The sequence below is a fragment of the Lytechinus pictus genome, chromosome 5 (assembly GCF_037042905.1).
Source record: "Lytechinus pictus isolate F3 Inbred chromosome 5, Lp3.0, whole genome shotgun sequence".
NCBI lineage: Eukaryota > Metazoa > Echinodermata > Echinoidea > Temnopleuroida > Toxopneustidae > Lytechinus > Lytechinus pictus.
The window spans coordinates 46,583,161-46,655,249 of NC_087249.1; the positions used below are offsets into that span (position 1 = coordinate 46,583,161).

Below are 72,089 nucleotides of genomic sequence, written 5' to 3' on the forward strand. Positions count from 1 at the left end.
GAAAAGGGAAAGTGGGGATGTGACATCATCAGCCCACCAAATGAAGATTCATGATGATGCACATATATCTGTTTTCACAAAATATTGTTAAACTTTAGAACTCATTAACTTCGTTATTTGTCATCAGATATTGATGAAATTTTTAGCATTTTGCTCTGTGAATTTCACTCTTTTAATTGAGGTATAAATGTTTGCAGCCCAGATTACCCCTTTAAGTATCATCTAAACCTCTGTATTAGTCTCCTGACGTAGCTATACGATTACTCGAACATGCCACATAGAAATATCTCTTACTGGTCCAATCTGTAGAATGGAAGATGAAATACACTGAAGTATTAATAGATAAGTAATGTATAAATTTCTTGTTTTATTAGATTTTTCATTAGCTTTTAAACAAAGAAAGAGCAGTAATTTAATGTTCATTCAAGTCGGGCATAGAGTACAATAAAAGCTTTAAAAAGTCTCAATGTTGAAGACGATGTGATAAATTCAACTCAACTGCAAACTTTGTGAACCAAATAATTTTCAATGAATAGATCAAGTGAAGAATGAACCAAGACCGATCCCTCCCATCCCCCCCCCCCCAAAAAAAAAAAAAAAAATAATAATAATAAAATAAAATGAAATAAAATAAAAAGGATGAAGAAAAACACTGGAATGTTACCAATCACAAAGTCCCAACAATTACATTTAGCAGCTATATAAAATAACAAATATAAAAGTAGGTCTAAATTCCCTAAATTACATTAAATGGTGCTTTAAATGTGTTTGTTTATTTGGGATCTTCATACATGCCTTTGTGCATGAGAGCGGATGTGCTGCTCTGTCTCTAAATTTCGGCATCCATCAGACAAGTTTAGCTCAGACCATGGACCTAGGTCCATGCCATAGAGACATCTCTATGGTCCATGCTCAGACACGCCCCTCTAGCTCTAGCTCTTGGGCTGGCTGGCCGGTTCCGTGCGCGGCATATAGCCTATGGCGGGCCTGTCGGCCTCGGGCGCGGCATGAGATTATCGATTCTTGCTGATCGATCGAGCTAGCCTGGCGTGAGACTGAGAGCTTCAAACGGCCGACAGAAAACGCTCATAAGCAAGCATAGCGAATCGAAGATCTTAGCTTTTCTGACACTGATGAACAGAGATTAATTGTGGTAAGAACTAAATACGAAATATATTTTTTGGTCAATCTGTACTTTTTCCTGTTTAAATGATGCAGGTAATTGAGTTGTAATGTTACTGGGGTCTAGGTGCACACGGGAGGTCATTTAACTTTAGTGTTCAGTACACATGCGATTTTCATGCACATGTTTTCCAATGGGGGTTGTCACAATTATGTGATACAATAATTCGAATTGCACATGAGCTAGATCCCCGGCTATAGCACGTACGTGCATTGTACGAGATAGTCAGTAGAGGCGCACGGCCAATATGGGAGACTGTCTCCCATGAGAAAGATTATCTTCAATATCAAATACTTTTGAAAAGAATTTGGGTATCCAATTTCATAGACGGTTTCCAGTTTGGGAGATCGGAGACCAATTTTCTTTCTGTCTTTGTTTACATTTGCTGCAAAAGGATTACCTTGTTGGCTGCAAATAAAAAGCAGATTCCTCATGAAAAATTACCCCTTTTCACCGTTTACTTTAAAAATTCACTGTCTACTTTTGTTTTTATAAGGATTTTTGTTGTCATGCACACACAAAACAAATTATGGGTTTCTTACCTCAGTGCGACAAAATTTTGGATGGAAAAAATCATGCTTTTGACTTTGTTGGTGTTGTTTCTTTTGTTCTTTTGCAAAGGCAAAGCAAGTCTCCAATAACTTGAAATTGAATAAGGGAGATTGTCCCCCTTATTGGAGAGAGTCTCCCATATTGGCCGTGCGCCTCTACTGATAGTAGCTCGCAGGAGTTTGTGAATTGGTATTCTGAGGAAAATTTCATTTTATCTCTGTAAGATGCACCTATTTTTTAATCAATATCCAATGAGAAACGCGCTTTTATTGCTCGCTCATCTCGCTCAACCAATGGAAATTCATTCCGCCAGGAGGTGTGGCAAAGGAGTGAGATTGCGTCAATTTATTGACTTCAATTGATTTCTTTAAAAAAAATGACAATACTCTCATCTTTTTTTCTAAGTCTATATCACATCTTTTCAAGCATCATTTCAAAGACAATATTAGTCAAGAAAAGTCTTATGAAATTATTCCTGATTGTACAGGAATGACATTATTCAGGTGTTATTCTCAATAAATGTATCATTTTTCTTCATTTTCATGTCAACATTTTAGAGTAGATTCACCTAGAAATACTGATGATCTAAACACTGATCCAAAATGGCTGCCAAGTGCCAACCCCCCCCCCAAAAAAAAAAAAAAAAATCACAGTTATGGCCACAACTTTTTTATTTGGTGGTCTTTTTCTCTGGTTTTGGTGTCTATTCATATTGCCTGCCCCAAAAAACATAAGAATAGACACCAAAGAGAAAAATACCACCAAATAAAGAAGTTGTGGCCAAAACTGTGATTTTGGGGGGTTTTGGTGGCCATTTTTGATTTTGGCCCAGCACACTTTTTTCTCGGACCCAAGACAGAAAATATTGTCATTTCACATTGAGATACATTAATACAAGGAATAGAAAAAAACTGTTGACATATTAAAATGACAAAAACAAGTATTTTTGACCCATGTATAGCCCACTCCTAATGAAAGTGAAATTTTATGTTGATTTTGGTTTGAGGTACAGTCCGACCTCTCTTATCCGGCCTCCCCTTATCCGGATCTCTCTTTTATCCGGACGCACACTTGCCAAGATTTCTTTTTCCAATTCAATCTACATGTAGATGTAGTACATGTACATGTACGTTGGGAAATGAGATTTCAATCTAAACTCAATCCTATTCGCAAACTCACTATGAATGCATATATTTTAAAATATTAAAATAATTTAAAAATACCTAAAACAACATTATTTTTCATGAAAACATCTTGCCCAAATCTCCAAAAGATTTTGGGTCTACAGGATAATTTTCCAGTAAATCAGGGCGCAGCGCAAACATTTCATCACTATCTCTTTTCATTTCCCGGGGAAAAAACAACACATGTCTCGCTAGCTAGCGCTAAAGGCCTCAATATGGACAGCGCCATCTATCATGTTTGAACCTACAGTATAACAATGGCTGACATTGCGTAGCTGCGATACCCGCCGCGATGATCTAATTGTAAAACTTAGTGTCATCGAGTCGTTCTCATTCTTTCGAGGTATGCTCGATGTATACCTCAATCATTTTAGCAGGTAAATCATCCAAGAGTTTTGGCCATCGATCGATTTCTTTTCCATATAAATAGGCCTACTGCCTATTATTTGGACTGACACTGCAGTGAATACTGTCTGTACGCCCACTACAATATATCACGTGTAGCTACCGCTGTTGGGGAGGCAGCTGCGTGTATTTAATATTGGGTCTCCCAGATCCGGATAAATCCCTTATCCGGATTGGTGCTGGTCCTAACGTGTCCGGATAAGAGAGGTCGGACTGTACTAATAGAAATTGTGGCCTTGTTTTGATAGAATGCTGTGCTGGACACAGGGATGCTTGCACTTCACTATGCAAACTATATTTTAATTCATAAATTGGCTGGATGATGTCATGTAATAAACAAATTTAGAAAACTGCATTTTAAGAATATTAATGTACAGTAGGAATAATATACATGTAAGTCCAAAAACGAAATCGATAAAACTTCTGAGGGTGATTTTTCTGGCCGCTGTGCCAAATCTTTGCATACGATTACGTAACAAAGGCTATGAGATGGGTGACTAACCTTGCTGTAATTTAGATTATGGTGTACCAAATAACGTAGAAGCAACATGCACATGGCCGTGTGTTGCTGCCCTCTACATTCAAATATGTAACAGCACAAAATCCAAAGTGGCGGATAGGCAAAAGTTGTTGACTGCTAAGAACAATGTCCAAAAAGCCCCTAAATCATCGATAACATTTCGTCCATCCCTAAAATAATGCTAAGAACGTGTAAGGTGAGGATGTATTCTTGCCATAATATGTTTTTTTACGGAACGCGGATTTTAAAGCATTGTTGGTACAGTGGCAGATAGAAATTTTGACCAACACGAGTATTGTGACATCGCTAGTCAATGCAATGTGTATTGATTTTGTATGTAATAAACGGAATTGTCACCTGTCGATAAAATGTTCTTTTGTCGATATAGTTGTCGATATCGGTAAGATATTTCTTAGCGATAAATGGACAGAGAATTTTCTTACCGATAACAGCACTAATTATGACATCATTGGACAAGCAAGGTCCTGACAATGAAGAGTGTTACAAGTAACAATGCACCATTTGTAAAACTACAATGCTATTTCAATATTTTCCCCTCGTTTTTTTTATAACAGATACTAGTAATCCTGACTGAGCGTAGCCATGCAGCCAATCGGGGATGCAGAGATTGGAGTGTCGACATTCTATGCCTCTAGGTATGCTAATGACCAGTGTGGAGCGGATGGCCTCCCACTCACTCCTAGTTCCATCAAAATTCTGGGGCGGTTCCAAGCCCTCAAGGTCCTTCACCACCCAAGACTTTGCCAGTACCTGGATGCTGTCAGGGGTAAACATGGTCAGTTGAGTGTCGTATCAGCTCTTTATGGTTATTTATGAACATTTATGAAAGTATTCCTGGGTGAATTGGCTCCAAATTTTTAACTGAAAATAAAGGAAAATGTCAAAAAGGAAAGAGGAAGAAGTATTTTGAAATGGAAAAAGTCATTGGGAGTAAGATTCTTGTAGAATGAATTATTTTTTTGTATAAAGACTTTCCTTGACTAATGTCTTTGAAATGGTGCTTGTAAAGACATCAAACAAATAAAGGTGTGCTGGTGTGTAGTGCAATTCAATAAGTTGAAGAAGTCTAACTCCTTTGCCACACCTCCTTGTGGAAATGATTTTCAATTGTCAGCGCTGACTATTTTAGTCAGCGCCGACAGTTGTCGGATCAAAATGTTGATGAAATCACCCCCAGATTTATTACAAGCAAACATATTGGTCAAATTCTTCTAGGGTTATGGCTACATGTATTTTAGAGCTTTCAATTTTGAATATCATAAATAATGGATGTTCTTTGATAAAAATAAAAAGGTGCGAATTAGCTTGATAATGGGAATTGCAGAGCTGCCAAGTAGTACGATTTTTCCGTATTTAGTACGTTTTTGCAACCAAAATACGGCAGTACGTTTTTTCTTTAAAAATACGTTTTTTTGTATTTAAAAAAAAAAAAAAAAAAAATCATCTCTATATGTCTCTATATCATAAAACGTACACAAATATGGTTATTAGATCAATGTAATTTCAGGTAACTTGTTTTTTTTTTCAATCATTTTGTAAAAACCAGGGTGAGATATACACAAGTTTCAATGTTTTTTTTTTTTTTCATCTGCAAGAGCAGTGCACATTTTAGCTTGCATGCAGCTTGAGCGCCGTGATGGGCGAGTGCGCCAAGCATTTTATTATGAAATACACTTTTTTGGGGAAAAATACAAAATATTTATCTCACACGGTAAAAATACTGATTTTGGGGGATAAGAATTCTGAAAATGCAAAATACAACTTGGCAGCTCTGGAATTGGTACAAAGTCTAAGAGCCTCCTTCAGAATTATATATATGTACATGCCCCTGTGGAGAAAACTTTAAGTTACTAATACTACTTTTAAATCCTGCTGTAGAAAATCAATTTTTATGTACAAAAGAGACCTGACAAAGTTTAGTACTTTTGTAATTAATTCTTTATGTCATCCCTGTGTCACATTTGTTCAAGAGGTTAGAATTCTGTGACAGTAAAGAATGACATTGCATTCTTAGTGACAATAACTGTGCCAACGATTTTGTTTCTCTTCAGAGCGCTTGATTATTGTTGCTGAACATTACAGCAATAATGTAGGACTTGAAGCTAAGAAAGGAACGTTCAAGGAGTAAGTAAAAAATTTTCTTCTTCATTATTTTTTTTTGACATTATGCATTCTACTTGGTATTGCCAGTCAGTTTCTTATTTTGTAGCAAGACTTCAAATTATTTCATTATGTCTGCACGAGACACCCTACCAAAGTTGCCTGTGTCATTCACGCGGGATCCTGCAAGTGGGGCTTTTCATTGCCAATCTTCACATTTCATCAGAGACAAAACAATTGGAAATGGAGGAAAATTGCTTTGAAAAGATGCAAAGGATATATTATAGTGGAATTCCTGCAGGCATTCGGCAAGGTGCCTCAGTCGACTCTGTTGTGACCACAAGAATCTGTTTGACTAAATAGAAATTCAATTTCGATTTGTTGAATAAAACATGTTTTGTTAAATATATGCTGAAAATTTGAGACAACTTTAGGTAATTAGAGGCTGTTCTCACTCAGTTCCTTAAACTAGTTTAGTGGAAACTAGTTTAGTGGAAACTAGTTTAACGCTAAGTGAGAACGGTCGAAGCGCTCTTGGAAGCGCTCTTCCAAACCAGTTTGGAAGACCACCTCGCGATGTAGTTTTCAAGATCGCTTCGCATCGGAAAAGTGGTTTTAGCGTAAGTGAGGACACAACCGTTCTTCGGGAAGCGATCTTCGCACATTTTTAGCGCGCTACTCCACACGACAGGTGTAGAATGCCTATGCTGCGGTTTCGAATTTCGCGCGAAACGTGTCTCCCCACTGAGAGCGTTTCCATAGCAACAAGAGCGCTATACGTGAAGTGATTTTGAAAACCACTTTCGTGTGATCAAGTGAGAACGCTAGCAAAGCGATCTTCCAAACTGGCTTTCTGAACCGGTTCCCAGTAAACTAGTTTTAGGAACGTAGTGAGAACAGCCTTTTATTCGACTTATGGTAGGTTGACAAAAGCAGACTTTAACGATTTATAGAAAATTTCAAAATTGGTAAAACATTTTATTCAGAATACTCTAAAACTTTAGTACAATACTTAAAAGTGGCTATTTCAAAGTCTTTGATGTTTCAGATCTTCAGACCAAGTGATGATTAGACGAACTACATGTAGCATTTAGACCAAATAGACCGAGTGTGTTGGCCATAATTGTGTTTGAAGATCTTAAACTCAATCCATCTGCCAGTATATATCAAGTTTTAGACAAATATGATTAAGTGCATGTAAAATGGGAGGATTGTCATTTACCATTAAATTTGTGATAATCAACCCACCAAATTGTCAATTTGAGATACTTATAGATTGTTAGTGATCTCATCATTCAACAGTCCATATCCTCCCTTTATTTTCTTCAGGTGTATTCCCTCTTTCACAAGTCACCAGACCATTTTCTTCAGCTTTCACATCATGTCATTATCAAAGTTGGAATGCTCTTAAAGGTCATATATACATGTAGGTCTATTCATTTACTTATTACTTTTTCTTTATTATATTTCAGTCCAGGTCAAATTCTCTCTGTCATCCATGAGACACTAGAAGGGCTTAGTTTTATGCACAGTCATGGCCTAGTTCACCGAGGTCTTAGTCCATCCAACTTATTACTAAACCCACAGGTAAGATTGCATATCCAGGTGGCATGGGAATCACAATTTTTAAAGAATTTGATACCGGTAGTTTAACTGTTTGCATGCTGAATTACTTTTGGGAGGATAATATTTTTTTGTTATTTTCTTTAATTCAAGATTTCCATACTGCACCATTGATACTTATGATTATTATATAGATGTTAACCAAGAACTATTACCTTTTATTAGCTTCTCTAATTTGAAGGCAGGGGAGAAAGCTAATTATTACGATTGTTGAATTTAATTAAAAAGCGCTCACTGTTGTCAGTCTTGAAAAATGACAGATTTTAGCCTGTTGAAGAAGATTTAACATCACTTCATGTATATCAAACATTTTCCATATAGACCCTAATTATATCAGGAGTAGGGATCATTGGGTAAAATTCGATTACAATGTGTGCTGAAAAGGTGATTTTATTTTTCATAATTCTGTTGGACCAAGATCATCATGACCTGCTTGAACTCAATAGAGCTCTCAATCATGATTCTGTGATGTCAGCTGTAATGCTGTGCTTTTAGATTTGATTTGTCTTGCAACTTGTGCCTATGTGCATTCCAACTTGACATTCTACTAAAGGAAAAACTTAGATTTTCTGTGCGCAATATAAAGACCGGAAATCAAAGAGAATCAGCTGTAGTAAAAAAACAATACCTTTTAAGAGAAGCCAAACTTGTGATATCATGATAATAATAATAAAATATAGGGCAATTGTATTATGCATATATCTGCCTTGTTAGGTGCTTAATGCGCTCCTATATATCTTTATAGATAGGGGTCCTTCTATATAGGGTCACTAAAGCAAATTTGGCTGTATATCACTGTTCTTGTTTTTGTTTTTTGTTGTTGTTTTTTTGTTATAGGGCCGGGTGAAGCTGGCAAAGTATGGACTCTATAACATCACCAACTGTGGAGCTGATGTGCCGTTTCCCATAGGGTAAGAAAAGAAACTCTGGTTATTTCCTTGGTTAGAATCCATCCATTGAAATCAGAAAAAATAGTACAATAAATCAAGTTTACTTTTATTATTATTTTTTTTCATTTTCAGGTAAATGATCTTGTTTTACAGTTATGATCTGCATGCTTTAAACGTACAAATACGGGGGGGGGGGGGGCTAATGATTAGTAACTAAAATCTTTTGGGGGCCCTATTGCCCTTCTCTCTCTCTCTCAAATCTTTCCACTTCCGAATACGGGTAATATAAATCTGCCCATTTTCCTTCCTATTGCATATACCCTCATTTTTATCAAAAGTACAATTTTCCAAAGTAGTATTCAATCTGATTGATTTGATTCAATTTCTGATTTCATTCTATTCATCATCATCCACAGCATCATAACATATGATTATAATATTTTGAGGTGCATTTTAAGTGGTACGAAGATAAAAATTGAAAAGGATCTGTGAAAGCCTATCTTTTAACCCTAATAAGACTTGACATTTTTTTGTGATAAATCTGCTGCACAAATTTTTTTTACCACGTCGCTCGCTGACTTTTTGCTTACAAGTCTCACGCAACTTTTGAGACCAAAATTGCAACCCCTTATACATGGTTACCAAATTATGCAACATTCTGTAAGTGTAAGCAGACCTAACATTGCTCAAAAACATGAATTTGTGTACAAATCCAATGCAAATAGTCATTGGTTTTAGCCAAAATTCTTAAATGTATCATTATTTGTCCTTGTACTGATTAAATTCAATTAATTTCATCCTGTTTATGGCCAGAATAAAGTCCCAGACAATTTCCATTAAAAAAACAATTTTTTGATAAACAAAAATAGATTTATAAGAAATTTAACAAACAATGAAATACATACATGTAAGAAAAATATTATAATATTGACATTTGATCAGAATCTTATCAAGGGTCTGTGAATAGAATATTAGCATTTTAGGGGCCTTATTAGTTAATTAGAGCAATATTTTGATTTTACGCATAAATAAACAAAATTGATTAGATGAGATTTTTTGAAGAATTTGATCATACTATTTTGTACATTATGCCATTGGCAATGTGCATGCATATTTTTGTTACAATCACGCAAATGCTGGCCAAGATCATTAGGTCTTCTTAGGCGTTTGAATAGCCCAGCCCAGTCTTTTGAGGGTTAAAGAGAATAGCATGTTAGAGGTGAAAAAAAAGCACACACTAATGTTGATTGGAGTTTGGATTCTTTTGAAATTAGTGGCTAACAAGGTATTCCCATCTGTCTTTCATCTCTCGAAGCCAACCAAGATACATGGCACCAGAAGTGCTCACCCCAGGCCCTATCGTACCTACCAACGGAGACACGCCCACCACGCCCCTCCCACCCAAGACGAACATCTCCTCTGGTCCCAAGGGGGATATATGGTCACTGGGAATGGTCATCCTAGAACTGTGCTTGGGTCAGGCTCTCTGGCCAGTGGCCACTCTCCCACAGATATTGGCCAAGGTGATGCTGCTGGGGAAGCATGGAGAACAGAAGCACCCTCTGGACACCATACTCGATGAGCATGGGGGGCGACAGAAGCTTGAGGTGGGAACCATTTTTATTGTCACTCTAGTGGTCGATGGAACCTCCCAAGAGTTATGGTTTAATCAGAGCTGTCGAGTAGTACTTATTTTCAGTGATTAGTACTAAACAAATGAGAAGAATACCGATGGTGTCATGCAAAATACTAATTTCTTAAATTTCAGTTTTATGTGTTGTCTTATGGTACAGTATTTTTGTGAAAATAATGATTTCCTTACCAAGATACTGATTTTCCGCCAATGAAATACTGAAATTTTCTTGTTCAGAATGGCATCTCTGCTAAATGCCAGTGCCACATGATATTTAATGCACACTCGTGTAATAATAGCCAGTAGTACGCAACCTGTGAGAATGATTTGACCAATGTGTTGATGCGTTTTATACCCCATGCAGTTGGGATCTTTAAGTGCGACTCTGTAAAGTAATTCTTAATCTTTGTGAAAAACACCACTGGAGTCAACAGTTCTGAAGAAGTTTTGTGAGAACCATGATTACATAAAGTGCAACTGTGAACTTATAGTCCTTGGTGGTGTTTCACAAAGATTTAAGTTTGACTAAAACTTGCACTTTGTTTTCTAATTGTGTGTGGTATACGGTATTACTCATCACCATACAGGTCAAATCGTGTGATTCATACATGCACTACTGCTATATGCTTATAGCACCTCCCTCAACTCTCAGGTTAAGCCAACATGTTAATACCTACTTGCGATGCAACAATCATGACCAGGGGGGTGTTTCACAAAGATTTAAGTATGAATTAGAGTCGTACTGGGATGTTGACGCGTACATGATATGCAACGTGCAATCTTATCGATCAATACGCAGTAGTGCACGTTCTCTTGGCATAATCTGACCAATGCATTCATGCCTTTTATAACAAACACAACCAGGCCGTGCGACTATAAAGTCAAACTTAAATCTTTTTGAAACACCCCCAGATGAGCTAAATCCGATATGGTTCATTGCAAAAAGCACCTTAGTAGTGGTCTAACGGGTTCTGACTCTCGCCTTAGAAACAGATGGTCTTCAACAAGAAATAGATCCACAATGTGCTGCACTCAACCCAGGTGAGGTGAACGGTTACCCGGCAGTATCAATTTCTTGAATGGACATTAAGCAGCTTGAGCTGGATAGCTGAAGCTGGGATAATGTACATGTATAGTGCGCTATTGAATAGGCAACTAGATTTTCCATGCGTATAAATGCTATATATTATTATTATGATTAAAATGATATTCATACACTATTCTTTTTGATTGAATTTTACAGATGTACCCTTCTGGTCTGCAGTCGTTTTTGAGAGCATGCCTGTCAGCGTCTCCTCTAGAAAGGTAGCCTTTGACATAGCACTCTTATTAGAAGTCTCTTTGCAGTTTCATTAAACCCTATATAGCCCGGGTTATTTTGAAGTTACATGGCCGGGGTCCCCCCCGATCTTGGCCGTTGATCACACGATCGGGTTGAAAATAGGCACACATGTCACCTATGACGTAATCTCCAAGATTGGGTAGTTAATACCCAAAGTTATGAACATTTATTTTTAAGTGATACATAGTGCTAATATGCATAAAATCATAATTTGGCTGTAAATCTTTTTTTTTTATATAGCTCCAAAATGGCTATGTTTTGGTCTGGACTCTGTTACATGTATTTTCAGCCGGGAGAACCCCAATAACAACGAACATGATCTATTACCATTCCTTTCCAGACCAAGCACCGCTCAGCTGCTCGAGAGCGATATGCTGGTTGGTATGAAGCCTTCCGAGCTTCTTCCGCCCAGTAGTCTTACCATGTTTAGATACCAGGGATTGAGATGCAAAGACCTTCAACTGGACACTGACCAGGACGATAGCCAAGAAGGTAAGGGCTACAACCTTGAACTTTGAAGAATAGTGCCTTTCAATTTAATTTCAATCTATCAGTCTATGATATACATAGAAGCATTTCCTTCACTGGATTTTACATTGAAAATTGCACACGTCGACATTACTATACACATAATTAATTAAATTAATTAAATTAAACATGAAAGAAAATTACATAAGTAGACATGACAAATAAAGTGGTGAAATGTATGGGGAAAAAAGAGAAAAGGCCAATGGTTCGGCATGTAATCAATCCGGAAAATAAATGCTTAAAAAGGGGTAAACCCTGCAATTCACAAGCCACCTCTGTTTATGCCTTTACCACCATGCAAAAACCTTGATAATAAACAACAATTCAATGATAAATTAAGATTTAGAGTTTAGACAACTGTTAAAAGACATACACAAATGCATAAGCAGCTCTAAAGCTATCCTTGATTGTAAATAGTCTGTATATCAGTGCTAGGTGCTTGGTAAAGTGAAATTCAAATTTCACTTTACAGTAAAAGTGAGTGTGCAACAGGGAAGTAAAATTTGCCTCTTAGTTTACTACAGTTATACATGTAGCTATAAAGGCTACATGTTAATGTGCCCAGCTGCCATTAAATGAATGAAAGAATGAGTGAGTGAGTGAGTGGATAGATGGATGGACGGATTGATTGATTGAGTGAGTGAGTGAGTGAGTGAGTGAGTGAGTGAGTGAGTGAGTGAGTGAGTGATTGATTGGTGGATTGATTGATTTAAAAAGAAATTAATTAATCAATTGATTATTGGATGGATGAATGCATGAATCTATGAATGAATAGATAGATAGATAGATAAATAAATAAATAAACATATAAATGAATGAATGAATTAATTGTTCAATTAATTATGTTTGATCAATAGAGGATGAGGACCACATGGCCGAAAGACCAATGAAAGAGGTTTACTATCTGTGGACGCTAGCAGGAGGAGACTTGGAAGGAGAACTCAAGAAGAAAGGCTTGCTCAGAAGTCAGCCTCCGCTATGTGCCCTCGCCAAGTAAGCATCTCAAGATGGTTTTTACTTAGGAGTCCCAAGTTTTCCGCAATACAGAAAACTGGAAAAAAAATCACAGAATTTAGGAAGAAACATAATTCCATGGGAACGCACTTGAAATTTAAATTACGAAAAATTATGGAAATCCCACCAAAAAAAAAATGAAACAAAACTGCATTAGTGAATAATCAGCCCATCAAACCTCCTCACTATGTTTGATATCTGTATGTCAAGCTTTATTTCCATGGAAACTTTTTTTCTAATATTTTCACTATTCATAATTGCTTTTTAATATATTTTTTAAGTAGTTGTCATCAACAAACACGGAATGTGATGTTTAGAATGCCCAAAAAGACGGAATAGGCAATTCATAAAGTGTAAAATTGGGGTCTCTAAATTTACTGTCGATAACAGAATTGGTCACAACTTGATAAGCCAGAAGATGTGTGCATTGCAAGAGGGGCATTTTAGCAAATGAAAAAAAAAGTGTAAAATTTGAAAACCAGGGTGTTAAGAGAGTAAGCACCTTTAAGAAACATTGATCGGTGTACAGATCTTAAATTTAAATATGTTTAGAAAAAAGGGAATTCATAACAAGATATTACAGAACAAATGAGAGAAATCAGCAAAGACACAACAAATATCCAAGGCAAGTGAAAGTATATCGAGGCCAATCGAAAGGATACCCAGTGCCAAGTGGTCCCCTTGTCAGACTGTACTTACCCCCCCCCCCCCAACACCACGCCATTATCTCTCTTTAGTTTCACTGGGATACTCTCCTTTATTATCTCTACAGTATTGTAACGGATGATGGCGATATGCACGGCAAGGAGAGAGATACAAGCTCTCTGAACGATGACACCGTAGTCATATTGTCCTTGGAGCAGCTGAAGAAAAGGCTAGAAAACATAGAGGAAGAGGCGTACTATCCTCTTCTTGGAGAGAAGTAAGTTAGACCCTTGTCTCTAATGTTCTTTTTTATATTATTAATGCATCTTGCCATTGCACGTTTTTACCTATATGGGGATATATATATCCCCATACCCAGTTGTTCAATATTACTGTACATCAGGGTGTACGTTATGTTGAAAATCATGTGATATGAACAGAACACTAAATTTTGAGTAAAATCAGACAAATGAATCACTGAAAATATCAAAATTGTATAAGTAATAACAAAGTTATCAAAATTTAGTGTAGGGGAAACAGTTCTATGCATGCCCTCATGGATATGCAACGAGTGAGCTGATAATGTCATCTTCCCATTTACATGTATATTCTTTTTTATTTTATTAAATGAATTATGTTTATTCAATTTTTTCCTCGAAAATTTAAAAATAGGATTGACTACTGATTTACTGTGTAACGTAATCAATACTGAAACTTAAGTTTTTACAAGGAGACATATTTTTAGACACATGTATAAAAAAATGAAATGGTTTTAATTCCATGAAATTCAACACGAAAAAAAAAAGAAATAAGGATATAACATCATCATAAGCCCACCTATTGCATATTCATGATGGGATGCCGATGACAATTTTTTGCAGACTATTGCTGAACTTTAAGATTAAAAAACATTCTTTTTTATCAGACTTTCTAACCTACATTTTCAGCCTGGAGTATCCCTTTAATTTTGTGTTTATTTAATGGGGTAGTATTCTACAAAATTCACCTCGCCTTGATTTGTGAAAGCTTCCTCTCAAAATCATTGCTCGCCGTGACTGCTTTGTTTTCCACAGTCCAAACGAAGGTCTGCCGACATCTCAAAGCAGTTCTGATCTCTCCCAAGTAGCTAGTCTTCCACTCGTGATCAGAGAAAGAGATATAGAATACCAGGTGAAGGATTCAACCTAATGGCCCGAATTCAAAAAGGTGGTTTTGAAAACCCACGGTTGAATCCACGGTTTATACAGATTTCCTGTATAGATTACGCTTATTTTAGCGCGTATTGGGCGCGTGTATAAAAAATTTAATGCTAATGCGCGCTTTTGTCACAGTGCACCAAATTGACGCCTGTTACCATGGTTAGATACGCGATTTTATTCATGAGTCCATTGTTTTTATTCATGAGTTCACTCTTCAAAGAGTGGACTCATGAATAAAATAGCGTATCTTACCATGGTAACAGACGTCAATTTGGCGCACTGTGACAAAAACGCGCATTAGCATTGGACATTTTTTATACATGCGCCCGATATGCGACAAATTAAGCGTAACTTATACAGGAAATCTGCATAAACCATGGATTCAACCATGGGTTTTCAAAACCACCTTTGTGAATTAGGGCCTTTCTGTCTATCAAGGCACAATTGATGTCAAGTCACTTGATTCCCCTTAAAGGGGAAGTTCACTCTGACAAAAAGTTCATTGTAAAAATAGCAGGAAAAAATAAAATATTGGCAAAGGTTTGAGGAAAATCCATCAAAGAATAAAAAAGTTATTAGAATTTCAATTATTTGATTTGTGACGTCATATGCAAGCACCTTTCCTACAATATACATATCGCATGGTTAAAAATTAATGAAATATAATTTTCTCAGAAAATTGAAATTTGTTTTTATTATTTCACACCCGCTCCTGAAAAGATAATAATACATAAGTCATTATGAACCATTGAAAAAATCAAATTTATGCATTTTATATAACATAACATATGGGGCAGCTGCTCGTTTATGATGTGACAAATCAAAAATTTGAAATTCTAATAACTTTCTTGATATTAATGGATTTTCCTCAAAACTTCACCAATATCTTTTATTATTTTATCTGCTATTTTTACAATATTGTTTTGTCAGGGTGAACTTGACCTTTAATGTTACCAGCTGTTCAGTTGAGGGAATAAACCTAAATATATTGCTCTCCTAGGGTTCTCCCTACTTACCCTTTGGTGCTCTATCTTTCAGGCAGATGATAATAATAATAATGACAATACTATTGATAATGAGAATGATAGTAATTTAACAACGATAATAAAAGTAATAATGAAAACTACAACAGTATATCAACACCGTTACCGATAATGATAATATTCATTTATAAAGCAAATGAAATATTACGTGTACTTTATAATGATTCTATTTGTTTTTAAAAGAAGAGACAGAGGTCTCTTTCTGGGTTCACTTTGTTGAATTAAGTTCCATTTTGAATAGGATTTTTAAGGGCAGAGCTCTTTTGACGAACTGAGATAATCATGTCAGTACTTGAATTCTCTTTAGAAACAAAGACGAGCACACTGATACGTACTATGGTGCATGCATGTAGAACCATTTTATTTAGAAAATACTTTCAATGGCTGTATGCATTGTAGATTGTTGGCTATACTGGCCTGTCATAGTTGCAATTAATTGGATCAATTGCAACTCTTTGTAAGATAGACCCCTGGGCCCCGTCATACAAAGAATTGCGATAGATCCGATTAACCACAACTATGGGAAGCCAGCAACATCAACATCTTAAATGCATGTTTATTCATTATACTTGCTAGATATGTATTTATACATTCAAAGTTTTCTTAAAATTCAGTGTATTTCTCTTTGTTTGCAAAGTGCAAATATCCTGTAGAAAAAATTATGACATGACATTGATGGATTTCTATATAGTTGAGGTCAATGAGATCAATCGCAGCTCTCAGAACCCAAGTCTGCACTTTAATACTATAATAGCTTTCACTTTATTTTTTCCCTTTATATCAGTTCCACCGTGTGGTGTTGTTTGACCGTCTGTTGAAGGGTTATCCGTTCACGATAGGGAGGATATGGAAGGAAGCAAGGACTGATATTCCTACCATGTATAGAGATGAAACATGGGCAGCCTTACTGGGGGTTGAGGTGAGTTTTATGGTTTGGAAAATATTATACAAAACCTTGTCATGCCTTTGCACACTAGCTCGTAGCCCAAGATGTATTGATAATGATAGTGATGATGATGATGATGATGTTGTTAATGATGATGATGATGGTGAGGATGATGATTATGATGATGGTGGTGAGGATGATGATGATAATGATGATGATTGATGATGGTGCTGGGTGGTGGTGGTGGTAGTAATGGTGGTAGTGGTAATGGTGGTGGTGTTTGTGGTGTTTTCTGGGGGGGGGATGATGAGGAAGAAAAGGATGAGGTTGATGATAATGAAGGTTATGAGGTTGGTGATGATGAGGTTGATAATGATGAAGAGGATGATGATAGATGATGTTCCTGATTATTATCTTTGTAACAGTTAGTAATTGTGGTCAGTAATAATGAAAATGGTGATGGTTGTAATGCTGATACTGTTGCTGTTGATGTATATTTCAATAATGCCCCCCCCCCCCCAAAAAAAAAAAAAAAAAAATAATAATAATAATAATAATAATAAATAAAAATAAATAAATAAAATGACAATAATAATAAAAATTAAAAAAATGATATATAATAATAATCATAATGATAGTAATAATAATTATAATAATAAAATAATAATAAATGAAAATGTCAATAAATAAATAAATGAAATAAATATAACAAAAACTAAATATAAATATTATGAATAATAAAAATTAATAAACATTTTAAATAAGAAAATGATGAGCATCAAGTGAGTCCCATTTCTGCTATTGCATGCAGGGTGATATCCAAGCAAACTATGACGCCATAGACAAGGAAACCCCTACAGCAATGGATAGACAGATAGAGGTAGATATACCAAGATGTCATCAGTACAATGAGCTTCTCTCATCAGATGTGGCACATAACAAATTCAAGAGGATACTCAAGGCTTGGGTTGTTTCTCATCCAGAACTCACGTATTGGCAAGGTATGCAGTAAAGGTTTATTGAGAATTCACAGTTTACTCACCCTTTTCATTTTATTGAACCCCCCCCCCCCCCCCGGAAAAAAAGGCTGTCTTTTTCTGATTCATTACATTATACATGTATATTGTATGTCCTAAAAATTCTTAGTGTTGATGTGAATGAAAATGTGTTTGAGTGGATGAATTTTGTAATTTTCATGATTTTGGATGGGATCCCAACCAAAATAATCAGAACTACCTATTTGTGGCCACTACACTTTTCTAAGGTAAGAGTGTTACATGTAGATGATACTCCAATATGATTCAATTTTGAATAATTGATTTATCAGGCATGGAGAGCTTTCTTGCTCTCTCTCTCTCATTAATGATATCATTTTCCTTGAAAAGGGCTCTTCCGAGCCCTTATCTTACAAATTAAGTGATTGGGTATTGGAAAGCTACAGACAAAGATTATATCCTGAAATTTTAGACCATTCCATGATTGAGAAGTGGTATAAGAAATTTCTTTACTTTATACATGTATCCTCCACAATGTTATTTGGGCATACATTATATTGGAATGGTAAACATTACTTTTTAGGAGGATGTACAAAAAAATGTACCTACTTAAAAAATAGGCAGCAAGCAATTCAGAAGAAAGTGAGAATAAGATGAAAAATTTACGAAAATGCTGTTTTTTTATTATTAATGTAATAGATTTTATTATGCCAGTCAATTTTACATAACTTGGGATTCCACTACTTTTTTGTCTCGCCCACCGGAGGTGAAGGCGAGACTTAGGGATCCAAATGTCGTCCGTCGTCCGTCCGTTACAAACCTAATGACACATAACTCCACAACCGTAAGTCGATTTCCAACCAAACTTGGATGGTAGATGGACTTGGGGGACCTGCATGTTATGCTGCAGTCGGAGGTCACATGGTTAGGTCAAAGGTCAGTTTGAGGTCAACGTTAAAGTTTACATGCAAGACTCTCTTATGACACCTAACTCTGCAACCGTAAGTCGCATTTCATCCAAACTTGGATGGTAGATGGACTTGGGGGACCTGCATGTTATGCTGCAGTCGGAGGTCACATGGTTAGGTCAAAGGTCATTTTCAGGTCAACATTAAAGTTTACGTGCAAGGCTCTTATGACAAGGGTTATTCCATCCCAGTCATTTCACAATGAAGTTTCGATATAATTCTCTTGCGTGCCCTCGCAAATCACAATATTTCTGGTCATTTTCATAAGTGGGCGAGACACAAAATTTATTTTGCCTTGTTGTGATCTTTGTAGGTTTGCATGGTGGCATTTATAACGTGGAGAAGGTTTACGTTTCATTATGTGTAATACGAAGAAGGGAAAGGAAATACAGGCAGAAAAATTGAAATGGAAAGACGAGAAAGGATGAAAAGAGGAAATTAGAGGTATTCTTTTCTTGAAAGTGAGTGAAGTCCTGAAAAGGACTGTAAACCAGATGAGATGAGCTAAATATGGCTTGAGTAGCGATGGTTTGAGTAGTAGCAGGATGAAGTGAAGAGAGGTTATTCGACGTTTCGGGCAGGTTGACTGTCCGTCTTCAGGAATTTTCTGCCTGTATTTCCTTTCCCTTCTTCATATTGCACATGGTGAACCGTAAACCTTCTCCATGTTACTTTTTTATGGTTCACTCCACATGTACATGTAGTTGCACGGTAAAGCTACATGTATTCGCCCTGAGATATAGTGGGGAGAAGACAATAAAATACTCGCATCGTCTGTTCATTCATTTCAGGATTGGATTCACTCTGTGCTCCTTTCCTCTACCTCAATTTCAAGAATGAAGGTAAGACTCCATGATCTAGAAAGATACATACTTGTGGAGCGTTGTGGCCCAGTGGATTAGTCTTCTGACTTTGAAACAGAGGGTCGTGGGTTCAAATCCCAGCCGTGGCGTAATTTCCTTCAGCAAGAAACTCATCCACATTGTGCTGCACTCAACCTACATTGTAGGTGAGGTGAATGGGTACCCAGCAGGATTAATTCATTGAATGCATGAGCACTGAAAGGCAGCTCGAGCTAAAGCCGGGGTAATAATAATAATAACATCGTGCCTCAGAAAAGAATATTTCTAGATAGATGGCACTATATAAATGCCTATTATTATTATTATTATACTTCTTTACTGTTTTCTTAACTTGTTCAATTACAATTGCTTCTCCTTTTCAATACATGCACTGAATGAAGCTAGGTGTTTATCATACACCAGAATGATTATTTAGAACAATGATTAATTACAATAATTTATGCTTGCTTGAAATTATATTCATTTCATTATCACATGCATTACCTTGTTAAGTAATTAAACATAGGAAACAACATGTGAGGCCACACTGATCGAACAGGCATTTTTCAGTAATTTTTCTGATCTTCATTTGCTGATCACTCTGTAATTATACATATTCCGGAAAAATCATTTGGAGATATTTTTTCTGTGTAAGTTTCGTTCAACTCTGTAGATACTAGTACTAGAGTTTATCTTTAAGCCTCATAAAAATAAATACCTCTGTTTTTTATAAGCGCCTTTCTCAATGATCCGCTTTGTGTAAATGCATCTATAGGAAAAACAGGCTGACATGTTGATTTTATGCATTTTATTTCAGCATTAGCCTATGCTTGCCTGAAGGCCTTCATCCCTAAATATCTCTACAAGTTCTTTATGAAAGACAATTCTCCAGTAATCCAAGGTAAGAAAACAGACAATAGTATAAAAATAATACATGTCACAGAGGAAATTAGTGAGAATTGCATGCAGGATATACCTGTAGAACAGCTCTAACACACTCAAGTCATAAATTCCTTCTGGCAGCTGGCTCAGGTCTTTGTTTCATTTTTTTTATGTATGTATTCTAAGGTTCACTCTAATTAACTAAATAAGGCCCTAAACTGTTATTTTTCGTGCAGCCTCTTTGTAGGAATGTGATCAAATGTACTCTAAAAAATTAAATGGTTACAAAAGTTGTGCAAAACTCTAATAAAGTCATGGCATGGCACGGTACGGTGCCTGATTTATTGTGAAAAATGATGAGGGGGGCTGAATCATCCCCCCTTATTGTGCTTAAATACATCAAAACTGAAACACATTTATTCACATAAAAGGCAATGAAATTGCTCAGAATTAAGAAGATATTTCCATTGAATGGCCAAATAGTTGGGCGCTCAGCACAGTTTAATGTTATGAGGATTCCCCATAATTTGATCAAGCTGCCTATCGTAACATTTTGACAATATATAAACTATCCTGAGATAATTGGTCATGTTCAGAAACAAGTGCCTTTCATTTTTAATGCTTGTTTTGTTCTTTTAGAATACCTTGCAGTTTTCTCTCATATGATTGCATTCCATGATCCTGAGCTGAGTAACCATCTACAGAGTATAGGTTTCATCCCAGAACTCTTTGCAATCCCATGGTTTCTCACCATGTTCTCACGTGAGTATCTGCTGTCCACTGACAAAAGGCAAAAGGAGACAACGCTCCGGGGGGGGGGGGTGCCAGTCAAATGTATTGCTGTACACACGCGTGGCCAAATTATTTCCAAATACCCCCTAAACGAGTTTTTCTCTGTGTGAAAAATAATCCCCTAAACAAGTTTTTCGCTGGCTTTATTTACACATTTTGGCCCCTAAATAAGTTGTCGCCAGAATATGACCCCGAGGAAAAAGTTTTGGGGGAAAAAAACATATCCTAAACACGTTTGGCTAGTCTTAAAAAAAAGCTTTTGGAAAAAAAAATACCCTAAATACGTTTCACCCTGCAATTGACCATTGACCAGTCTTTCAAAACTACCCCTTTTTTTTTTAAATCAGTGTTTTTGATACCCTTAACGAGTGCATGCACGGCCCGCGTCCAAAACTGAAAAAAACACCCCTTTAAACGCGTTTTTTGGTCACACGTGTGTACAGCAATATATTTGACTGACCCCCCAGGACAACGCTAGCTACTTGATTGAATTCAACTCCTTTATTCTTTTCCATTAAAAAAACATAAAAATATGCACATTCATGATACAAAAAGCTGAAATATACTGTACATGGATAATATATACAATAAAAATATATCAAATACATAACAAATTAAGATCACAACAAATTAAGATCACAACTGAAAATAGATTGGATAAGGAACATATAGGAAGCTTTTAAAACAAGCATGTAAATGTCAGGATTTATTTTTTTGTTGTTGACTTTTTTCCCTTGATTTGAGATATTTTCTGTATGATGTTCATGATGATGCTAAAGGAATTGAGTTGCGTAGCCCCCATTTCTCGAATATAGATTCAAAAGCAAGTACCTCTCTATATATTTCTACATAAAACAATAGCACATTTTTCTCATTTACTAAGAAACTTATTCCACTATTCCACATAGTTGCTCCTTTTTGTCATTGGATGGATTCTTGACCGGCATTTGAATGAAATTTTGGTGTGATTTCTGTGAAATGTATGTTTGGACTGAGGCCAAGTCCACCCCAAAACAAGAATTTAATTCCTCTTGATCTACTGCCATTTAGTCCAATTACCGCATGATCTTATGTCTGGTCCATTAGTGGTTCGTCCACTTTTCACATGGTCTAATCACCATCTCTTCCAATCACCATTTTGTCTACTTATTATCATTATTACTAGTGAGTAGATCATATTCATACATGTACATGTATGCACATACTTACTCTGTATAATACTAGGATTTGGTTTTAAACCCTCATTTACTAAATTCACACCAATGTTTCTGGCTTGAGGTTTCTAAGGTTGTGTTCCCTAATTACTTACAACCCCAATTTTACACTCTTTCAATTCTTTAATTGACTTTGTATGCATTGGATGATGTCAAGTGTAGTGTTGAATTGTGGTGTTGGGATTGACTTCGGGGGAAAATAGACGTATTTCAGGCAGTTTGTGTTGAGTGTTGGTGTTGAACGTCGTCTGCTGAAGCAAGCATTCCAGATGGTGTTAACGATCTATGTGTAATTTCCACATTCACCAACGCCAACCTCCTGGGATTGGGAAAGTCATGATTTCAAGTTCAGTGTTGCGGATCTGAAGCTCACGAACAGGCGGCGTACAGGATAAAACTTCCCTTAACATTAGCAATAACTGTTAAATGCATATCATTAGAGCTTTATAAATTTTTATGAACAATAATAATTACTCTTTTGGCTTTTTGTAGTCATTTTAGCGTTTGCATTCTGTACAATGAGATTTTACTGCTATTTTCTCCCAGTTTCATCATTGAGACTTCTCGTGTATAAAGTTGAGATGATCACGTTGCGCAGAGGCATGACGTCATGAGCTACCAATAACACAATCTCTGTCGTTCTTCTGAACCCAACTCGGTGTTGGAACTCAGCTCAACAGCCTATTCATGCTCTCACCACCAACACCAAACACCGTACTTAAAGGTCAAGTCCACCCCAGGAAAATGCTGACTTGAATAAATAGAGAAAACTCAAACTAGCATAGTTCTGAAAATTTCATCAAAATCGGTTGTAAAATAAGAAAGTTATGATATTATAAAGTTTCGCTTATTTTTCACAAAACATGTGATAATGCACAATTAGGTGAGTCAGTCGATGATGTCCATCACTCACTATTTCTTTTGTTTTTTATTGTTTGAATTATACAATATTTTATTTTTTACAGATTTGACAATAAGGACCAACTTGACTGAACCATATAGTATTAAACAATGCTAATTCCACATGTTCAGAGAGGAATTAATTGTTGTATCACTTGACAATGAGGAGAATATAAGAATATTTCATATAATAAAATACAAAAGAAATAGTGAGTGCGGGATGACATCATAGTCTCCTCATTTGCATACCAGCCAGGATGTGCATATAACTGTTTTGTGAAATTAAGCGAAACTTTAAAATGTCATAACTTTCTTATTTTACATCCGATTTTGATGAAATTTTCAGTGTTATGCTTGTTGGATTTTTCTCTTTTTATTCAAATCAACTTTTTGTTGGGTTGGACTTGTCCTTTAAAATCACCCATTGTTTTTGTGTGCCATTCCTCTTTCTATGTTGTAAACATGTTTCCCCTTCATAAGATCTTCCATCTATAGGATGTCCTCCTTCTTAATACATCATCCTTAAATCCTTAATAGATTTTGTAATCATTACATTTGTGTTGGTTATTCCTCTTTCTGTATCGTAGATGTGTTTCCCCTTCATAAGATCTTCCATCTATGGGACACCCTCCTGTTGGGCACATCATCCTTCCCTCTGTGTATAGGAGTAGCAATTTTACAGCAACTGAGAGCAAGCTTACTCATCGCTGGTTTCAATGAGTGCATCCTTCTCTTCTCAGACATGCCTGGTAAGTGTTGTATAACAAATAATGCCCAGGTGAGAATGTGTTTAGTGGCGGTTCTGTGCACTCAAGGGTATTTTTTAGTGAGAGATGCTTGCACCGCCGCATTACAAATAGGTCATTTGTTCCAGTGTCGCATCCAAAATATTAATAGATTAATAGGTAAAATTGAAGCATTGTCAAGTGACTAATCGCTATTTGGAAGATCTTTGTATTCATTAGAAGAATGGGTAGTAGTTTCTTTAATTCTTTGTAGTATATATCAGATTGCAATAAGAGAGGGGCCACAGCACACAAAAAATAGTGCTGTGAATTTCATTTTTTTTATCAATACATATTTTCTTCTCATATGTTTTTATGCAGTATGCATTTGAAACAATTTTGTTTTACCGTTTGGATTTTCCAAGTTGAAAAACATTAGCATAGTCATCATTTACCAAATTTTAGGATAAAAATAGTTATTGACTGGAATATATTTTGACTTCTGCCTGAAAATGTTATTAATTTTTTTTTTTTATCTGATCTGAGTTTATGGCAAAAGAGTCTTGTTAGGTATTAACCATACATGTTTGGCTTATGGATTCATTTCATTTTGCAATGACAGAGATTGACATCGAGAAATGTGTGAGGGATTCCATCCGCATCTTCTGCAACACTCCCAAGAGCGCCACCTATAGGAAGTATGCACACCCGCCCAAGAAGGTAGATCGGATAACGGCAACGTCTCAGATCAAACCAGTCTCATACTACAGCACAGACTACCACGATCAGCCTAGATCGGAACTGGTGAGTGTATCTTTCACAATTTTTTTTCACTGTTGAATTTCTTCTGCTTGTCAGTTGTAGTACACATTCATTCGACATGAAAGGGGAAGTACACATTCATTGAAAGATTTTCATCAAATTTTCACTAATATTTTTTCTGTTTTTTTTCTGCTTTTATTAGAACCATTTTAGTGTCAGGCTGAACTACCCCTGTAAACATTTTGAAATCATTACCACAGCTGGCCTTTATTGTTTAAGTTTTTAAATTCTTAACCACCAACTGTATTTGATCTTTGTAATGTGTCTTTCAAGTCAAGAGAAGCCCTGTCACAGAAAGACCTGAAAGAAGAAGTGGCGCCTCGAATCTCTGCTGAAGATCTTCTTGAACTCTGCGACCTTCGTGGCTCCAACTCTTCTCATAGTCCAACCAAGAAGAATAAGAACAGCAAGCCCATCATCCTCATTGTCGACATCCGGTCAAGTGACGAGTATCCTTATAAATGAAACAATGTGATTATAATCTGTTCATTGGCCATCCAGTTCATCGTCAATCATAAGTTACTGAGCAATGTTCTCTGTCAATTCTAGAGCTTGAACGACTAGAGCCAAAAGTGAAATTAAACAAATCATGTACCAATCAATGTTTCAAAACATAACCATGCAAGGTTGATGCATTTTTCTGCTTTCCAGCTGAGTATTTTGCTTGAGAATAACCCGTATTAGCCGGCTTCAAAAATAGTTTGTTTGTTTGTCAAATTCTTGATTTTATTGTTTTTTTTTCATTGGAAATCGTTTGCGACTTTATTCTGACCATAAACAAGATTAAATCAATTGAGCTTTATCCGTAAAATTATAAATAAGGATACATTGATGAATTTCAGCTAAAAACACAATTTGCACATTTTTCAATGACACGCACTTACATGTACGTAATGTTTGGTAATTTCTGAACCATATACCTGCGGCAATGCAAATTGGTATGAAAAATTTGCACAAGATTTGAAAGAAAAAAGTGTGCATGGTCAACAAATCATGCTCAGCGGATTTATCTCGAGAAATGTTGATTGGCAGCTTAATCCATTTACATATTTACTATGTGTATATACTCAACTGCGCTTTGATACTTGGTATCATATTATTACCCCGTCTGTAGATAAGCTGCCATATTAATAGGCGCTAAAGCATTCAAGGAATAAATCCTACCGGGTACCCATTTACCTCACCTGGGTCGAGTGCAGCACAATGTGGATAAATTTCTTGCTGAAGGAAATTATGCCATGGCTGGGATTCAAACCCACGACCCTGTGTCTGGAGACTAATCCACTGGGCCACAATAAGCAAAATACTCAGCTGGCAATCAGTTAATACGCATGAAACTTGTATTGGTGTGCTTTGTAGCTTATAGCATTTCAATTTGTGAATTTCACCTTTAGCTCTTGTTGGGGTCTTTTTGGAGTGCACATTTTTCTGTCTTTGGCATTCAGGGTATTTTCTGAGAGACTACTCCTTAAACCACGGCGCTTCCACATGGGGTAATACAGCATTTGCTCCTGCGACAATTCCTCCAGCCTTTATTTCGTCTTGGGTTTAGGGTTGTGCTTAGTGGGGTAGGGTATAGTGTTAAATCCAGGGTTGACGTCAGCCATTTTATCAGGGTTCCCTGCCCATCAGGGTAAATTATTTTACTTTTTTCCAGTCAGGGAAAAATGAGGGAATTTGATTTTTAAAAATACCTCAAATCATGGGAAAATGCCTTTAATTGGGGGAAAATCAGGGAATTTTGATTATCCCAGAAGTTGAAAGCACAGTAGTCAGTCAGACTCTGTTATATTTTGTTGCATATCAAAACAACATCCATTGAATGACTGGTTATGGCGGTACTCATTAGTTTTACATTATTGCTTTTTTACTGAAAATACATGTAATTTTATATACTGCAACAACTTAGAAAACATGCGAAACTGGGAATGGGTTTAAATAATTATCAGGGAATTTTTTAACTTTATCAGGGAAAAATCAGGGAATTTTTTTTTCTTGAAAAGCTGGGAACCTTGTTGAATGGTGTGTGAAATTTATCATGGAGCAATTGTTCCCAGAGTAATTATCATGGAACCCCCCCCCCCCTGGACACGATAACCTGAAAGCTGAATGTCCGTATGAATGTTCCTTGACTGATAAACCTTGTAACAGCTTCTCAAGAGGACATATACCAGCCAGTGTGAACATTCCTTTCAACTCGGCTTTCTCACCCGAAGGGGACTTGATCCCCTGTCCTGCAGTGACCCAGCTGTACAACCACAGGGGCAGGGTGGTGACGGTGGTGGGACACAAAGGAAAGAATGCACCCAATGTGAGTATGATTCCAATTCCATTCAATTTAATTCAGGTTTATTGCAAAAAACAGAATTGGCAATCACAGACTGAATTGTACATGCTTACACAATGCCAGAAAAATATGATATGAGAAGAATTAAAACTTAATAAGATTCATAATAGATATTCAATAATGTGCAGTTATAAAGAGATATAAAAGGGATTAAGAGATAAATAGCACAGTATTGCTCACCTGTCATACAAATAAAAGCTCATTTAGCATTGATGATTGGTGTCTATAATCATCACCATTTATTTCAGACAGCATTGTCCCTGAAGGGTAACTACATGTAACTGTAGCGAGCCATGATCACACTTCCCCTAGAAGTTTGATATGCCTTCACTCCTAAGGTACATTGTATCTTTAACCTCAAATAGACTGGGCTATTTCGACGCCTAAGAAGACGGGGGGCGGGGGGGACGATTCAGCCCCCCGCCCCCCTTATGATCTCGGCCGTTGATCGACGGATTGCGACGAAAATTGGCACGTGCGTTAGCCATGGCTTTATCTACAAAACTATAAGATCAAATTCTGCGAAAGATCTCATTGCTAATTATGCTAATTTATGCGTAAAATCAATCAACTAAATAATGCCCCTAAAATGCTAATTTTTTATTCATAGACACTTTATTGGAATCTGATCAAATTTACTTAGAAAATTTTCAACTTCACATTTATTTTTTCATGTATTTTAAAGTTTTCTAAGTTTCATATGTATTTCTTTGTTTTTTTTACTTTCTATTTTTTGTTATTTTTTCAATGGAAAATGTCGGGGACGTTATTTTGACCATAAACAAGATGAAATTAATTGATTTTAATCAGTAAAAGGAAAATGATGATACATTTATGAATTTTGGCTAAAAACACTGTTTGCAATGGAATTGTACACGAATTCACATTTTTGAGCAATTTTGGATCTGCATGCACTTACAAAAAATTGTGTAATTTTGGAAATACATACCCGGGGGTTGCTGAATGATTGCTGAATCAGCCCCCCACCCCAGTCTTATTACGGTTAAAGAAATAATGTTCTAGTTTATTTTTTAGATTAAAGAATAGAGAATAAGGAGAGCAGTGTCCGGGAAATCATGCAACAAAGCTAATGGACACTGCTTGTGTTGATTTAGCTAAGCCTATTGTATTTTACACCTTGCATATGTATTTAATAATTGTTTTTTGTTGAAGGTTATCATAGGAAACTTTTTAACATATTTTCCCAGAAGATATTTCATTTCCAATAATTCTTATTAATGCAAATTACATACAGTATTCCTCTATGTATTTTTTTATGATTGATCGTCCAACTTTCCTTTTCATATTTTCATATCCAGTTTGCCAGAGAGCTGGTCAAGCTTGGCTTCAGCAAGGTATGTGTGATGCATGGTGGGATAGATTGCCTCCGCTCGACTGGACTTCTCACCGTCTCTTCACCTGACCTTTGACCTGACCCTGTCTCCGTAGTGCGAGCAACTCTCTTCACAGCCTGTGAGGGCAAAGCAATAGTTAGAAAAATATGTAATAGTATCCAAAATAGTTATTAACAATGACCTCTATACATTTGTATCGTGTATATGAATTGAATTATGATATACACATTGAGTGGTATTCTGTTAGCAATGCTTTAGTTAAACCTGGGTTATCTTAGACCACACTTTTGCTGAGTACCAGTTGTAAACTTATTCTCCAATTAACAATTATTCCTATCCTACTGCAAAAAGTTATTAATAAAAAAATGTATTGAGTCCCGAAATGTTAAGAATAGCAAAATACAGTAATCTTAGTAATTCTAATTAATGGGTATATTTTAATTGCCACGAATATAGAAGAAATATTATGAAGCCAGCATTCCATGAAAGTGTGGTTCAATGTTCTAGTTTAGACTAGGGTTAAACCTAGGTATAATTATCAGAATATCACCCATTGTGTATTAGACATACAAATCATAGTTGAATTGCGTCAGTAGAGATAAATTACGACTTGAAACAAAATTATTCTAATGCATTGAAAAACCATTACTTTAAAAAAAAATTCTTTATAGATTTAAAGGGGTACTCCAGACTGGATAATAATCTAAATACAGTGGTGGAATTCTTCAAACAAAACGCTGACATTTTCATCAAAATCTGATTTTTTTTTTTTCAGCTATTGAATATTTAAAGTTCTGTGATATTTTGTGAAAAAAGTTACATGCATGCCATCATCAATATGCAATAGGTGGGCTGATAGTGTCATGTCTCCACTTATTTTTTATTTTATTACATGACATCATAATTATTTCATATGTTCATACATTATGTGCATGAACATGTCTCTGTTGTAACAAAACAGGTTTCAGCATTGATTATCTTACACAGTAAATCATTGGGCTCTTATAACATTCTTGGAGGACAAAACTGAATAAACATAATTCCATTTAATAAAGTACTAAAGAATAAGTGGGGAGATGACGTCATCAGCTTGCTCATTGCGTATTCATCCAGACACACAAAGAACACTTTCATCAAAATAACGCAAAACTTTGAATCGTCGTAACTTTGCATTTTCCTCATCCAACTTTCATGAAATTGTCAATGTTTCGTCCATTAGATTTTAATATGTTCAAACCACATGATTTTCAGCCTGGAGTGCCTCGTTAAACAATGAAAATGGATTAAGATAGAAGCTATGCATTGATTATCAGCAAGGAATATCAATGACCTTATTAGAACCAAGTGGATCTACAACAGTAGACATATTTTCATAGTCCCTCAATATATTGTGTGTATTGATCTGCAGCTGGCGCATCTGACAACTCAGTTTACATGTATTCCCTCCTCTGAGGGAGGCGCTCTGAGATTACGATGTCATATGTGTAAGGTTTATACTGCATTCCAATCAATATCCAACAAAATTCCATACCACTATTTTCATAGATGTAATCAAGAAAATATATTTTTTCTTAAATTGTTTTTTTTTCTCACTAGTAATCTGGTGGAGAGTTCAGAGACAATTGTTGAATAATATTTACTTCATGAACACACAATTTGTATTGCCAATTATTCCACATTTCCTTGTATCTTGCCAATTATGTCATTTTTATTCAACTATTTTTTTTTTTTTTTTGGGGGGGGTATTTACTTAGATGTAACTACATAAACTGACATGTTATTCCCACTAATCCTCTTTTCTCTTACCTGTGGGTATTTCTTTTATTGCTATATGATGTCAGTAGATGGATTTTCCTTGCTTGTTTTTAAAATGTAAGAAATCAGTATAAGTGCATGTGGGATCGGACAAGGACGATTATTGCTTGGAAAAATCACCTCTCAGGAATGATATAACTCTCAATAAATACTACTAAATTATAATAATGCTTAGTTTTTTTTATAGCGCATATTACAATTCAGTCTCATAGTGCTATAGCAATAACAGGTGTAGGTCTTTTCTACCTGAATAATTTAGCTTAATTTATATTCAAACAATCAAACACTTGGGTGGTCATGTCATCAAGTTGTGTTTGAACATATTTTGAGATCGTTACCACAACTGAAATTTACCTTGATCCTGTTAATATTGGTCATCCTTACTTTCAAGTAGAATCCTAATCAAACCCAACATCCTCATAGACACGCGAATATGTGCAACAATTGATGTTAGCCTAGTATTTTAAGCATATCACAATTCGAAATAATGTGTTCAGAGAGGTGAGTAACTAGTGCCCAAAGTATCATCAGGGATCTGGCAGCAACTTCCGAAAAATAATATACCGTGCCCACTTCTCTTGCCACCACTGAATGAGATAGTTGCCCAATGGACCTCCTGCTCCCCGGTATGCATCTATCTCTCGTTGAATGAGAACCTCTTTGGTCAACTCCTCCTCAATATCTCCTTTGCATCATCATGATTATGATTTGGGCAAGAGAATGTGTAGTTTTTGAGGTCTCTTTGCATTTTAATAGGTATACCTGAACAAGTTATATGAGCCCAGTAATCACAAAGCTTGTCATTAAGGCCTTCTTTATACTCACAACCGATCCGTTTCCTCCTTATGCCATGTTTCCGGCGAAAATCCAACTCCTCTTCCGAGTCATAGAGTAAATTACAAACTCGGCAGCGATTTGTCCTTGTCCTTGGAGGTGGGGTCTTTAGTGAGAGGCACGTTCTTTTTCCTGACTACCCTCGCCTGAGGCTGTCAACCTTATTTTCAGTACACATACAATACAAATAGGATCTAGCAGAGATCAAGGTCAAGTTTTGCAACATTTTCTTCTGAGCCGTTAATCACTTATCCATATCATTTCCAGAAAGGCAAAAAAATGGATTCCTTTCAAATGTCTTGAAATACTGGTACTATCTCCCTCTGATATTGTGAAATGACTTTGCCAGTTTCAGTTCTCTGATCAAGATATCTTCATCCCTATAGGTGTCTACTTCTTTAACCTTGCCGATTCGGGTGGCATTTGCCTGCTTTTTATAATTTCTTTCCAGTTTGCCAATGAAGGGTTCTGCCCGTGAAGCCCTTTTCACATTTACTTCAGTGACATTGGCTCCCATTGCATTCTTTTCCCTCTTGAACTTTCTGTTTCATACTCCATGTCAAGATCCAGTGGAATGTTTTTCTCAGTTCCTCATAACAAAATGAAACAAGTGAATTTTTGGATGGTTTTACTATGTAAAATTTGTCCCAGAAAATAGGAAACCAGAAGGAGGGTAGAAATTTTCTTTGATATTATGTTATTTCCTCACAAAGAAATACATTTTGATAAGATCGGATCAGGCAGGAATGTATTATAACAACTTGAACAGTCTAGTGTGCCATTTGCCCAGTGTCAGTGAAAAAATATGCTTCTACCCAAGATTGATAACCTATGTTCCATATGTATTAAATCTTTCAAAGGGATATCGAGTGTCCATGTTGCCCAACTGAATGACCCTGCATCAATTGATTGGGTGTGATTCCTGAACTTTGAACGCTTCTTCTGGTATTCCTTCGCAGGTGTTTTTGTCAGAAATCCCTCTGCCTTTGCCTTGGGTAAACTTAGACTTGGTGTTGGCCTTATCAGGCTTATGTGCTTTGATGCTGTTTGGTGGTACTGCTCCTTGATTTCTCCTTTCAGTGTGGGTGGGCTTTTTTTCACCTTCATTTCACATTTGTGACACAAATAATCCGATGGATTTTTTTGGATATCTTCACTTTCACCAACGATAAGTTGTACAGCTGATATAAGTTTGACTCTTGTGCATCTGGCTGAATTAAGCTTTACATACGTTTTGCATGTAACCAGCTGAGTATCACAAATCATGCACCAGCGACTACCGTAATGTTCACGGAAGGTGATGCCAATGCCATGATGATATGGTGAGAGCCTCTAGGCTTACCTCTAGTAGAACTCTACATTTCTAATAATGCATCCAAAAACTTTTGAGAAAATACAAATATATTGGCCTGTCATGTACCGCTAGCACTAACTTTAATAGGTAGCAAGAAATCCTTCCCTGACTCTGGCCGAGCTGAGCTGATATCTGTGTAGATCTATTACATCAATCCCATGTGCACAATGCATGCACACAGCTGATAACACGTGCAAAACGTAAACAACGTTGCACTGTTGTTCGGCGTGGCGAGATTGACAAGTAACTCATGCATATTTATGAAGCCTCTTTTTAAGCGCGAGATGAAACTTGTAGATATCGTAGATATTCCATTCTGAAAATTCATGAAACTGTTAATTACCTTATTTATCAATCTAGTATGAATGAGAGCGCGAAATGTGTTGACTCAATTAAGGCCTGAAAACCGAACATTTTAAGCATTTTTTTAATATTGTGTTACGGCCTACTTGTGCGCATATGGTAATCCTCCTATGCAGAGCTACTCCGCCGTTAATGCCACAGTTCCATTATTGTTATTATTACTAGATCTTTGAGACCCTTGACATATCAAAAATGTCATTAAATCATAATATTAGTAAGTATAAAGTATAAAACTTTTCGAAATATACCTGTTGCTATGGTATAGTAGGTCTTCCTCAGTTGAGGTGAATGCCTTGGTAGGAAGTTGTTACTTTGCAGACGGTAGGTTGTCATGACTGCCTGTTGGTGTTTGCATGGACCACCAGTGTTACCCATAGGACATGTACATGTGGAAAGCTCCATATTCACATGGTAGACGTTCCCCCCAGCAGTACTTGGTACTGTGTAGTGTGTTTCATCATCCTATGGTAGAAAAATTAATTTTGAAAAATAGGGAGGTTGACGAGGAAAGTGGTGTAGCTTGCTCATAGAAATGAATATGCGTCTTGTTAGATACCTGTTAACCATTATCCATGTTTAATATAATATTGATAATTTCAAAATGATCTTGAAAAATCAACGATACTAACATTAGGTTATATATATATATATATATAAGTTTAGAGCTACATGAATAAGCAAATAAAAAGCCAGGTACAACCAGCAAAGGTACATCTTTCATTCAAAATAATTCTTAAATTCTCATGCTTAAAAAAAACAAAATCCTTCCATCACTTAATAAATATTGACCATACAGATTACAATCAACTCCAGAGGGACAATCACTCTACATGTAGACTTCCTGGAGATAATTGAAAGTCCTTGAACCATTTATTCAAAATCGAGTATATTTGCGAGCCATCACTTCTTCATTTGATGGACATGGCGTTGGTGCGACATTCTTTGGAAGTTCAGGCAGTACCACTGTTTCCACTTCAATTTCTCCACTTCTCATCTTCAAGACATTCTCCAGGATTTCCACGAGGTAGGAATAGTCTTCTCTTTCATCAATTTTGCTACCCATTCCTTGGTGCGTTTAGAGTACTTTAGAGCAACCTTCTGTTCTCCCTTCCTCGGTCCCTTTTTTATCACTGCTGGCTTCCTTGCAGTGTTATGGTTGTGGTCCAGCACTGCAAGCTGTAACCTTGCCTGCATACCAGCGTAATGGTAATGCTTACGCTTAGGACAGTACTTCAACAGCATATTGTGGAAAGATTCTAGTTCGTCTGTGTGGCATGCTTTGGTTATGTGACAAATTGCATCTGTCAAATTCTTGTCAAATATTAATTCATATTTTGTGCGGTGAGATATTTCGTAGTAGATCTAGATTTAATCTTGGATTAATAACTACAATATTCTTTTTTATCAAGATGAGGAAAGAATATAATTCAAGACGAAAGAACTGTCATAACATAAGCAGCATTTAAACGCTCACAATAAACACGGCCTCTATTACAGACTAGTGTATTGAGCGAGGCGGATTGCGAAGCGAATCGCTCATGAATAATTCATGATTCTTCAGTGGCCATCCTACGGTTTAAAAATTCACTCCCCTCATAGCTGGACACCCCAAAGGATGGTTTGAGGCGTGTGGATGCTCATGTAATTATCACCTACATGTAACTCCTCTTTCCACAAGTCGAGGGCCCTTAATATCGGGATCATCTCGCTTACCGTAGTTTGTTTGGGTTTTTTAACTGAACTTTACAGGCCACAGATTCATTTTTTGCCATTCATTTTAAAAACATATAAGCCTGATTAACATGAATTACAGATCTCCTTCATAATTAGTGATTAGAATAAGATTTTGATGAAGGACTTGTGCCCAATAGCTTTAAAACTGTTAATAATCTTACAATGGCCATCTCCATATTCTTATTTCAACTATACATGCTATAAAAATCTCTCTCTCTCTCTCTATATATATATATATATATGTCACCAGAAATTTTCTTCGAGGCAGTGAAAGCAAATATCCTAGTTGTGTTACATGTTTACAATGAACTCGGTTCAGAAGAAAGATAATTCGCTTTAATCCTTGTTGATCTGCCAAGGTGCATTTCCAAAAGAGGGGCAGACATGGAATATGAGCTAAAATTCCGAACCTAATCTGCAAATCGAGTGGTAACTTGAACTATAAGCCAAATTATAATAATACAAGTTCACATGGTTGACAGTAGTTTCATCAGATTTATTGCTTCTTGGAGTTTCACGCAACCTACGTGAGGTGAGATCATATTCGTGAGATAGTTCACGTGTTAAAATGACGAGGTATCAACTTTCATGCTAATTCCAAATATTGATTTAATGTCCAAAAATTTTGGTAGTTGGCAATTTGTCCTGTGCCTTTTATCTCTTCTCGAGGATGTGGTGAGCCTCCCGCAACAATGCCTCATTCGCGTCCGATCTTGGACCCAAAGGTCTGGATTGAAGACAAGTATAAATATCTTATTCATATTTCTGAGAGAGACCTTCAGTTGCTGTGAATCTAGCCAGAGTTTAAAGTTAAACCATCCCAGGCCAGCCCCACATACTGTATGCAGATTTTAGTCTGAGAGCATGACAGGAGTTGAGTTATTATTTTAAAATGCAAACCGAAGCCAAACATTAATTAATTAAGTAATTAATTAATTACCTAATTTTTCCGTTGTGAAAGAGCACAACTAACAGATCGTACTATTCTGCATGCTGTCGGTATACTGACTCCGTGGTGCACAGCACTATTATCTAGCACCGAGCCCGTTGCGTAGAATCTCAGTGCGATAAACACTTGAAGGCTCGGTGGAATTGCATGGTTTCTTCTTGTTGGATGTTCTAGTTGCTGGCTTAGACAAGTTATGAGAAAAATCACTCCATCACGATTGAACCTGTATTTTTTTAACATGTCAGTATCGTCGTACCTGTCCAGTGGCTGACTTCGATCCCTGAATATGCGTTCTCTTCTAAGACCCCTTTGGGCATGCATTAGCACAACATACGCCATTCTGAACAATGAACTTGACATTGAAAAACCCTTTACAATGTCAACTTGACGCTCCCCCATGACCAGTGTCAGATATTTAACCCTATTTGACGCTCCAGTAACCATAATTGACGCTCCAGTAAAAAGTTGACGCTCCTACTGGAGCGTCAACTTTTTATGGAATGCGTTGCAGCGTCAAATATTAAATTTGACGCTGTTTTGGGGACTTGACGCTGACGCTGTACCTTTATGAAATGGGCCCCTGGGCTTCGCTTTATTTGCTTAGACAGATCTCTTCTTGTGACGGATGGGGCAAGAGTTTGGTTAGTTTCATGCACCTGCATCAATTGATTGGGTGTGAACTGTGAATCCTGAACTTTTGTTGACCCTGGAGCGAAGTGCCCCAGCAATTTGAGCAAGGCTGATGTCCCAATGGTTAATAGACTTCCCTAGGTAACACCTTACAGCATCCGTTACCCGGAAAGTTGGTAGGAGAAGTTCAAGCTATGTGTATATGGAGCAACTACATTACATTTATGAATAACTTGTGCTCAAAATTCCTGCCCAGATCAGTGAAGATCTGAAATTGGTAACCGAAACGACAGAAGAATTGGCTAATGGCCGCGAGGGCACTGAAAAATAAAAGCCATCTCACTTAATCCTACAACCACAGGGTTCTACAGCAACTGCGCTTATCTTTACCACTCAGGATCCAATTTTGTCCTTTCCTTTCCCCTCTTATCTTTTCCATGTACATTGAAAGACTTTTCTGTTACAATAGTTATTGCTTTTTTTTCAAGATTCCAATTTTGTTCTTTCCCCTCTTCTCCCTACCATGCACAGAGAAAGTTTTCTCTTATGGCAGTTATTGCTTCATTTTCAATGTTCAGATTTTATTCTTCCCTTTCTTTACAGTTATCAGCTGTTGCTGTAGCTCTTTGTGTGATGATGTGCCCCTACATATGGAATGTCACACTCATCAGCTTTTTAATATGTCCGACCAAGGCAAGGGGAATGCCTGGAGTCATTTGAGTTGATAGCCATGGAGCACCCCTTGTCCATTATCTTGAGTTTTACTTGTAATCTAGTACATTTGATTTAGGGAACAAGGCCCCTGCTCTTTCTTTTACTTTGGTAATCGACTACTTCTTTACAGACTTCTTCATTCCATACATTGAAATGATGTTGGGATGTGAGGAAATATGCTTTCTTCTTTAGCTTTCTTCATTAGTTTCCATATACCAATGTGCCTGTCTGTTGCAAGTACACTAACATTAATACCCACGTCAAACAGCTCTTGGAAGGATGTGAGGAGATACCTTTCCTTCTTTTACTTCCTTCATTAGCTTATCACAACATGTCTGTCTGTTGGAATTACGGTAAAATTGATACCCACGTCAAACAGCTCTCAAAAGGTCTGTTGGAAACCTAGATTCTCCTTCGCAACAGAGCTACTCGCTTCTGATTCTTGTATAATCATGTACCGTTGTCGCATCATGGCCAGGATCTCGTTAATGGGCATTCTCCTTCCTCTTAATTTTGGTAAGTAACCTTTTCTTTACTGCTTTTTCCACATGCCACACATCAAATTGATGTATGATTTTTGGATACTCTTCCCTCATCAGCTTACGTATCTCAACGTGTCTGTCAGTTGCTACCACGGTCACATTTATACCCGCATCCAACAGCTCTTGCAAGGCCCATTGGAAACCTAGCTTCTCCATCGCAACTGAGCTGCTCGCTTCGGATACTTGCACCAATTTCATTGCCAGGATCTTATTGTTTTTGGCGTTCATGAACGTGTACGTACAATATTTGGCGCTAAACCCACGAGAGTAGTACCTTCCATCCCCACACACAATTACTGGATCCTGTCCAACTTTCCTCCATACTTCTGTTTGACATTGATACCCACCTCCAACAGCTCTTGCAAAGCCCGTTGGAAACCTAGCTTTCTCCTTCGCAACAGAGCTACTCGCTTCTGATTCTTGTATAATCATGTACCATTGTCGCATCATGGCCAGGATCTCGTTTATGGGCATTCTCCTTCCTCTTAATTTTGGTAAGTAACCTTTTCTTTACTGCTTTTTCCACATGCCACACATCAAATTGATGTATGATATTTGGATACTCTACCCTCATCAGCTTGTACGTATCTCAACGTGTCTGTCAGTTGCTACCACGGTCACATTTATACCTGCATCCAACAGCTCTTGCAAGGCCCTTTGGAAACCTAGCTTCTCCATCGCAACTGAGCTGCTCGCTTCGGATACTTGCACCAATTTCATTGCCAGGATCTTATTGTTTTTGGCGTTTATGAACGTGTACGTACAATATTTGGCGCTAAACCCACGAGAGTCGCACCTTCCATCCCCACACACAATTACTGGATCCTGTCCAACTTTCCTCCATACTTCTGTTTGACATTGATACCCACCTCCAACAGCTCATGCAAAGCCCGTTGGAAACCTAGCTTTCTCCTTCGCAACAGAGCTACTCGCTTCTGATTCTTGTATAATCATGTACCGTTGTCGCATCATGGCCAGGATCTCGTTAATGGGCATTCTCCTTCCTCTTAATTTTGGTAAGTAACCTTTTCTTTACTGCCTTTTTCACATGCCATACATCAAATTGATGTATGATTTTTGGATACTCTTCCCTCATCAGCTTACGTATCTCAACGTGTCTGTCAGTTGCTACCACGGTCACATTTATACCCGCATCCAACAGCTCTTGCAAGGCCCATTGGAAACCTAGCTTCTCCATCGCAACTGAGCTGCTCGCTTCGGATACTTGCACCAATTTCATTGCCAGGATCTTATTGTTTTTGGCGTTCATGAACGTGTACGTACAATATTTGGCGCTAAACCCACGAGAGTCGTACCTTCCATCCCCACACACAATTACTGGATCCTGTCCAACTTTCCTCCATACTTCTGTTTGACATTGATACCCACCTCCAACAGCTCTTGCAAAGCCCGTTGGAAACCTAGCTTTCTCCTTCGCAACAGAGCTACTCGCTTCTGATTCTTGTATAATCATGTACCATTGTCGCATCATGGCCAGGATCTCGTTTATGGGCATTCTCCTTCCTCTTAATTTTGGTAAGTAACCTTTTCTTTACTGCTTTTTCCACATGCCACACATCAAATTGATGTATGATATTTGGATACTCTACCCTCATCAGCTTGTACGTATCTCAACGTGTCTGTCAGTTGCTACCACGGTCACATTTATACCCGCATCCAACAGCTCTTGCAAGGCCCTTCGGAAACCTAGCTTCTCCATCGCAACTGAGCTGCTCGCTTCGGATACTTGCACCAATTTCATTGCCAGGATCTTATTGTTTTTGGCGTTTATGAACGTGTACGTACAATATTTGGCGCTAAACCCACGAGAGTCGCACCTTCCATCCCCACACACAATTACTGGATCCTGTCCAACTTTCCTCCATACTTCTGTTTGACATTGATACCCACCTCCAACAGCTCATGCAAAGCCCGTTGGAAACCTAGCTTTCTCCTTCGCAACAGAGCTACTCGCTTCTGATTCTTGTATAATCATGTACCATTGTCGCATCATGGCCAGGATCTCGTTTATGGGCATTCTCCTTCCTCTTAATTTTGGTAAGTAACCTTTTCTTTACTGCCTTTTCCACATGCCATACATCAAATTGATGTATGATATTTGGATACTCTTCCCTCATCAGCTTACGTATCTCAACGTGTCTGTCAGTTGCTACCACGGTCACATTTATACCCGCATCCAACAGCTCTTGCAAGGCCCATTGGAAACCTAGCTTCTCCATCGCAACTGAGCTGCTCGCTTCGGATACTTGCACCAATTTCATTGCCAGGATCTTATTGTTTTTGGCGTTCATGAACGTGTACGTACAATATTTGGCGCTAAACCCACGAGAGTCGCACCTTCCATCCCCACACACAATTACTGGATCCTGTCCAACTTTCCTCCATACTTCTGTTTGACATTGATACCCACCTCCAACAGCTCTTGCAAAGCCCGTTGGAAACCTAGCTTTCTCCTTCGCAACAGAGCTACTCGCTTCTGATTCTTGTATAATCATGTACCATTGTCGCATCATGGCCAGGATCTCGTTTATGGGCATTCTCCTTCCTCTTAATTTTGGTAAGTAACCTTTTCTTTACTGCCTTTTCCACATGCCATACATCAAATTGATGTATGATATTTGGATACTCTTCCCTCATCAGCTTACGTATCTCAACGTGTCTGTCAGTTGCTACCACGGTCACATTTATACCCGCATCCAACAGCTCTTGCAAGGCCCATTGGAAACCTAGCTTCTCCATCGCAACTGAGCTGCTCGCTTCGGATACTTGCACCAATTTCATTGCCAGGATCTTATTATTTTTGGCGTTCATGAACGTGTACGTACAATATTTGGCGCTAAACCCACGAGAGTCGCACCTTCCATCCCCACACACAATTACAGGATCCTGTCCAACTTCCCTCCATGCTTCCGTTTATTTATTTACTTATTTATTTATTTCTAGTATAATTACTACAGAATGGCAGATAATACCAGATATCGAACCCCATTCGGCCAACATCATTTTCATTTATTTGGTCATCCTATTGAATTTTTCTTTGGGGATAAAATTGCCTTTTCCAAATCAAACCTGGAAAAGCATGATAGAGGTTGAGATAATAATGCTCATCCGATATTTGAATATGAATCGCCAGTTATTGAATTTGCAATGGATTAAGTGCTTTTGACATCATTGTATCCATCAATTCAAGCCAAGTAAGTATCCATATGCATGACTGATGTCTTCCCCGTATTGCTGATTTCTAACCTTTTGAGTACCGATTTTTTTTCCTGCTTGATTGGCAACTCGGGGGTTCCTTATGTTTACTGAACTTCTTGTCAGTTTCAAAAATATAAACCAATTGTGGTAACGATTCATATCGAGTTATTATGATTTGACCATCTAAGCATTTTTATGTATATTTTGCCAAATGATTCTGGAATATGTTTAATTACTGAGATATTAGCAACATAAGCATGACATTCCCGGCACTGGGTCTTTTTCCAAGCAATAATAATGTGCTGTATGTACCACAAGCACTTATCTCTGTTGGCAATCTTCAGTGTGGTTGCTTTTTAGTTTAAATTTCATAATTTCCATTGTTAAAGGCCAAGTTCCCCCCCCCCCAGAAAATGTTGATCTGAGTAAAAAAGAAAAATCAAACAATCATAATGCTGAAAATTTCATCTAAATCGGATATAAAATAAAGTTTTAGCACTTTAAAGTTTCACATATTTTTCACCAAACAGTTATATGCACAACTCAAGGATATGCAAATGAGAGAGTCAATGATGTCCCTCACTCAGTATTTCTTTTGTTTTTTATTGTTTTGATTATACAATATTTTAATTTTTGCAGATTTGACAATAATGACCAGTTTGAACCACAAAATGTGAAAACAATGATCATTCCACGTGTTCAGGGAGAAATAAAACTTTGTTTTAATGGACAATGAGAAGATTAGATTATTTATAATGAAATACAAAAGAAATACTAGTAGTGAGTGGATGATGTCATCAGTCCCCTCACTTGATAACGACCAGGATGTACAAATAACTATTTTGTGAAATTAAGCGAAACTTAAAAATGTAACTTTCTTATTTTACAAACAATTTTGATAAAACTTTCTGTTATGCTTGTTTAATTTTTCTTGTTTTATTCAAATCAACTTTTTGTCTGGGTGGACTTGTCTTTTAAGTTTGTGTCCTTAGGTACCAGGGGAAGGTTGCGTGAAAGAAATAGTGGTTTTCACTGACAAGGATTTAAGCTACTGAAATCCTTGCTTCAAGCTACTGAGATCCTTGCTTCTTATTGGCTCAGGGTAAAATGTTCAGGGAATGTCACTGACACAGTTGCTTTGCATCGCTTCATGAAACCCCTGTCCTATCAATTCCGATCCTCTCATGTTAGCATTGACAAAATAATGAAGATATTGAAACGAAGAAAGGTGAATGGATTCCTGCCCCTGCTGAGACTTTAAAGTGGGTCTGATTTTTAGAAGTGCACCTAAATACTGAAAAATATAATTGTACTTTTCGTTCACATGTAAGGTATTAAAAACATATTTTCCCCCTTCAGTTTGAGTTTTTGTCTTGCCTGCATAGCAGAGCGAGACTATAGGCGCCGCTTTTCCGAAGGCGGCGTCAACATCAAATCTTAACCTAAGGTTAAGTTTTTGAAATGACATCATAACTTAGAAAGTATATGGACCTAGTTCATGAAACTTGGACATAAGGTTAATCAAGTATTACTGAACATCCTGCCTGAGTTTCAGGTCACATGACCAAGGTCAAAGGTCATTTAGGGTCAATGAACTTAGACCATGTTGGGAAAATTTTCAAAATCTTAACCAAAGGTTAAGTTTTTGAAATGACATAACTTAGAAAGTATATGGACCTAGTTCATGAAACTTAGGCATAAGGTTAATCAAGTATTAGTGAATATCCTGCTCGAGTTTCAGGTCACGTGACCAAGGTCAAAGGTCATTTAGGGTCAATGAACTTTGGTCAAGTTGGGGGTATTTGTTGAATTACCATAACTTTGAAAGTTTATGGATCTAGTTCATAAAACATGGACATAAGAGTAATCAAGTATCACTGAACATCCTGAACGAGTTTCAGGTCACATGACCATGGTCAAAGGTCATTAAAGGTCAATGAACTTTGGCCGTGTTGGGGATATTTGTTGAATTACATGTACCATCCTAACTCTGAAAGTTTATGGATCTAGTTCGTAAAACTTGGGATATAAGAGCAATCAAGCATCACTGAACATCCCCTGTGAGTTTCAGGTCACAAAACCAAGTCAAAGGTCAGTTAAGGTCAATAAACTTAGGCCATGTTGTGGTAATTGTTGAAGTGCCATCATAACTTTGAAAGTTTATGGATAGAGTGAATGAAATGTGGACATGGGTGTAGTTGACAGTCTTAAGTCTCCGTTCAAATGTCATTTATGGTCAATGAACGTGGTATTATGTCATTATATGAATGATGTTTTTGTGAATGATTATTTTATAGTAGTTTTCAAAGTTAGCACTGCTGCTATATTAAATTGCGTAATGCAGGCGAGACTGCCAGAGGCGTTCCACTTGTTATTGTTTGAAATCATTGAGCATCTGATTTTAACACTGTTAACTTACTTTCACTTCATGATTATGGGCCAAATGCTTTTGAGTTTATCAGTATGTATTTTTTTCTTTTTTACTTGAATATATGATCAATTGTACAATGTAAATAAATTATTTAAATGTAAGATTATAAGATATAGTAAACATGTAAATAAACATGCAGAGAGCAAACTATTTGATGACATTGTGTACGAAGCATTTTTTTTTTCTTTAATGTCCGGTATATGAAGAGTTTGGTTGCAAAAGGGGTTATGTCCTCTTTGGACCATTCCAAGAAAAATCATGTTTGTCATTCTCACTTATATTATATATTCTTATATTATATTATACATGTACTTATATTGCAATATTCTTATGAGAAAGTAAATTGTCATGATGTACAGAGAAAAAAAAAAAAAAAAATGAAGACAGGTAGATTTCTTTTATACTCAATTTTATTTACACATGATAGGGTAGTAACCCTATCATGTGTAAATAAAATTGAGTATAAAAGAAATCTACCTGTCTTCATTTTTTTTTTTTTTTTTTTTCAAAGATTATCATTGTGGATCTAACCACTTTTGCATGCAAGCAAACTGAAATGAATCCGATCTTTTTTTAATAAATAAGTGATTTTTCTTTTGCCACTTTTATTCACGTTTTGATATGAATTTCAAATTTTTGTTGGTATCATCAGAGTGACTAAAAACCTATAGGTTTTGAGACAGAAAACAATAAAATTCATGCAAATTTTGCAACTTAGCTCTTCTTATATACATGAGTAAACTCGCCTTCTTTCCAAGTAAAATGTGGGAAAAGAAATGTTCACAAATATGTCGATTTTCTGTATGGAAGTGTGTGTGTGTGTGTGTGTGTACAGGGGCAGATCCAGGGGGTTCGAGGGGCCTGACACGGGCCCCCCCCCCCCCCCCTGCAACAAAAGGAGAAAAGAGAGAAGGGAATCAAGAGAAAGCTAGAGCTTAAAGGAATGTTGACAAATATGTCGATTTTCTGTATGGAAGTGTGTGTGTGTACAGGGGCAGATCCAGGGGGGTTCGAGGGGCCTGACACACAACCTCCCCAAAAAAAACAAAAAAAACAAAACAGGAAAGCGAGAAGAAAAAGAAGGAATTAAGAGAAAGCTAGAGCTTAAAGGAAGGTTGAAGAAAACAAGGAAAATAAAGAGAAGGAAAGGGAAGGGAAATAGAGACAGAAAGAATTGAGAGGAAGAAGTAATACAATTGTAAGAGTACCTGGATTTGCCAGCATCGTATAAAAAAGTGTATATGCTACAAGGTATGATATAATATTGGAAATAATATTATTATGTTGGTTCAAGTGAGATTTTATAGATCGATGGCGACAATAGTCAAATATGACTTATCGCCACTCAAACCAACATAAGAAGATATAGCTTTGCAGCCAATTCCAATCCCGGTTCAAAACTCCAAATGATGACAAAATTATTTCAAATCCACGTTTCTATATATATCTCCTCTCTCTCTCTCCCTATAGCCTTTCTCTTTCCCCTTCCCTATCTAAACTTCCCTTTTCCCTTATAGGCTCTCGGTCGGCCCCTAATTTCTATTCTTTTCCCCATCTTCCTGTCTGTCCTTTTCCCCTTCTATACTGTATCTTAATTTCCTTCTCGATTTTCTTTCCCCTAATTTTCATTCACATCCCCCATTCTCTTTCCCTGCCATTTCCCCCAGGGCATTTGCCCCATCCTTAGTTTATTTTCCCATCTCCCCGGTTTCCCTTTTCTTTCTCCCCCTTTTCCCCATACATTTCCATTTCCCTCATCCATTCCCTGGCCTTAATTTCCTTCTATTTATCTCTCCCTCCCCCTTCTCTTTATTCCCTTCTCTTTCTCCCCCGTTTCCTCCCAGAGGCTTCCTTTTTTCCTTGAAAATATGCACTTTTGTTTCAAAATTGTATCAAATTCTCCATATATTAGGCAGAAACATAGAAAATGACAGATAAAACAAATTTATCGGATTTGACCTTATGCTACATCTGGGCCCGTTACATTTGCCATCCAATGGTAACTTGTATGAAATCCTTGATTTTGATTGGCTGTTGATCAGCATTACCATAGTAATTACCATTGGAGGCAAATTTACCATAATAGTAACTTTGCCATCCTATGGCAGCTACCATGGTAACAATGCTAAGCAGCCAATCAGAATCAAGGTTTTCAGGGAAGTAACCATTGGATGGCAGAGTTACTATAATAGTAAGTTAATGGGGCCCTGATGTGTTTATACTTTTAATAAATCTATGGATTTCAAACTGCTAAAAAATTATCCAAGTGCAAAATTTATCAAGGCAAACAATACTATATAATATCCATGTCGTAGCTCTATGCATTGTCCGTTCATGCACCTACCACACAAATACTGCATTCTTTAAACATGTCGTCAAGGTAAATATTTGTGTTCTTTTAATAAAGCTATACATATATTTATACAAAAGTTTGATCAGTTTCTTTTGGAACCCAGTTTATTCGTAGACACGTGTGTAAAGTAAAATTTGGGAAAAGAAATTTTGACAAAGTTTTTTTTATTTCGTGTATGGAAGGGATGTTTGTGCAGGGGCAGACTCATGGGATCAAGGGGCCTCACATCAACCCCCCCCCCCCCCCCGAAAAAAAAAGGAAGGAGAGAAGGAAAAGAAGGGAATTACGAGATAACAGGCTTATCAAGGAAGGTTGAAGAAAACATGGAATAAGAGAAGGATAAGAAAATTGAAAGGGAATGGAGAGGAAAGGAATTAAGAGGGAAAAAAAATCTATAACCATTAGAACAGTACATGCTCAAGGCGTAGCCAAGGGCACTTGGATTGTTTCAAGGGTAACAGGGGTGTGTGATTATTCTACTGCCGAAGCAAGATTATGTGCATTATTTGTTTTATAAGATAGCGATGTGGATCCCGGTCTTACGATACACCATCTTCATCTAAAAAATGGCGAGTCAATAGACCTAGTCATTAGTACCAGTCAATAGCAAATTAGCAAATAAGCTAAAAATCACATGACTCGTCATGAGATTGATTTCAGCCAATCATGTGATTAGGATCCATATCACCATTTTAATGAATAACAAAATCATAAACACTCTAGAAAGCCAGGTATTAGTTGTTTTAAGGTTTATTGTATTGATACTATCATCAAGTCGCAAGTACAAGTTATTCCTTTACTTGTACCAGATCCCATCACCAACACAAAAACTTAAAAATTCTAATAAAGAGGAAATTCCACCCTTACATCCAGTTGATATGAAAGAAAACAGAAAAATGTCAATGAAGGTTTGGAAAGAATCCAGCAACAAATAACAGTTTTAGCATTTTTAATGTTATTTTGTGATGTCACATACATGTATGAGGAACATTTGTCATGTGATATAAATCTATATAGACCAATTTCTCTAAAAGTTTTCAATATCGCATTAAAAAAACCATATTAGAAAGATTTATTCATTCATTTCATACTTCATGAAATATTATAATTGTTGATTATCAAAATATGGCACCTTATGGAATTTCTGAACACATGTTGGAGCTACTCGTAAGAATCACAAAATAAAAATTAGAACTTCAGTTATTCCTAGGTAAATTTTCATCAAACCTTTATCATATACTATTTTTTTAATATCTGATTTTATGAACACCAGCAAGACATCAGGTGGGCTTTCCCTTTACACATGCATCAAAATAAAACAAATAATACATAGTAAAAAATGTACTACTTATATACACTGTACATCTGTAGCAAACCTAGGGGGAAAAAGGTCTTATGTACAGCAGAATAAATACAAGTATTACAGGCTATTTAATAATTTACATAAATGATTTCATCAAATGTACACAAATCATTAGTACAAATTTCTGTAAATCAAGTATTTTAACCCAATATTTGGCAATAAATCATGATTATATAGAATATAAATAATGAAAATTGGTTAATAATAAATTCCCATGCATGATAATCCAGTATTATCCACAACTGCAAGAGTAATACTCTTCCAAAGGAAACTTTAATAGTGTGGGATTGTGGTTATTCTTCTATTTTAAAGGCACCATGATATATTTGTATGAATTATGCAAAAATAAGAACAAAATATTTGACAAAGACTTTTTAAAGATGTACATGTGAATCTGCCCAGTTGAAATCTCTAGGGAGGACAGTAATCTGTTCAACGTGGAGTGAAGTTTGACTTCGAAGATGTCAATAACACGTTTAGAAAAAATCTAGTCTGAAAAAAAAAATGCTTTGAATTTGGCGATTATTCAAAATCCGGGTTCTGTTGCATAAAAGAAAAACATTTTTTTCAACATACTGTACAGTATCAATGGCATAATTTTTGTTTGCCAGAGTCTTTTTATGGCAAAATTTTTATGCAACAGGCCTCTGGAACGTCAACACAACTGTAGGGGAAGGGGAATTCCACACTGACTTAAAGTTTGTGTTAATAAAATCAGAAAGGTGAGAGGAAAATATTGTTAAAGGTTTGATGAACATCCTTCCAAGAATATTAAGAGAATTCTGCATTTTGAAAGTTTTCAATTTGTGCCATAATACATGATAAGCTCCCCATACATCATGTGATGGAACTCAATAAATTCCATTTTTTTTTATTGCAATGATGAAACAAAAAAAAAATTCCTGATGCTGTATCCCCTGCACAAATAATTATTTTCGAAAATGACATTTAAAAATATTCATATCACAGGACACATGGAGCGGCTGCTTGTCCGTGACATCACAAAATCAGAATATCAAAAATTCACGACTTTGTTACCATTTGGCAATTTTTCATAAAACCTTCACCAATATTTTCCCGTAATATTCATGCTTTTATTGAAAACAACTTATCATCACGGTGAACCTCGCTTTTAAAGTGACAATAATAATATTCAGAGTGAAATAAATCAAAGTTGATTAGTACTTGACCATGTCAAACCACTCAAATATATTATCTTTTACAATATATATTTCTTTTTTTTTTATTTCTCGAGATAAGATTAGATTATCATTTTAAATTGCACATACATATACTCGTAGTGCATAAATATCAGTAGAACGGGGTAAATGCTGAATAAGGTAAGAGATTAGAAGTTTGCAATTTCAATAGGAAATAATAAAATGGCAAGGTTCAAATATAATTTTCCATAGTAAACAAACACTCAATAATAATCATAATAGAACAGCTTTTGTATAGCGCATTACACCTTACAAAGGTCTCAATGCGCTTTAGGAAAAAAAAGGAAAAGATGAGGGAAGCTTCTGGTAATGCTTTGATAATATTCTTTTCAGTTAAATAAATATGTTTTCAATGCAGATTTAAATTGCCCAATTGTATCAACTTGTGTGGGATACTATTCCAGAGTTCCGGCGCTTCATGCGCAAACCCCGTTCGCCATAAAACTTTGTCTCAGTATCAAACCCCTTCAAAATAATAATAAAAATATTAATCATAATAAAATGAAATAAGTAAAAATTTGTCATTTTAAATGAATTATTACTAGGTAAAATAACCACGTGTTGATCTCTGGATTCTTGACTGTTCTTATGCCTCTTCCACTATTAGAAATATATTCAAAGTCTTTTATTAAAAGATTCTGTTAAAATACCAGATATCTATTTGCAATATTTTGCATATTGTAAATGATCAACACGAGAGAAGATCAACATTTTTTATTCACGATAACAAACCTGCAAAATGCAAGATTATATGACATCCCTTGTTAGTTTGTGGTCAGTACTTAATTTAGCATATTCCTGAAGTGAAACATCAATTTTTCTGCAACAAAAATTAAAGTTATTCAAATCTTTCAATTTTTTATCTTTTTTTTTATTGGGGATGTGTGTCCCACACCACTGAAATTAACTAAAATAAAACATGGAATAACATCTAGCCTTTTCATTCTGTTTATCAGAGATAAGAAAATGTCTAATGATCATCTACAATTACCTCTTCCTACATGAAAAGGTGTTTTCTATGGGCGAAAATATAGCGGCATCTCTGGTTTTTAGCATTACTTTAAATCATGGAAGATGAGTTGAATTGGAAATAAATATTACGCTAGATTCATGGAAGTTGTCAAATTCTGACAGTTACCATAGTAACAGTCAGGTGCACATTGTTGCTGGGCTGTTAAAACCTCGTATCTCAAAATGTAAGTATTTTGAGGGCAGCTTAGAAAAAGCTGAAGTTTCAAAATACATGTATGGCAATGGTGACATTCTTATATTGTGTGACACATTCTCCTGATACCTGTAAAGAACCCTTCCTAGGCAAAGGGAGGCTGCTTCCCATGTTATACTCTAAAATCAAGCTTATTCTGAGCTGTCATCAAAACATTTCAATTTTGAGATACAAGGTTTCAACAGCCCAGAGACAATGTGTTTCTCAGCTAATCAAATCCAAGGAAAGTTCTCAGATTTGGCAACCTGGCAGACTTTGATTGTTGATAAAACGCCTCACAGGAACCATCAGGGAGGAAAGGGGGATGTTATTTCCCATGAAAGACTGGCCTTTGCGGTGGATCTGAAGCCCCAGGGGATCATGGCCATTAATAGGACACCATGCTACATGTAGTACCAAAAAAAAATGTAACAGGGTTTGCTTTCCATGGCCAGCAGATGTACATGTACATGTATGCACGTACAGTGGGAAAGGGGAAAGGCTATATTGTTCTACACCCTAATATGTGTAAACGGTATATTATATTTCATCTTCTATCAGGAAAATAGAATATCTGAGGCAATATATATGGTGGGACATGATAAATTACTTCCTTTGGATATTTTGAAAATGAACGATGGTGTTGGTGCCAATTTTGAAAGGTCACGTACGAACATTGTGTCCATCTCGTGGTGACAGAGCCTCTCCAATCCACCCCCCCCCCCCATTGCTCATGATACAGGGAAAAGATGAGGACCGAATATTGGATTCATTCTCAAAGAACAAGAATAAATACTAGCACATACATTTAGCCCCTAAGCTACCAAAACTGGGCACAGAGATCTGCATAGAGTAACCAAATACAACATATAGCATCATGCTCAGCTCATATACCATTGCAATAAGGGTCAGGGGGATAAGATACCAGCAAAAATAAAAGGTTAAAATAAATATGCGTAGTACAAAATACACGCAGTGAGTGAGCAAAGCTGTGTAAAATAAACAAAATTAGCCATTTGTACCTGTTTCATGAACTTAAGTCTATGGAGATAAACTAATTGGACTATTTCTCTGTTTTATAGCCGTTTTACCGTACAAAAGGGCTACAAAACAGCAAGTTGCTCTCTGTGACATCATCCAGTAAAAACATAGCATCGTCCGAGCGTCCATTTCACAAAACTTGTTACAAATTTAAATAACAGTTTAAAGCTACTGAAATCATCCAATCTGATTGGATGATACTGTACAAGCTGTTATTTTCGCCTACAGAGCAAAGTCGCTTGCGGGTTGTTAAATTCGCGATCGGAAGAAGTACAAAACACTTCCACTGCATTTCAAAGAAGCAAAACTAGTGCAAATCATGTGCAAATCAATACTCTTCAAATTCACTTTGCGGATGTGTGTTTTGTACACAAATATGTCCCTATAAAAACAGTTACAAAAAGTGGAAAAAGGTGGCTTAAATTTCTATTTATTTTACCTTTAGATCTAAGAATTCATCATGTCACAGTTTGATCTGTAATCCATAGGGTTAAGCGATCTTTGGAATTTGTGTTTTGTTAGATTCATTTCTCAAAAAGTTGGTAAAAGTGCAAAAATGTTGAATTTTGTGAACAGAATCTTACACATCTGAAAGCTCTGGTCATGTGACTTATGAATATTAATGAGTATGCAAATAGCTGCCAATATGTGTGTATATAGTCAATCAGATGACAATAAAATCAAATTATTTCATGGAAAATACATTGTAATATTACAGTGAGTGAATAAATATTGATAAAAATTATGTAAGAAAATAGTTTAGGCTCTGATTTTGTTTGCGAAATAAAAGAAGTTAAATTCTAGCTAACTTTTTGAATCAATAACTGTACTTTCTAAACCTTATTTTTGTACATATAGAGGTGCATATCTCCACTTTTACACTACACAGAATGTTTTCAACAGGAGAGCTTTGCTGTCGGGGATATTGGCACTGACTAATAAATGTGTCAATATTTTTGTGTGTTGTTAAATTCACGGCCGATCGGCAATTCGCGAAATCCGCGAAAATAACAGCTTATACAGTAGTAGACTTGTTGTAGAAATTGTTAATTGGTTGATTAAATCAAGTCTTTATGAAACGGGACCTTGGTACGTACATGTATGGGCTGATAAACAGTAGAGAATAACGATCAGGGATGTAATCGAGGCCAGCACTTCTGAGTCTCAAGTCTACTGGAGAAAACCTTATCCCATAGATACTGTACATGTGACTTGGCCCGAAGCCAAGGCTGGCAAAACGTGGCCTCAAGGCCGACTTCGACAATATCCCAGCAAAATATAAATATAGTTTTATTAGCAGGTGGTAATATCATACAACATAGATTCTAGACTGGTCAACCTCCTCGTCTGTCATGTGGTTCTTGCCCCGGAAGAAGTCGTCAAGATTGCGGAGGATGCCCTTGTCGTAGGGATTGTGATAGTTCCCGCTGGCGTCCTTGAGGTAATTGTATCGCTTGAAGTTGATGCGCTCGTTGGTGTTGATGTTGACCACGGCCATGTACCACTGGATCGGGGGGGGGGAGATAATGAGAAACCAAATTAAGGGAGATTCATAAATTATGAGACAATTTAAAATATCTGAAGAAAAAATTAAAATGTAGCCTGGTAATATATGAGAGTTTGCTTTTGGTTTATTTTCATTTTCTTGTTTAAGAATAATGAGTGTATTAAAGTTTGTTTCAACTTCATATTGATTTTCTTTTTGCTAAATTTTACTCTCTTTTGAAATCATCATGATTTATTGATTTGATTTCAAGATGTTTTGTTTTCTCTTCTTTTATTCAGTTAAGTTCTTTTATATTTATACATATAGGAAATTATGCTATTGATGTAAACCCTACTGATTCAATTACATGAACCAGAAATTGTATGTTATGAGGACAGGGGGCTGCTGTGGAGAGCAGCTTTGTAACTGACAATGTAAGTAAAACTATAAAACTATAAATAAATAATAAAATAAATTTTTTAAAAGGGAGGGAAGAGAGGTGTGATTAGCAGAGGATAAGGAGAGAGAAGGGATAAGGAAAGAGGATAAGAGGATGAGAGAAGAACAGAGAGCACATGAGGGGGAAAAAGGAATAGGAGAGAGATGGAATGATACATCGATGAGAGTAGGGGGAGGGGGTGAGGGAGAGAGAGGGTTAAAGAGAAAAGGGGATGCCCAGGAGGAAAAGATAAGAAACAGGGGTAAAGAAGGAGAGGAGAAGGGAAAGCAAGAGGGAGGGAGGGAAGATGAGGAGAAAGAGGATAAGGAAAGAAAGATGATAGAGAGATAAGAGATGGAAATTATGTAAAGGAGAGAGAGGGTTATATAGGAAAATGGGATAAGAGGAGAGAAGAAGAGTAACACAGGTTTGGAAGAAGAGGTGAAAAGAATGAAAAAAGGGGGACAAGAAGTATGCAGGGAGAGTGGTTATCGAGAGTATGGAGATATGTGAAACTTGGTTGAAGAGGGAATAGCGAGGAGAGAGAAACAATGAAGGAGCAAGAAGATTCTGAGGAGGAAGGGAAATAAGGAGTAGGAAGTGGAGGAGAATTAGGGAGAGGAGATAACAAATTCACATCATTTCAGTTGTCTTCTGGTCTTGCTATTGACTAGCCAAAATCTTGAAAATTCATCAAATGATCTTTAAATCTCAAATTGAATTAGCTTTCAAGGGATTGTTTACCTTCATTAGGATCTAATTTTTATTCTCTCTCTTGCAGGTAATGCTGTAATCATAATTGCAAATCTTTTGATCAGACAGAAATCACCTGAGATTTTAAAGCTACATGTCATCAGTCACTTAATCGCTGAAATAATGAGGACGACAGTCAAAGTGTCCAAATGGATGTTCAAGCTGACACAAAAGACTACGTAGGGAAAAAAGTCACTTCTTTACAAAACGCAAAGCATCCAATGATGCTTATTGAAAAACAAGTGGAATGCCTCTGGCGGTCTCACCTGCATCACGCGATTCAATATAGCAGCAGTGCTGACTTTGAAAACTACTATAAAATAATTATTCACAAAAAACACCATTCATATAATGATACAATACTATGTTCATTGATATTTGACCTTGATCATGAGACCTAAAACTTGTCAGTGATACTTGATTACCCCTTTATCCACATTTAAGGACGTTCCACAGTTAAAGTGAAATCCATGTCATTTTCACGAAACTTTGCACATAGATACTTTAGAACCTTAATATTCGAAATATGCAAAAATTAACATAGGTCCATGTGCTTGATTTTTTGCTATAGAGCTTCAAAGTTCACCCAAATTGATGTTCTTAAGAATTGCGCATTCAAAAGAATTTGGCATTTTTAGACCGCCCAAGATTACTACAATGAGTTTAAACCTCTATTACTCAGTCAAAATACATGTAAAAGTCATCAAATTTCGCAAGAGAGTTAATAATTGTATAATTAGAATGGAGAATCTATTTATAGTGCTATTTGTTTGCAATTTTTAGTTTTACAGCACTGTCAGTTCTTAAAAATGGCGTAAAAGATAACAAAATCCCAATCTAAAAAATTTGAAATTTCAGTAACAAACTACAAACGTACAATAAATGCTGCACTTTATTCAAAATCCATGTCATTTTCACCAGAGTTGTAGAGGAAGGTATACCTAAGAGGTACAAACATTAAGAAATAGAGGTTCATGTGCTTGTTTTTAAACTATCAGCATTTTTATCAGAGCAAATGTGCTTTTTAAAACACCAAAAATGCGCCGAATGCTTTGTATCTATGTGAAGAAAAAATCAAAACCACTCTACCATTTATTCAAACTCGGGGTAATATTCGTGATTCTTGGCAGCACTGCAGAGTAAAGTATTTTGAAATTGTAGAGATTTTTTTTTTGAATGGTCCATGGAATAATTCCATTTTTAAGCTTTATGAAATAACGCATCGGATCTGCAGTTAAAGTGCAGAAGATGAGAAAAATCAGCTCATACCCGCAGCTAATTAGTCACCTGTTCATCAATTGTGACGTCAGCGCGCAGAGTGTAAACTATGCGCAGATCATAATGCGCACAAACATAACTGTGGAACGTCCTTAATACACTATATCTATAGACTTTGAAAGTTATGACAGCAATCTAATAATTACCTCTAAAATGGCCAAAGTTCAATGACCTAAAATGACCTTTGACTTTCGTCATGTGACCTGAAACTCGCACAGGATGTTCAGTGATACTTGATTACTCTTATGTCCTAGTTTCATGAATCAGACCCATAAACTTTCAAAGTTATGATGGTAATTCAACAGATACCCCCAATTTGGCCATGTCACGTGACCTGAAACTCAAGCACTAGGTCCATATATTTTCTAATTTATGATGACATTTCAAAAACTTAACCTTAGGTTAAGATTTTGATGTTGATTGCCCCAACATGGTCTAAGTTCATTGACCCTAAATGACCTTTGACCTTGGTCATGTGACCTGAAAATAAGGCAGGATGTTCAGTAATACTTGATTAACCTTATGGCCAAGTTTCATGAACTACATGTAGGTCAATATACTTTCTAAGTTATGCTGTCATTTCAAAAACTTAACCTTTGGTTAAGATTTGGTGTTGACGCCGCCACCGCCGCCGTCGGAAAAGCGGCACCTATAGTCTCACTCTGCTTTGCAGGTGAGACAAAAAGCAGGGTTTTTCTCTTGAAACATAATTGCATGAACTGACAGCATGTAAGGCCCCTCAGATCAGATTTTCTCAATCGTTTCCAAGACATTTGCTCCTGCGACATGTGCTCCAATGGAAAATCTTAACATAAAACTTAACTTCTTAACCTAAATAAACCCTCATCCTAATCTTTATATTATTCTGAACCAAAAACTCTATTAGAATTCGAACTCTTAACCCTATACCCTCTGCGATATTAAGACGGAGCAAAAAACCCCGGGAGCAAATGTTGTGTCACCTTTTCAATCCCTTACAACTCACCCCTATTGAGCACAGACCGGTAGCGATGATCCCAAAGAATACGGCTTCAATGATACCGATAAGATAAAGCCAGTTCCATCCCTCATTCCTTAATAGGATTGCAGCAAAATACACTACCATAATCATCATTGTTGATACCGAAGTCGTAAAACCCATGAAGTATGTTCTGTTAGGGGGATAACAACAGTACTGATCATTGTAGAGGTGATACACAGTGGTAAACTGTCGATTCGTCTATTGCCAACTCGTCCACTCATCAGATAATCTACCTTCATTTAGTCCAATGCCATTCCGTCCATCAACATTTCATCTAACAACCATTTAGTCCCAAAACCATTAGGTCCAATAATCACTTCGTCTAATCACCAGTTTGTCTATGACCATTTCGTCTAATAACCAGTTGGTCTAATACCCATTTTCTCATTTTCATTCATTTCGCCCAATTAACACTTATCCAATTAGACCAAATAGTTTATGGACTAAATGGCTATTGGGCCAACTGGTTATTAGACAATATGGTGAGTGGACGAAATGGCAATTAGACCATGTGGATAGTGGACAAATTGATGATGGTAATTAGACGAATTGGCATTAGACCAATAAGAAATAAACCCTACTCAGTAATGCTTCAATATTCATGGCAATTCACTGTCAGGGGTGGGGGCATTTTATTTGACCTGCTTATATAAGAAAGCATGAATGCTTGATAGTAAGCAACAAAGGGACATATGACTGAAATTCCATCTCCGAGGGACTGAAAAGTTAATTCAAAATGACAAGCTACTTGTATATGGTCGTGGTCATGCTGGACTGTCATATTGAAATGTATAACAAATTTGCTTTAGGACAATGGAAGTGCATATAAGTTGTCATCATTTAAATTAACATAAATATACATGCATAGAGATATAGAGAGTATGAGATAAAATTTCCATTTTATATCCATTTATTTATTGGGCAAACCATTTTGAAAAAAACAGAAAAAATACAATATTCTAAGGTACAATAAAACAAAACATGATTTAGGAAGCCCTAAATAAGCAAAAGCTTGAAGCTGGGACTAAAATGGTTATTCAGGGGATTTCTGTTTCTGATTTCTGTTTCAAACAATAACATTCGTGTGTGTTTTTTTATCATGTGGAAGACGATTTAATGACATGTCACATTATCACAGCGGTAGCTATTCAATTACCACCAAGATGAATTCCATTTACCACTACCCCGGACCATCCCTGCAAATTCAATTTTTACTTTTGAAGGCCCTAGACTCTGGGGAATTATCAATAATAACATCAAAGAATCACCAAGCCTAAATTCTTTCAAATATAAGTTCAACAAATTTCTCTAAGATAACCATTGAATTAACTCTTCATCACTCAAACTTGTTTTTTTATTTGGTATTTTCACAACAAACTTTTCATCAGAGTGAACTTCCTCTTTAAAGAAACTAGAGGATCTTACCTATTTTTTAAACCAACACAATTATATATGTAAGGACAATGGTGATCGAAATGAAGGACACATCGGTTACACGTTCTGCAATGCTTGGTGCGATATGGTTTGACCAGTCTACACGTATGACATAATCTGCTCAGTGGATTTTGCCCTTGCTTCCATTCATCAAACTGGGCAACCTGGATAGGATAATACACATTTGGTTTGATTATAATAATCATCATACACTGAAACTGCTGAACATAGCATCTAACATGTACCACTTTTTTATTTACAAAAAAAAGTAGTGCAGGATATAAAAGCAGGTGGCCTGCTTCCACGGAATATAAATGTAGGGAAATTGAGTTTGTGCCTTTGAACAAAGCAGAATTTGCTTGATATCTTTTTTCAACATTCAAATTCATATTTGCTGATAAAAGTTGGAAGTTCTTGAATGAAATTTACACAGATTACGAGACAGGAAAAAGTTGAGAGAATGTTGTACATGTACAAGTATTTCTATCATTGTACAAACATTGTGTCTAATATTGTGAGCATGAAGATAACCAAGTGCAATTTTAACATATTTTAATACAATAGTATTTGAATGGCCATCATTGCATCAACAAGGTTCTGTTTGAATGCTAATACATATTACCCTAAGGAAAAATGGAATTTATTGTCACTAATTATATTTTTCTCAGGAAAAGATGTGAAAAGTTGGGCTATTTGTGTTTTCTTCATACACAACCAGGAGCAAGACAACAGTCAGTAGAACATTTTCTACATAAGAATTGATGATAAAAATAGCATACCTGTCGAATAGCCTGGTCGTATTCTGGTGAATTCCTGGGCAAGAAGCCGGGATCTTTTGTGTAAGCTTGGTAAAACGTAAACCACATGAAGACATTGTTTGCTATGAAGACCATATGCAGACCCGGATATGATGCAAATGTGGCTGGAAAACACTGAGAAGACAAACGTTGTTGAATTTATAGTCATACAACAAATGACTAAATGTGCTCAACCTACGGTAATCTTCAACAACAACAAAATCAATGGGCATTTCATCAATGGAGAAAACCAAAACTCAACCAACAGGTGTACATTTACCAAATAATGCTATTTAATTAATTCACCCCTCCCCCTAAATGATCTGATCAATCAACTGTAGACATAATGGCCCAATTTCACAAAGGTGGTTTTTAAAACCATCGATTGAAACCATGGTTTATGCAGATTTTCTGTATAAATTACGCTTGTTTACCGCGAATACAGTATTAAAAATTCCCATTGCTGATGCACGCTTTTGTCACAGTGCGCCAAATTGACGCCTGTTGCCGTGGTTATTCATTCATGAGTCCACTATTTTGAATTAATGAGTCCATTCTTCAGACAGTGGACTCATGAATAAAATAGCATATTTAACCATGGCAAACAGGCGTAATTTGGCGCACTGTGACAAAAGCGCGCATCAGCATTGGAATTTTTTAACTGGTGTAACTGAATCATAAGACACAAAGGTAAACTGGCAGTTCGTCTTTTGCCAACTCGTCCACTCATCACATGGTCAAGTTCATTTAGTCTAATGCCATTCAGTACATTAACATTTCGTTTAACAACCATTTGTTCCAATAACCATTTGGTCCAATAATGACTTTGTCTAATCACCAGTTCGTCTCTGACCATTTTCGTCTAATAACCAGTTGGTTTAAAACCCATTTTCTTTTCATTCATTTCCCCCAATTAACACTTATCCAATTAGACCAAATGGTTCATGGACTAAGTGGCTATTGGACCGGCTGGTTATTAGACGAAATGCTGAGTGGACGAAATGGCAATTAGACCATGTGGATAGTGGACGAATTGCTGATAGACCAAATGATAGTAGACGAGAATTGGCATTAGACCAATCGGAAATAAACCAACACAAATCGGGGAGAATCAAAATATCTATCTACTAATTGATTAAAAAATTGAACAATACTGATCAATCGCAATATCACTCAACTTCTATATCCCTCCAAATGACAGAAAATCAAAGAAAATCTTTTAATTACTTTTCCTGATCCTCACCCTCCTACCCTGTAGTGTCTTTTATTTCTCCCACATTATGGCCCATATTCTGAACTCGGGTTGTGGTTTAACTATGGATAGCCAACTGGGGAACAAATCCCTAACAGTGCTCATCCAATTTATTAACTTATTTGACATTCAAATTGTTCATAATTGTCTGGGAATGATAATTGAAGTATTTTGAAATATTTTTCTTCATTATGAAAGCAAAAGCAAACAAAATAATAAACATAAGAAATATACAATATAAACAGAACTTTAAAGCAGTATGTTCGGTAATTTTATTTAGTCTTATGTATTATGTATTGAGTGTCCCATTCATCAAGCATTTGCTTTAACCCTAAACTGACCGGGGGGGGGGGGGGGGGTTGAATCAACCCCCCCCCTCAACATTTTCTGCGATCATTTCGCCGTGCGAAATTTTTTTACCGCGCCACTCACAGAGTTTATACTTTCAAGTCTTGCGCATCTTTTGAGACCAAATTTGCGACGTCCGGGTACACGTTTTCGAAATCACGCAACATTTCGTAAGTGCATGTCAGACCAAAAATTGTTCCAAAACGTGATTTTGTGTACAAAGTCAATGCAAATTGAGTTTTCTCATCTTATTCATAAAGATATGATTATTCTTGCTTTAAACAGCTGAAATCAATTGATTTTAGCATAATTATGCTTCCAAAAGGTTGTGCAATAAATCTGGTGAAAAAAACAAAGAAAAACAAAAGGTTGAAAAACAAAGAAATACATAAGAAATTCATAAAACAATATAATACATGAGAAATTGATTTCCAAACCGAAGTTTTTTTCAATTGCGATTGTTAAGAATGCTACAAAGAATATTTTTACCAAAAATTAGCATTCTAGGAGCTTTATTTAGTGAATTAGAGCAAAAAGTATGATTTATGCATAAAATTAGCATAAATTATTCATATAAAATAAAATCTCAATATTTTGGAAAATTTTACCATACAGCCTTGTAGATTACATTGCACACTACCAGCGTGCAAATTTTTGCGGCGCTCGCCAGATCGGCGGCCGAGATCTCAGGGGGGGGTTGAATCACCCCCCCCCCCCCCCCCCCGGCCACAGAACAGCCAAAAAAGCCCGGCCTAGTTAGGGTTAAGGTGGACACCCTCATCATTTTAAACTTTTAAATTTTTGTTCAGGTATGATTTCTTAACTTAACAAAGTGAACTGAATTGGATTGATCTTGAATGATTTAAATAATAAAAATGATCTAAGGATAAACTTACCCTTATAACATACATGGGATAGCCCCAGAATAGTACACTGATTACAAAGAAAAGAAATGGAGCCTTGCTATTGCCCGGGGGACCAAACATGATAGTTCTGTAAAGGAATCAAAAAGTAAAAGATTTATAAATTAACTGCATTTATTACATGCACATTTTTTTTAAAATATATATTACAAGGGCAGTTTACACTAATGACAGATAAGTTTTAATAAAAACAGAAAAATTAGAAGAAATATTCATAAAATAAAGTGTAGCAGAGTAAACAGACTTGAGAATTGTTTAAGATTTGCTTTTCTGATACTACTACTACTACAACTATTACTATGACTATTTCTACTCAGGGTAGGAGGTTAATTTTTATTTTAGGGACTATTTTTTCACATTAGGGCGAATGCAAAATTTTGGGGGCTTTATCTTTTATTTTAAGGGCTAATATTTGTAAAACAAGCAATTGTGCTGTAAAAGCATTTTATACATTCTGATTTATGCAGAAAATTAATTTTAAGGCTAATGCTCTGTCTGGCAGGTCTTGGGTGACTTTTGAAAAGATAGTTGCCCCAATGCATTCATTTAGGGGAAATTTGGGCTATCATGAGAGCAAATTTCCTAAGCTGCTGCTGCTGCTGCTGCTGCTACTGCTACTACTACTACTACTACTGCATACTCACTTGAGATCTATCCTGGGTATGACACTCTTTATATTCTTTGTCTCCTTGTCAAGGTAGCCCATGATCTCTGTATGGTTACGTCCTTTAGCTAGTAGTAGGGGTGTCTTGTGGTTATGGTCCTCTAAATCGACCTCTACGCCATCCTGCTCACAGAGCATCTTGACTGTGTTTAGGTCACCATTGATGCAGGCAAGATGAAGGGGGGTCTGCAATAAACATCAGATTAGACTAAAATAATTAGAAGAGCAACTATTAACCCAATCTAGGTCAAGATACTGGGAAAAGTGATTGATTCTTTAGTCTTGAATAACCCACTAGAAAATGAGAAGTTTATGAAAGGAGCAGCTCCATGTATCTGTACCAACAAAATAGGTCAAGCTACTGGGAAAGATGATTGAATATTTAAAAGGTTAAAGAAAATACTCGAAATATTGCAGCTGTATGGAATAATAATAATGCACATTTACAAGGGCGTTAGTACAAATTATCCACCTGATGGTAACTTTGGAACCGTCTGAAACACACTAACTGAAGCAGAGTGCAAATAGACTGATTAAAGAGGGCAGATGATTTACTATTAATGCCTGAGTAATGTGCATTATTTGTTTTATAATGTATAATGAAATGGGTCCTCGTCTTTTGATAAAACCATTATTAAACACTATGTATTGTTCAACCTGGTAAATAGTGCAAACGAACATTTTCTAGTTCTCTGAATTTAATGAAAAAATTACATGTAGCATTTGTAAAGCACCAATTAGCTAGTTGCCGATTCAATGGCACACTACATATACATCACACCAGCTTTAACTCCAGCTGATACATCAAAATAATTAATCCTACTAGGAACCCAGAGCTGCCAACCTGCGACTATGAAAAGGCATCCTAATTGCACAAAAAAAAACAGGGAACTTGACGAAACATAATAAAACCAGACCTGCCAACCTCTGGGAATGAGAAACTTATTCAGTGATCCTCAAAAATGTATTGACCCCTAAATGACCTCTGACTTTGGAACCTGAAGTTTCATTACATATACTTTATATTACAATACTGCCGTACTATGACAAAAGGAAGCAAGTTACAAAAGTATCATTTGTTATAATATGAGCAATGTGTGTTCGTCATTTACATAGGCATCAATGCAATTTAACAGCATATTTTCTTCAATATCTTTCCATAGAACGATCATTTCTTCCCCAAACAATAATAACAACAATAACTCAAATTTGACCGATGTGTCACTTGCTTCCTTTTGGGCAGAATAGTGGCATAATCATGTCACAAAAAGTCATTTTACCCGTAACCGGCAAACATGGAAACTTTGCTTCCTTATTTGCATATTTTTAGTTGGCTTTACACTGTACATGTATGATTACATAACAAGATTTATCCTCCACTGAGGACTAAATAAACAAGGTCTATATTGTTTGATAATATCGATCTGATTCAACAAATTACTAACTGTGATGTGTGTTGTCTATTGTACACAGATGATTATGTTAGGAAGATTAGCCCAATATTTGTACAGGTAGATTAATCCCATTTTAATCATCGAATGGCGTCCAGTAAATGCTATAGATTTTCATGTACTGTTTAGGGAATAATCATTAGAATAAACAAGTTTTCAACACAAATTATAATATGCTTGTCTGGATTTGTAACATTATTCACAGTATGTCTGGTGATAGATAATGCAAAAAAAAAGAAGGAATATTAAAAGCATGAGCAAATTCATAATATATAACCATATATCTTGTTGTCCCTTTTATATTTTTTAAATGACTCTATTTCAATACTTATTTTGTTTTAAAAGTTCATTCCATTAAGGGAAATTATACAAGATCTGGATATGTAACAACTATGATTTACAACCTTGATTTTTTTTTCTCTGCTATGTGTACATGTATGTCACTGTTCGGGTTTTCATTTTTTTTTAATCCTTCACTTGAGAATCAAAGCACACGACTTTGGCTCCTATTTCAGGAAAATTGTTCTCGATTTTTACACATTACAAGCTTCTGAAAAAAAAACTACTGGAATCATATAGTTGGTTGCAATTCTATACATAATACATGTTATTGGAAACAAGCATTATTGAACAATGACCAGGGTCCTGTAACACAAAGGTTAGCGATTAATTGCACGCTTGATATTCACGATAGATGGTACATTGTAGTCAATGTATTCGATTGTAGAAAAATGTTACAGGATCAATGCTCAGCTTTGTGTTACGGTCCCCTGGGCCCACTAACACAAGGCTTTATGATTGAGCATATCATGATTTGTACAATCGATTTAAAAAAATAATGATCAATGCAATTAAACCAGCCTTATAATCAATCATAAATCTTGTGTTTAAGGGACCTGGTGGGTGCTTCATAAAGCTGTTTGTAATTCAAAAGCAACTTTAAGAACGACTGGTGAACCTTTCTTACGCGCTAAATAATCACCAATGAACATTTAATGGGGAATATCATTTACCGCAAGAAAGGATCGCCAGTCGTTCTCAAAGTCACTCTTAACTTACAAACAGCTTTATGAAACGGCCCCCTGAACCTGGGGAGTGTTTCATAAAATTTCTATCAAACAACTTTCCTTGGTTTTGATTGGATGAGGAGCAATATTACTATGGCAACTGTTGGATAAAACGGGACTTGTCGGATAAAACGTGTGACAAGTCCTTAATGAAATGCTCCCCTGAAGTCCGGCTTACCTGACCATAGTTATCCTTTTGTCTTGGGTTGAATCCAGAATAAATGAGTAATCTTGTCAGCTCGCAGAAACCTACGAAATAGATGAAACAAGACAAATGAAAAAAAAAAGAGTAATACGGCAAATAAAAGGGTTTCATGGCATATACTGTAATATATGTATACTTCAATATACATGTATTGAATTGCAGGATGGATACTGGGAAAGTACTCTGATCCTCAAATATACTTAAGCGGTGATGCTAGTAAATGCTTGTGGAGGAGCCATGGTGTAGTGGTTCTGACTCTCGCCTTGTAAACAGAGGGTCGTGGGTTCAAATCCTACCGCGGTCTGGCGTCCTTTGGCAAGGCGTTAATCCATACTTTGCCACTCTCGACCCAGGTGCTAAATGGGTACCTGGTAGGATATGAAAGTCATTTTAGCTTGTCCAGTACTGTGTGCGCCTCACCGGCGACTGACTGGAATACTCCCCCAGGGAGTGGAGGATGTGCATACATTGTGTGCGGGAATGACAGATTGAATCCAATGACTGGGGTAATAATCTATCTGTAAAGCACTTGGACATGTCGTTCCAATGTATAAGCGCTGTATAAAAGCGGATTTTTATTATTATTATTAAATATTTACAATCAATTGCAAATATTTATTGTTAATTCACTACTTATAAATCAATTGTAACTAATGCAAAAATAAAAAATAAAAATACTTCTTGGTGTAACAAGCAGACCAGCTTTCCAGTGCATATCTACTAGTAATTCCCAAACTAATGATTTATTTTGGGTCCCCAAATTGACTTGCAACTGATTGAAAATTTGTTTAAGTTTGTTGGACATTATTTTTTCCATTTTGGATATATCTACATGTACAATATATATGTGTATACATGCAAGTGAATATAATATATATTTTTAATACAATACATTGTATGTATCATACACGATATAATATATATCATATTATATTGTATTATCATCTTTGAATTTCCTTTTAAAGTAAAGAACCCTGTAGAAGGAGTGAAAATTACATGTAAAAAACATTCTTTTTACATGAAAGCTCCTACATGGAAACTGGATTATATTGATTCCTTGCTTATGGATGCAATAAATGGAATCAACTAGGCGATGATTACCTTTAAATGCAGCCCAATGCAATGCATTGTCCCCTTCTCTGTCGGTGAGTTGAAGCCTTGCCCCCTTACCCATGAGGTAACCAGAGAGCTGTGTCTGGCCGTACTGGCAAGCTATGATCAGAGGTGAACAGCCCTGGGGAAAAAGGTAGGTTAAAATATTAGGTTAAAGCTTGAAATGATCCATCAAATTGTTCATAATTTTTCTCTTGCTTCAGTTGCTGTTAAATAGTCCAGACCTGCCAACATTATACAACAACAAAATAGTAATCTTAGAAGGAAAAAAAAGTATTTTTTGACAAAAAAAGAGTATTTTTACAAATTTGTCTCAACATAACAATTGCCAGCCTGTTGTAGTGAGATCTGTGAAAAAACATGTGAAATGACTCTACATATACTTCCAAACTTGAAAATTCACCAATTTAAACATGTACTCGTAGGCAAGAATTTACTTGTTCTTTTCATGCAAAAGGTTCCGGCCCAACAGTGATATTTACTGGTCTGGGACTGTCAAACTGGCGCTAGTGCCGCACACTGAATAATAAATACTACATGATCTGAAATTTAAAAAAAAAAGTAACAAACCATAAAAAAAAGTATTGGTATATTCGTAGCAAAAAAAGGAACAAATACTCTAAAATGGAACGGTTGGCATGTCTGAAATACCATTACTTCTATTACATTCATGCAAGTTTCGCCCTTAATGTGACATTACTCCTTCACATTAATCCCAAGAGTTTGGTCAAAAATAGAGGTCTCAATAACATGCATTTATTACAGTGTTTCAGTCAGTCGGCAAGCCCTGAAAAAGTAGCTTCTTTTATCCAAGTGATATTCATGACTAGAGGGTTTTTGCATTGTTAATGAGCTTGGTGCTAACCAAAACACCTCTTTTTATTTGGCCATTGCTGCTCTAAATATTGACCAAATGTCATGTTTTTGGTATCTTTGTAAAGAAGAAGAATCATTCTTTCAGGTCATGTGTTTGGATTTTTAAAAGGATGTTGTAATATAGGAAAAAACTTTGATCTAAAACATGAAACAAAATAATTTTTTTCATGCAACAAAAGTTGTTGTTTTCACACTTAATTTCTGTTTGAGCACAAATGATTCTTGAATCATGATAAAGCTGAAGATCTAAGCTTTAATATGAAATAATTTTTATAAGAAGATGTATTTTAGATGGGTCAGCAGCCAGCTTTTCATAGGCCCATTTAGCAGCTCAAAAACAAGAATACTGCGCTCTGATTGGTCATAGAGACCACACACCCACGTTCCCCACACTGGGCCTCTGCAAGGTCACACTCACCACGTGGTAATCTCATCAAATTACCCGCGCCAGTTGTTCTGAAAACATTATTCAGACAATCAGAACTCTGGATTTTATGTTACTCAGAAATTTCAGAAATCTCGTCTTGCATCTTGATGGAAAAAGCTGGCTGCTGACCCATCTAAAAGATGCCACATATCAAGAGTGATATTGTAAGAAAGTATAGAGTTTGAGCTTTCTGATGATATAAATAATGTTTGTGCCTAAAACGCAAAATGTTGCACAATTTGCAAGTGAAGAAAATTCTGTTTGATGCATCTTTTCAGGTTAAAAATTCACTTATTTATCAAAATATTTTATTCAAAAGAAGTGATCAATATAAAAGAGTAACATTTACTCTTTCCCATGGTATAAAAATAATCAATATAACTCAAGGAAAAAGTGGTTAAATTCTTTGAGAAAGAAAGTCTCACAATTCACGAGATTTTGGAGGGACATGAATTCAGCCACGAGAAGACTTGGATAAATCTTGCTCATTAACACAGGGGCTTGCCGACTGACTGCTCCTGTAAAAAGATTATAAGCCTGTTACAGTTTTCCTGGCATCTCACTTAAAATTCTACTGATGAATTCTTCCCTGTACTATCCACATTGATCACAGGAAAGTTGTGACCCACCAGGGAAATCATTCCTCTCATGATGATAAACTTATTACGAAATGCAGAAGTTGACCGCTGTTATGGGGATATTCACCTTAGGAAACTGTTGCTCAGGTGAATTGTGTTTTTAAAAATAAAATACAGACTGTGGTAATAATTAGTTCTAAAAATGAAATGTGTGTTATGATGATTCTACCTACAAGAAAGTGTTGTTTTATCTGCATGGAATATTAAGGTTTCCTAAAATATTCTCTATTCACAAACAAATTTGCTTTTTGCAGACTCATCGAAGAACACAGAATTCAATGTTTAGAATGGCAAACAACACATAATTGGTACTTTAGAAAATGGAAAACTGAGGTATCTACTCTAACCAAAATCAAAATGTTCAGAGACACCAACCTTTTTCAACAACTAAGTATTCATAGGAATAGGACGGGTAAATAGTATTTTTTCATAAAACCAAGGTTTCTTTAGATACATATACATATATATCGGTACATCAAAAATATGTAGCAAGGGGTTAGAGCAATCTATGTGTCATGTCACTGTAAAGGATCATGCTTATTATAGCACATACTCCATAAATGTAACAAAAGATTAAAAAATTTATTGCCTTTTATTCATACCAAAAAAGGAGCAAACATGCCAATATGAGGAACGGCTTATTCAAGGCCACAAAAAAAAAGAGAGAGAACAAATATGCACCAAAAAAGAAACAAATGGCATCTATGCCCACACTTTGACAGAGGGAAGTATAGACTGTACATACCTTATTATCTACAGTATCTATATTTACACCAGCCTGGAGAAGAATATCTACCACTGCTATGTGGCCGTTCACACATGCCCAGTGGATCGGCCTAGCACCAAGGTCATTCTTACTCTGGGTATCTGTAGAACAGAGAACATTCGTAAATCTTCATTTGGAGCCATATATGGAAGGGTCAAGTTTGTTGGATACAGTGAAGCCTACTTGTATCGATGAAGACCACCCAAGTCGGAGAAGGATATCAGTGCACAAGTGGACTTTGTGAACCGGTTCATTTAATCAGGATAGGAAATAATTTTTATTTTTTAGGGACTATCTTTTTCACCACACTGAAACAATTGTAAAATTGGGAGGGGGACTATTTCTTCATTTTAAGGGCTACTTTTTAGGGGCAACAAGTAAATATGCAGTATAAACTATAACTTTAACGCCCACTTCTTCTATGGAATGCTGGGCATTACATTACATGTTTTGTATTCATGACAAAGATAATGTACCACACAATTAATCAAATTCATTATATTTTGATATTCTATTATTCTCATTTAACAATGGGATTCATTCTTTTGCAAATTTTTGCTGCAAGATTAGGATAAATTTTACTTGAGGTATGAGTTGACAATTGGCATTCCATAGAAGTTTGGTTTAAGTTTACTCAGGGTTTTACTAGTCTGCAAGGACAGACTCAAATTTGACACACTTTAAGTTTAACCCAAACCATGTCTAGAGTGAAGACTAGACTCCAAACTACCTCTCTGTGTCAAATAAGAGCCAGCCACAGTACACAGTGAATCTCGTCTGACTAGTTCAGACTCTGCATTATGTACTACGCGAATTGCGAAAACCAAGGGTTTGTGCCTGCAGACGAGGATTTTACCATGGCTATCAGAATATCATCCCTTGAGGTTTTCACACGGCAGCCATGATACGCTCCTACATGCACTTACCCAAAGGGACTTTACACTGGACCATGATCCTGACAATGTTCGCGAGTCCACCAAGGCAAGCCCAGTGGACCGGTGTATGACCTTTATCATCTTGCTCTGTGAAAATACTAGGCCCTTCTAGCTCCAACAGCTCCTGCACTCTCATCAAATACCTGAAAAATAATCAAATGAAAACGAGAAAGCTATATCAGCTATCCTACCACTGCTAAATAGAGTAATGGTAGGGACATCTGAATACATAGGAATCGACCTTTTCCCTCATCATATTTTACCAAGAACAATTAGATTATACTCCTTCATGAGAATTTTACAGGTACAGTAGGAAAGTAATGGCAAAATTTGTATTACAAAAATGTATAATTCCTAAATGAAATTGAAGGTGTTAAAATGGATAGGAATCCTAATTGCATGATTGGCTGTAAATCATGAGCCAAGCGACAGAGCACCAAGGTTGACTGTTTGCATTATCTTTGTTCTCTTTGCAAAATCAACAGTGTTCCCCCAACCTTAACCTATTTTTTTGTATATATCACACAGGGCATCGGGGGGGGGGGGAGCCAACCTGTTGGTGTCACTCATCCACAGGAGAGTCCGGATTTCAACTCGAATCTACTTTTGAAAATAATTTCTCTGACTATTCATTTGAACAAAAAATTAGAAAAAAGTTGTCCCTTTTGAATTTCAATGTTTTCGAGTTTCGACGACACCGTAATTGATCGCAAATGTGATGCCGATGGTCTGCTAAAATCAGCTCATTTACAGCTGACAGAGTAAAAAGTGCCCGCAGTATCACACACAAAACAAATGGGCTTCTGACCTCAGTGAGACAAAATTTTGGGTGGAAAAAATCCCGGGGGGGGCCACTTCCATTGACGAGTAGATACCATGCACGACCACGGGGTCTCGAAAAGCACCCTAAACACGTATTTTCCATGTTCTGAAAATGCACCCCTTAACAAGTATTGGCGTCTGAAACCATACCCTTAACAAGTATTGGAAACAAAACTATACTCTTGGCAAGTATTCCCTGAAATGAACCCCTAAACAAGTATACAGCGATATTTTATTGTTGTGTCACAGGTCCGTCGGTCGCCGGTTTTACCTAATTTACGTACACCACATTTGGTTTAGTACGGCCCCACCTTCCTCTCCTCGTGCAAATCGGGACTCTAAACACGTAGTGTTGGGGCAAAAAGGACATCCTTTATACAACATTTTAATTTTGTTTTATCATCCCCGCAAATTTGACCCTAAACACGTAGCTTTCCTAGCGAAATAGATACCCTTTTTTCATTATTTTTGTGTTTTTACACCCTTATCACGTTACGTACGTAACGTGCCCTATCTTGAAAAAGACATCTTTTTTACATGTTTTTTTGGTCGCGCATGGTATCCACTCGTCAATGTAAGTGGCCCCCCCCCGGGAAAAAATCATGCTTTTGTTGGTGTTGTTTCTTTTGTCCTTTTGCAAAGCAAGTCTCCAATGTGGGAGATCGTCTCCCCTATTGGAGAGAGTCTCCCATATTGGCCGTGTGCCTCTACTGATTGGAACTTCTTAACATCGTAGTTAAGAAACAAGGGGTCTAAAACAGTGGATTTTTCACGGTTTTCCCGAAGTTTGTGGATTTGAAAACATGTCCTCTGTGAAAACTAGCACTTTCGCGAGCCGATGTCGGCCGCCATTTTTTTCCCGAAGTCAATGCTAAGATCGAAAAAATAATAAAAAACATGAAAAATATGGCAACACCTAAAAATGTAGCACCCTAAGTGCGGCCGTTACGTGTACGCTCGCTATTTTCACATGCGTTTTCAATGGAACTGCGAACTCAACAGCGTTCGCACGCTGTTTAGAGGTGAATTGCAGCTGCCTCACGGAGCTTGCGGGAGCGCCATAGGAATTGTACATTGGACTGCGCACCGGAGACAAAACTATGTGCAGCTAAAAAGAAGAGGCCTTAACGAAGCCTCCTTTGGTGCACCTCCTGCTTGAAAGACGTGAGGGAGGTGCTGTGAACTACTGAACTATCTTTGCTGGGAGTGAGTTCCATATTCTGATAGCATCAGGAAAGAATGTCTTTTGATATATTTGTGTTCTGACATGCATGTAGCCATAGGCCTATGCTATGGGATTTGAAACATATAATATCAGGATTTCCACGTGTAGGTTAGGGACTTGCATAAAATTTTCATATTGAAAAAAAATCAATGAATCACATATCAAAAGAAAGAGCTTACTCTAACTAAGATTTTAAGCCACCATTCATATCATAACTCCAACTACAAGACAAGATATTACTGTTTCAAGCTTCAAAAACTAGCACATAATTATGACACAAAACACTACATGAACAGGCATACGCACTTTGTGATTTTGCATGCAGCATGCATGCATATGTTATCTACACAGTCTATGCAAAGCTTACACACGCGCGCGTGTAGTAATCCTTACATTATACACTCAGTCTATACACACGCATAACACATGCATGTGTGGGAATGCACAACATGTGCTGAGTATTGTTGATAAACATGAATGAACTTTGAATGAACTTTAAATGAACTTTGAATGAATGAATGAAAAAAGGAATGAATGAATGAATGAATGAATGAATGAATGAATGAATGAATGAATGAATGAATGAATGAATGAATGAATGAATGAATGAAACTTTGAATGAATGAATGAATGGATGGATTGATGAATGAGTCAATTTATTCAAAACCAAACATGAACCACTGTTTTATGCACTTAGAATGAAAAAATGAAATGATGCTAATCATGCTATACTTTGTCTTTTTTTTATAGTTTGAATTATCCAGGAATAATGCACATTATTTTTAATGCCAGTCACTTCAAAAAGTCCATAGGTTCAAACAGAATTAGGTAAAATCTTGAAATATCGATATCAATATGTAAATTCTTTTACTTTTCTTTTTTAAGCCTTTACTCTAGGAATCTCCTTATTTTGATTAAAATATCTGTTTTGTTCTGTTACATGTATATATGTTTGCTAGGCCAAATAATTCTTCTTGATTTGTTTTTATTCACTTTTTTTGTGGAAATAGTCTTAACTTGTGAACCTAGCATTCAAGCTACATCATGCAGAATGGAGGGGCAATTCCAAGGGGCAGTACAAGAGGAACAATTTACAATTGTATGAAAAATAGTACCCCACAATTAAATATTAAAAAAATACCTGATCTTCTTTCATATCAAAATTAGTTTTATATCTTTTGTGTATTATTTTGTTCTCTCTACAGGTGTCAGTAATGTGGATATGACTACACCTCAGCCACAGAGAAAGAAAGACAAAAGATATCTAGTTATATAGCAAGGCATGGAGAGTGGGATATACTCAAGAAGAAGATATCACAAGTGTCATAATATGGAAAACTGTTCAGATTTATAAGTTGAATATTTTAAATGTTGTACTGATCAACTCTTGTATTTTTCAGTACCTTTTTAATAATAAAACTGTCCTCCAAAACCCTTTTGGATTTTGGCATAAAGAAACAAGGACTTTGTTTTCTATCAAAGAAATTTTTTTCAGGGAATATGGAGTAGCTAGGGGTAATTTAAGTGTTCTCTTTATTTGGTTTTGCAAGAGTAAATTTATTTTATTGACTTGGTTTTAATTACTTTCAGTAAATATGAAGGGTTGTTTCGATGATATAAAGTTGATAAAATCTTTTTCTTTTGAGTAAAAAAAAAAATTAATCATTTGTACATGTTTCAATGGAAGTGATTTGAATCAATGATTAAAAAAATATAGTGATTTAAATCAGCTAACCCTGAGAGCTACATGTACTTGTTGGAAGATTAAACTTCATGCAGGTAAAGTTCAATTT

General features: G+C 36.4%; 2 protein-coding genes across 2 annotated transcripts in view; one reads left to right on the top strand and one right to left on the bottom strand.

The window, feature by feature from the left end:
* The first annotated feature begins 825 nt into the window (after nucleotides 1-825).
* LOC129261214 (TBC domain-containing protein kinase-like protein) lies at nucleotides 826-29,520 on the top strand. Its single transcript, XM_064099100.1, has 21 exons — nucleotides 826-1,153; nucleotides 4,420-4,640; nucleotides 5,917-5,989; nucleotides 7,438-7,552; nucleotides 8,426-8,499; nucleotides 9,794-10,085; nucleotides 11,355-11,416; nucleotides 11,794-11,945; nucleotides 12,839-12,974; nucleotides 13,768-13,917; nucleotides 14,714-14,810; nucleotides 16,667-16,801; nucleotides 17,580-17,769; nucleotides 19,523-19,573; nucleotides 20,391-20,474; nucleotides 21,095-21,217; nucleotides 23,949-24,110; nucleotides 24,709-24,890; nucleotides 25,182-25,357; nucleotides 27,060-27,219; nucleotides 28,575-29,520. The coding sequence occupies exons 2-21, from the start codon at nucleotides 4,448-4,450 to the stop codon at nucleotides 28,683-28,685; spliced, it is 2,718 nt and encodes a 905-aa protein (XP_063955170.1). The 5' UTR covers nucleotides 826-1,153; nucleotides 4,420-4,447; the 3' UTR covers nucleotides 28,686-29,520.
* An 18,640-nt stretch (nucleotides 29,521-48,160) lies between these two features.
* The window catches only part of LOC129261337 (uncharacterized), a 26,483-nt gene continuing 2,554 nt past the window's right edge, over nucleotides 48,161-72,089 (bottom strand). The window contains exons 2-11 of the mRNA XM_054899404.2: nucleotides 68,241-68,392; nucleotides 67,294-67,415; nucleotides 64,596-64,728; nucleotides 63,468-63,538; nucleotides 60,752-60,957; nucleotides 60,081-60,177; nucleotides 57,567-57,719; nucleotides 56,779-56,951; nucleotides 55,318-55,483; nucleotides 48,161-51,880 (exon numbers count right to left, since the gene is read on the bottom strand). Of these exons, the coding sequence (XP_054755379.2) occupies nucleotides 51,686-51,880; nucleotides 55,318-55,483; nucleotides 56,779-56,951; nucleotides 57,567-57,719; nucleotides 60,081-60,177; nucleotides 60,752-60,957; nucleotides 63,468-63,538; nucleotides 64,596-64,728; nucleotides 67,294-67,415; nucleotides 68,241-68,392 (1,468 nt within the window). The 3' untranslated portion in view covers nucleotides 48,161-51,685. The remainder of the gene's footprint in view (nucleotides 51,881-55,317; nucleotides 55,484-56,778; nucleotides 56,952-57,566; nucleotides 57,720-60,080; nucleotides 60,178-60,751; nucleotides 60,958-63,467; nucleotides 63,539-64,595; nucleotides 64,729-67,293; nucleotides 67,416-68,240; nucleotides 68,393-72,089) is intronic.

Excerpts from the sequence above, each read along its gene's own strand:
- LOC129261214 (XM_064099100.1), top strand. The coding sequence starts at position 4,448 with ATGCAGCCAATCGGGGATGCAGAGATTGGAGTGTCGACATTCTATGCC. Across the intron at positions 5,990-7,437 it reads AAGAAAGGAACGTTCAAGGA|TCCAGGTCAAATTCTCTCTG; the intron begins GTAAGTAAAAAA and ends ATTATATTTCAG. Across the intron at positions 8,500-9,793 it reads GATGTGCCGTTTCCCATAGG|CCAACCAAGATACATGGCAC; the intron begins GTAAGAAAAGAA and ends CATCTCTCGAAG.